Source organism: Erinaceus europaeus, chromosome 11, assembly GCF_950295315.1.
Source record: "Erinaceus europaeus chromosome 11, mEriEur2.1, whole genome shotgun sequence".
NCBI classification, from domain to species: Eukaryota; Metazoa; Chordata; class Mammalia; order Eulipotyphla; family Erinaceidae; genus Erinaceus; species Erinaceus europaeus.
This window is the reverse complement of record NC_080172.1, coordinates 66168479-66232748: the sequence shown is the minus strand read 5'-3', so window position 1 is coordinate 66232748 and position 64270 is coordinate 66168479. Positions and strand designations below refer to the sequence as shown.

Genomic DNA, 64270 nt, shown 5'->3' with positions numbered 1-64270 from the left:
TTCCCCAACTCTCTCCATTTCTCTCTGTCCTATCTAACAATGATTACATCAATAACAACAACAATAATAAGTACAACAAAGGCAACAAAATGGAAAATAAATAAATAAAGACTTAAAAAAAAAGAAAGAACACCTTATCTGTGTCACATTATCTCTAAGTATAAATATGTGCAGCATTCTACATTTATGAAAATAACTCAGAAAACAGTAGGTTGCTTTTGTGACTTCTTCCAGGCTTTACATTCTGAACCCAAACTCTCAAGTAGTAAGAATTCATTTTTATAATACAAGGTAATAAAAATCCAGAATACAGGAGTTGGGTGGTAAACCACAGCAGGTTAAGTGCACGTGGAGCAAAGCACAAGGACTGGCCTAAGGATCCCGGTTTGAGCCCCCTGCTCCCTACCTGCAGGAGAGTCGCTTCACAGGTGGTGAAGCAGGTCTACAGGTGTCTTTCTCTCCCCCTCTCTGTCTTCCTCTCCTCTCTCCATTTCTCTCTGTCCTACCCAACAATGAAGACAGACGACAATAATGACTACAATAATAAAACAAGGGCAACAAAAAGGAAATAAATAAATAATTTTTTTTAAAAATCCAGAATACATTTAAGACTCAGAAATAATGTATGGATTATCTAGTTTATCTTCTTTTGAAAGTAAAGAAGTGAGGGACCAAGTGGTAGTGCACTAGGTTAAGCACACACACATTACAGTGCACAAGGACCCAGGTTCAAGCCCCCAGCCCCCATCTGCAGGGGCAAAGCTTCACCAGTGGTGAAGCAGGGTTGCAGGTGTCTCTCTCTCTCTCTCTCTGTTTACCCCCCCCTCTTAGTTCCTCTTGTCTCTATCAAATAGTAAATAAATAAAGAATATAAAAAGAAAACAGAGAAGTGAGACTGGGGAAACAACCTAATGGTTATGCAAAAGACTTTCATGCCTGAGCCTCTGAGGTCCCAGGTTCAATCCTGAACACTTATACACAAGAGCTGAGCAGTGCTCTCAGCTGGCTCTTTATTTCTCTCTTCATCTCTCCTTTTATGTATATATGAAAATAAATATATATAATCATTTAGAAGATTAAGTAGGGGGCGGAGCCAAGATGGTGACTTTAGAGCCACAGCTGCCTTGAGCTCCAAGAGGCAGCAGCTTGCAACCTGTAATCTGCTGGATCTGGTAGGATATTGGGCTGTCTGTAGGAGGGTGAAAACGGGCTGGTCAGAGTGACAAGAAAATACAGTCCCATAACTCCCTCATGGACTGACAAACAGAGGTCGGGAAACAAAGGAAAATTCTTTCTTTATTCCTGAGCTCATCCCCCCGCCCCAGTACCAGCATGCAGGAGTAGTTCAGATACCCCTAGAAGGCTCCCCACTGAGATATTTCCTTTAACAAGATTCCTGGCTCACCAAGGGATCATTCTAAGCTTCTTCCTTTAACTTTTCCTATTTTTTAAGTGGCTGGAGCTCTATTTGAATGACAAAATATGTGACCAATCAGAGCCTCATCCCTGCCTGAGAAAGAATGCCTGGAGGGTTTTTGGTTTTTTTTTTTTGGATACTTCTTAAAATTGACTGTTTTTGCACAGGCTGCCTGCAGCCAATCCAGTGGTCCAAGCTGCCGGCTGACTGTTAGGGTTTTTTACTCTATTTTATTTTGTTTTGTTTTATGTTATTTTATTACTACTATTATTATGTACACGTGTCCCATTCCCATCCAACTTCACAGCTTGACCAAAATTAACCATTATTGTATTTTCATTGCTAAGTGACTGGGTGTCCTATCCATTGTGAGAGGAACTTGTTTCTCTCTACCTTTTCTCTCCAATTTCCTTTTGTCCCTTCTCCTAGCTAATTTTTTTAAAAAAATCTTTCCTTTCACTGCTCTTCCTTTTTTCTTCTTTCTCTCTTTCTTCCTTTTCTTTTTTTTTATTCTTCTCTTCCTTCCTCCTTCTTTTGTTTTCTGAATTCACTGATACTCGCTTGTGAATTATTTTGGGGAAGAACTCTGACTCAGAGTGGACTCTCTGTGTGTGTTTCTTATCTAATTCCCTTTCTCCCCTTTCTATTCCTAGAATTTATAGTGGACAGTAGATTTGCATAATTGTCGATTCTTGCTTTCCCTTTTTTCCTGTCTCTTTTTCTTTTGTTTCATTGCTATTTTTTCTTGGACTGGATGTTTTGTTTGGCAAAGTGGTTTTGGTTGAACTGCATCATTCCTTGCCTCTGTTACTAATGTTGTAATTTTTGAGGTTGTTGACTGTACTTGTCATAAAGGTCTTTAGTATAGCGTGGCTTGTACTCAAAACACAACAACTGAAGATTGACAGAACAGAAAAATAAAAACCACATCAATAAAAAAAAGGTTAAATCAAGAGCAAATAAAACTGCTACCACAATGAATCAAAACAGGAGTCCAGAAGAAACTCCACATCAGTCAGATAACAAAAAGATAAGGAAAATATGTAAGTAATAGTAAACCTAATAATTACAGAAATGAAGACAACTATAGGGGAAAGGGATATCAAAATTAGAGAAACAACAGAGGAGAACATCAAGGAAAAAACAAGCTACCTGAAGGTAATTATAGAAATGAAAGCTGGAATAGCTGAACTAAAAGGCCAAGTAGCAGAACAAGCTAATACTATAACTGAATGGAAGAAAGAAGCTGAGGAAAAGGAAAGCAGATTAACAGAAGCAGAAAACAGAATTAGCCAAACAGAGGATGAGCTAGAGAAAACTAAGAAAAAGGTAAAAGAGCTCAAAAAGAGATTGAGAGACACTGAAAACAACAGAGACATATGGGAAGGTCTCAAAAGAAGTAACATTCGTATAATTGGCCTACCTGAGGAAGAAAGAGAGGAAGAGGAAGTAAACATTCTAGAGAAAATAATAGAACAAAACTTCCCAGACCTAAACAACAGAAAGGACATTAAGATTCAAGAGGCCCAGAAAGTCCCAAACACAATCAACCCAGACCTGAAGACACCAAGACACATTTTAGTTTCAATGAACAGAAGTAAGGATAAAGAAAGGATCCTAAAGGCTGCAAGAGAAAAACAAAAAGTCACATACAGGGGAAAACCCATAAGACTATCAGTAGACTTCTCCAGTCAAACTCTAAAAGCCAGAAGAGAATGGCAGGATATCTATCGAGCCCTGAATGAAAAAGGGTTTCAACCAAGGGTAATATATCCTGCCAGGCTTTCATTCAAACTAGATGGAGAGATCAAAACCTTCTCAGACAGACAACAATAAAAAGAGGAAACCATCACCAAGCCTGCCCAGAAAGAGGTTCTAAAAGACCTCTTATAAGCAAGAACATCACCATAATAATTGCAATATATCAGAGCAAATAAAAATTTTTGAATAATGGCACTATAATACATTCAATCCATAATATTAATAAATATCAATGGAGTAAACTCACCCATTAAAAGGCACAGAGTGGGAGGATGGATCAGAAATCACAACTCAACCATATGCTGCTTGCAAGAATCCCACATAACCCAACAAGACAAAAACAGACTTAAAGTGAAAGGATGGAAAACTATCATACAGGCTAATGTACCACAAAAAAAGGCAGGAGCTGTCACTCTCATCTCTGACACAATAGACTTTAAATTAAATAAAGTAATAAAAGATAGGCAAGGCCATTACATGATGATAACAGGATCAATCAACCAAGAAAATTTAACAATTATTCACGTCTATGCACCCAATGAGGGGCCATCTAAATACATCAAATACTTACTGAAAGAACTATAAAAATACATCAATAGTAATACAGTAATAGTGGGAGATTTCAACACCCCACTCTCACACTTAGACAGATCAATGAAGCAGAGAATCAACACAGAAACAAGAGAATTAAATGAAGATATGGACAAACTACACCTCCTGGACATTTTCAGAGTTCTTCATTCCAAAAAACTGGAATACACATTCTTTTCAAATCCACACAGCACATCCTCAAGGATAGACCACTTGTGAAGCCACAAAGACAGCATCAACAAATTCAAAAGCATTGAAATTATCCCAAGTATCTTCTCAGACCACAGTGGAGTTTAACTAACATTCAACAACAAACAGAGAATTACTAAGTCTTAGAATTTAGTAACTCAACAATGTACTGCTTAAGAACTGCTGGGTCAGAAAGATATTCTCAAGCAAGAAGTTCAAGTGTTCCTGGAAACAAGTGAAAATTAAGAAACAAGTTATCAAAATATTTGGGACACAGCTAAAGGAGTACTGAGAGGGAAACTCGTAGCCTTAAAATCACATATTAGAGAACAAGAAAAAGTCAAATAAACGACCTTACTACAAACTTTAATGACTTAGAGGAAGAAGAACAAAGGGACCATAAAGTAACCAGAAGGATGGAAATAACTAAAATTAGAGCAGAAATAGACGACATCAAAAATAAGAGAACCATAAAATAGATCAATAAAGCCAAATGTTGGTGCTTTCAGAAATTAAAAAAGATTGACAAACCCCTAGCCAACTCACTAAAAGACAAAAAAAAAGGGAGAAGACCCAAATAAATATAATTGTAAACAATAGAGGAGCTATCACAACTGACACCACAGAGATCCAGAAAATCATACAAGACTTCTATGAAGAACTATATGCCACCAAGATAGAGAATCTGGAAGAAATGGAAGAATTCCAGGAAACATATGCCCTTCCAAAACTGAACTAAGAAGAACTACAAAACCTACATGCACCAATCACAGACAAAGAAATCAAACAGTTATTAAGAATCTTCCCAACAACAAAAGTCCTGGACCAGATGGCTTCACAAACAAATTCTACAAAACCTTCAGGAAACAGCTAATACCTATACTTCTAAAGCTGTTCCACAAGATTGAGAAACAGAAATACACCCTTCTACCTTCTATGAATCCAACATCACCTTGATAACAAAAGCAAATAGGGAAACAACAAAAAAGGAAAACTACAGACCAATATCTCTGATGAACACAGATGCCAAAATAATGAACAAGTACCTAGCCAACAGGATACAGCAGTATATCAAAAAGATTGTTCATCACGACCAAGTGGGATGAACAACCAAGTGGGATGAACCAAGGCTGGTTCAACATATGTGAATCAATCAATGTCATCCACCACATCAATAAAAGAAAAACCAAAAGCCAAATGATTATCTCAATAGATTCAGAGAAAGCCTTTGATACATTCCAACACCCATTCTTTCTCAAAACACCACAAAAAAATAGGAATAGATGGTAAATTCCTCAAGATAGTGAAATCCATACATAGCAAACCTACATCCAACATCATACTCAGTGCACAGAAGCTGAAAGCATTCCCCCTCAGATCAGGGACTAGACAGGGCTGTCCACTATCACCATTATACTTCAACACAGTATTGGAAGTTCTTGCCATAGAAATCAGGCAAGAGAAGGAAATGAAAGGAATACAGATTGGAAGGGAAGAAGTCAAGCTATCACTCTTTGCAGATGATATGATAGTATACAGAGAAAAACCTAAAGAATCCAGCAGAAAACTACTAGAAGTTATTAGGCAATATAGCAAGGTGTCAGGCTACAAAATCAATGTACAAAAATCAGTGGCATTTCTCTATGCAAACACTAAATCTGAAGAAGAAGACATCCAGAAATCACTCCCATTCACTGTTGCGGGAAAATCAATATAATACCTAGGAATAAAGCTGACCAAAGAAGTTAAAGACCTATTTACTGAAAACTATGAGTCACTATTCAAGGAAATAGAAAATGATACCAAGAAATGGAAAGACATCCCATGCTCATGGATTGAAATATTTAATATCATCAAAATGAATATTCTCCCCAAACCCACATACAAATTTAATGCAATACCCATCAAAGTTCCACCAAGCTTTAAGAGAATAGAACATAAACTGCAATCATTTATCTGGAACCAGAAAATACCAAGAATTGCCAAAACAATCTTGAGGAAAAGAAACAGAAATGGAGGCATCACACTCCTAGATCCACAAACTATATTATAAGGCCATCATCATCAAAACAGTCTGGTACTGGAACAAAAATAAGCACACAGACCAGTGGAACAGAACTGAAAACCCAGAATGAAACCCCCACACATATGGACATCTAATATTTGATAAGGGGTCCCAAATTATTAAATGGAGGAAGGAGGCTCTCTTCAATAAATGGTACTGGGAAAACTGGGTTGAAATACACAGAAGAATGAAACTAAACCACCTTTTCTCACGAGAAATAAAAATCAACTCCAAACGGATCAAGGACCTGAATATTAGACCAGAAACTATCAAATACTTAGAGGAAAACATTGGAGGAACACTTTCCCACCTAAACCTCAAGGACATCTTTAATGATGCAAACCCAATTGCAAGGAAGACTAAATCAGAAACAAATCCATGGGACTACATCAAATTGAAAAGCTTCTGCACAACCAAATAAACTATTCCACAAACAAGGAGACCCCCACAGAATGGGAGAAGATCTTCACATGCCATACATCAGACAAGAGACTAATAACCAAAATATACAAAGAGCTCAGCAAACTTAGCAACAAAAAAAGGAAATGACCCCATCCAAAAATGGGCAGAGGATATGAACAGAACATTCACTACAGAAGAGATCCAAAAGGCTAACAAACATATGAAAAATCGCCAGGTAGCTGACTGTCAGAGAAATGCAAATAAAAACAACATTGAGATACCACCTCACTCCTTTGAGAATGGCACACATCAAAAAGAACAGCAGCAACAAATGCTGGATAGGCTGTGGGGACAGAGGAACCCTTCTGCACTGCTGGTGGGAGTGTAAATTGGTCCAACCTCTCTGGAGAGCAGTCTGGAGAATTCTCACAAGGCTAGACATGGACCTTCCATATGACTCAGTAATTCCTCTCTTGGGAATATACCCCGAGGACTCTATAACACCCAACTAAAAAGATATGTGTACACCTATGTTCATAGCAGCACAATTCGTAGTAGCTAAAACGTGGAAGCAACCCAGGTGCCAAACAACAGATGAGTGGCTGAGAAGGCTATGATATATATACACAATGGAATACTATGCAGCTATTAATAACAATGAACCCACCTTCTCTGACCCATCTTGGACAGAGCTAGAAGGAAATATGTTAAGTGAGCTAAGTCAGAAAGAAAGATGAATATGGGATGATCCCACTCATCAACAGAAGTTGAGAAGGAAGAACAGAAAAGGAAACTTTGCATTCATCTAGAAAGTCTTTTTCGTCACCACAGTGATATTTGGGGCTTGGTGGCCAGCACAATTCCACTAATCCTGGTGGGCATTCTCTCCTTTTTCTGTTTTTTTGATATAGAGTGGGAGACAGAGAGGGAGACAGAGGAAAAGAAGGCAGGGAGAAGAAAAGACACTTGCAGTGTGAACCGACCTAGCATGGCCAAATTTCCTTTTGCTTCTTGTTCATCCAAATATTATAGATTGTGAGAGGCTACAACACTGAATCTTCTAATACACTGGAACCTGGGTCTAATACCAGGTGCACTACTCAAGTGTGCTATTTTCCTGCCCCCCCCCACATATAAACACACACACACACACGCACACTCTTTCTCTCTTTCTTCTCATTTTTTCCATCTTCTTCTTATTTATACTCCCATCCCAAATCTCTGGTTCTTCTAACTTACAGGCCTCACATTGCACAAAACTATACAGATATTTACTGAGTACCCCTTGCTGTACAAATACAATCATTTAACATACACAGAGCAACAAAGACCCCACCTACAGAGCCTTAGCATAGCAGAAAATGCAGACACTGATGCAAATAATGAGAGATAGGAGATTGCCAGTAGATAGTGGTAACAGTTGAAGTGGCTGGTCCTGTTTGAAGAGATTCCCAAAGGAACCAAGATTAGAGAAAAAAAAAAAGTATAAATTAGGTAATTACCTGTCAAAGAAAACTGGATTGGTTTGTTTAAACAACTCAAGGGAATTCACTAACCAATGTGAAACCATGAGGCTGAAGGGTAGGGAAGAAGTGACCAACTGAACATGCTAGAAAGCCCTGGCAAATCTTAGTGTAATATGACTCAGTTTGCATTGTGGACAGTTCTTTTCATCTGATCTGAGGAAAGAAACATCCAAGGTGATCTGGAAGGAGGCCGGAATCCAGAACCCAGGTGAAAAATGAAGACTGATGTATTTGTTCAGGAGACAGAGAGAATAGGCCTTATCTGAGAAATATTTAGGAAAGGCATGATTTATAGACTTGGTTAGTAACGTGGGGAGGGTGTTAGAAAGAGTAGCCAGGGGTTCAGGCAGTGGTGTACCCAGTTAAACGCACATAGTACTAAGTTCAAGGACCCATTCAAGGATCAGGGTTCAAGCCCCTGGTTCCCTACCTGTGTGGAGGACACTTCACAAACGGTAAAGCAGGACTGCACATGTCTTTCTCTCTTCCTCAGTATCTCCCCTTTCTCTTTCAATTTCTCTCTGTCCTATCTAATAAAATGGAGAAAATGGCTGCCAGGAGCAGTGGATTCGTTGTGGACATACCAAGCCCCAGCAAAAACTCTAGAAGCCAAAAAAAAAAAAAAAAAAACAGTCTAAGAAGAAGATGCCTGCTTTCTGATGAACAAGCTGGGGGCTGGGGGTGGTTAATCAGGTTTCTCCCTATGATGGTTAAGTATGAGAGAAACAAGTCTGAGCATGCCACATAAAAAAACTCAGGAGGCAATCAAAAAGGCAGAGATTTATTTGTGATCAGGGAAGTGCAATTCTGCAATTCAGGGTATATAAATTTAGTCAGATCACTTAAAATGTGCCCCAAGAAGGAACAACATTGTGCCAACAAGAAGGAACATCTCAATTTCTTATGAAAGAAAATAAGAATGGTGAGGTAAGTGGTGAAAGAGATGATTAGTGTTAATAACTTTAGACTATCCTTGGCTATGCATAATTAGTAACTTACTCTACAGAAAGGAGGGAAAAGGAAATTGACTGAGACTGTCATTCAGCTAAAAAGCTCATATTTAATTAGCTCTCAAGCCCCAAAGGACTTCTCAAGCAATTTCTCGCAGGTTTCTTAAAATAACTGCTTTTGTCCCAGGTCAAAAGCCTCTGATAGGGCCAAGTGCTGGTGTACCTGGTTGAAAGCACATGTTACAGAACACAGAGACCCAGGTTCGAACCCCTAGTCCCCATCTGCTTCATCACTAGCAAAGCATTCCCCCTGCAGATGGGGGGATTGGTTCTTGGAGGCCAGGTGGTGGCTTATTTGGTAGAGTGCACATATTAAAATGCACTCAGGTTCAAATCCCCAGTCCCTACCTGCAGGATGAAACTACACAACTAGTGAAGTGGTGTTGCAGATGTCTCTCTTTACATCTCTATGTCTCCCTTTCCTCTCAATTTCTCTATCTCTACAAAAAAAAAAAAGTATTGGTTCTTGGATTCTAATTCATTCTCAGCCTTCCTAAGCAAAAAAAAAAAAAAAAAATGGTGATGGATGTAGATATACTTTTTATTTTTATTTTTATTCTTTTTTTAAATATTTTATTTTATTTATTTATTCCCTTTTGTTGCCCTTGTTGTTTTATTGTTGTAGTTATTATTGTCGTCATTGTTAGATAGGACAGAGAGAAACGGAGAGAGGAGGGGAAGACAGAGGGGGAGAGAAAGATAGACACCTGCAGACCTGCTTCACCGCCTGTGAAGTGACTCCCCTGCAGGTGGGGAGCCGGGGTTCGAACCGGGATCCTTATGCCGGTCCCTGCGCTTAACCCGCTGAGCTACAGCCTGACTCCCAAGATATACTTATTCTTAAACAGATACAGAACAGAGAAGCATAAATTAAAGTCAAAAGTATTCTAGAGTCCACTATTCCTTACTAATTAGTGTCTGAGCCAACTTTGTCTTTGTATTTTCTGTTTCATAAAAATCAATTTAGGTATTTGAGTGAGTCATAGGAGTAAGTTTCTAAAGCATCATAAGGGAAAGATTGCATCTCTGAGACTGAGGAAGGCGGGTTCAACACCACTTCCTCTCCCTTCTTATCCCCAGCTTCCTGTCATCACAGTGTGACATATTTACTCCCCCTTCACTTCTCCTTTCACACAAATAGCTTGGACATCTGTGTTACTAACCTTTTGTAACCCTTCAAGGATAATCGTCAATTCTGCCTGGAAGACTGAAGAAAAGCACCTGAGATAAGTAAGGTAGGTGATATTTTATTCTAATCTTAGAGTAGGAAGGCCAACTATCTTTTGTGAAGCCACGAATCTTCTTAGGATTCTCCTTGTAGTTTTCTAGTAGCCCTAAAAATTTGTACTTTCTGTTTCACAAATACTTAGTGAAGGAAGTAAAATGATCTGTGAGGTCCTACTGACTGTCACAAGCTTAAAAAGCTTTAGTACTTGAATTTCTGGGAAGGTTATTTCTAATGTCTAGAGCCTTCTAATAAAGTTGAGGAGATTTTCTATATATGCTAATCTTTAAAAGTCTAGTCTAATAATTATATACAGATATTGTATGTGCCTGATGAAAGAGAAACCAAAGCCCAACTGGACACTGGGAATCAAACCCAGGGCTGCATGCATGCAAGGTATGTACTCTACCTCTTGGGCCACCTTTCTCAGCTCTGACCTTTTAATATTTATTTAGACAAGCAGAGAGAGAGAGAGACAGAGAGAGACATGACACCCAAGCTTCCTTCAATGAGTTAAGGGACAGGATCAAACTAGGTAACATACAGGGGTAAGCAGCACACTATCCAAGAGCTATTTCCCCAGCCGTGGACTTGGGATTTTAAAGTGAGGAGAAAAACAAAGGCCATAAAAACAAACAAACAAACAAACAAATACCTACAAATTAAAATGTTTGTCTTACAGTTGAGAATGGAAAGCATACTTAGTACTTGTATTCTGTTAAGAGGTGAAAGATAGAGACCCTGAGGAATGCTTAGCTTTGTTGTTTTCAAAAAGAAAGACTATTGTGATCCTCATGCTTTTCCCAAATAAGTTTAACCTCAGTGTACAAAATGTGAATACTGACAAACCAATAAAACTTGATAATGCAATGATATCCATTTCATCCCTTATAACTAATGATCGAGGTCTCACAAATTCAGAAAGTGATAGTTAACCTTTATACTGACTTTCTGTGGCTAAACTAAATGCTGGGGGCTAGGAAACTCACATAACAAGAAATTCTGGATCAAAGTTTTCTCCTACAAAAGATCAACAAGACTCTCACATGACTATTAGAAAAGAGAAGAAAGTACCTTAGAACCCACCCAGTGAACAGTGAGGGATGGGATGGTGCAGAGAGTTGTAAATTCCCAAAGTGCAGGGACTACTGATACTTGAATTTAAAAATAAGGACCAGACATCTTTACAAATTTACAAATTTAATTCCTTATTTCCTGAGAGAAGATACTGAGAGCAGTTATTGTAGAGAGGGAATGTTTATGGAAGAAGGAGACTTTTCCCCAGCAAATTGTTCCGCCATTGTTCTGCCCAGCACCTCAGATCCCTGTTGAATAACCTCACCAAGTAGGCTAAGCAGAACCCTCCAGACAAGATCAGACCTTGTGACCACGTTCATGATAGCAGAGACTCAGGATTAAGTATGAATTTTTTTCTAGACAGTCTAATTTGTGGAACAAGGTAAAGGATCAAAGATGTTACTCCAAATAAAAGGGAAGCTAAGAAATGACTACAAATCACTGTGCCAGCAGATTAGTAGCTTGAGGCTCAATGCAGCTCTGAAAACTTTGCCTTCATGGCAGCAGGGGAGGCAGGTGGGGAGGTATAGATACTTAGATTGCTTCAGACATTTCTAGAGTAAGCATGTCTTCTCTGTGGGGTAAAGAGAGGGAAGGGGACCTGGATTTGAATTATTATTATTATTTTAATAAAATATTTGCTTTTTAAAAATTATTGGAGTCAGGAGAGAGCATAGTGGTTATGCAAAAGACTTTCATTCCTAAAGCTCTTTGGTCTCAGCTTCAGTCCTGGGCATCACCATAAACCATAGCTGAACAGTGACTAGTCTCTCGCTCTCTTGCTCTCTCTCTCTCTCTCATATGTATGTGTGTGTGCCTTTCCCTCTGTATCTCTTTCACTAAAATAAAATCAATAAAATATTTGAAAATTAAATAAAAAGTATTAATGTAACATTGGTTTACAACTGTATATAGACTACAGGTGTATAAAATTATAGTTTATCATCTGAACATATTACAATTTTACTCTCCACCAAAAATCTAGTTTCATGTACCACCATGAAAAGTCAAGGCCTTTTGTTTTAAAAAATGTTTTAATTTTTAAATTTAAAAAAAAACCTCCCATGGGAGATAAGAGATGTCAGTTACACATGCAAGTGTTTTGGAAGAGATCTGAGCAACAGTGAAATCTTAGTTCACGGCTGAACAAAGTTTTGTTTTCTCAATCTCCACCAGAATCTATACTCTGATGAAACTGTGGTTGAATTAGAGCACAGGCTGAGCTGAAGCATGGCTTCCTGTGATGGTTCCTCTGTGGGCCAGTAAAAGGACAGTTACTATATTATAGTATAATAGTAATAGCCTTTAATTTTAATTGAGCACTTTCATACTCACAGGAAGTATGAACCAAAGACCATCCTATCCAGCTTCCCTTACCAGTCTCAACAACTTTACTTTTGATCAGTGATGAGTCATAAACTGGGAAGGTCAAACACAATTGGTCTTGAGTTTGTTGTATTCTCCTACAAACCTTTGACTGGTGTTATTTTTCTTCTTGTTGTTTCACCTGAGCAATGAATGGTTCATGATGGGAGGAGGAGGGTACCTGGGACTTTGGAGCCTCAGGCATGAGAGTCTCTTTGCATAACCATTATGCTGTGCTGTGTCCCCAGCCCTGACCTCTGACTGTTAAAAGGGCTTTTGACTCCCTTCCTTGGTTCTATACTACAACCTGTCATGAATAGACTAACTCCTGGATGCATACTAATAAATGATGTTACCATCAGTCTCAAAGTGTTTGCAGAGTGCATGGCAATACCCAAATAAAATATAATGTGACCTTTTCTATAAAGGAAGGAATGAACAAAATGTAGGGAGAGTTTCAAGGTTTATCAGATTCCTTGGGAGAGGAAGTGACTGAGCTGGGGTAAATTTTCAATGAAGTATGCTTTTGTTATGCAGTGTGGGAGGGGTAGTTTTTTAGATGGGGCACATTTTGTGCAAATTCAGATAAGGGGGCCCTACCCTCACCCTCAGGCATGTTAAAAATGAGACTACGCAAGACTGGAGTATAGCAAGCCGCAGTTGTAGGACCACAGAAAGTGGAAATTCATTCCTCTTATTTGTTTGTAGAACTCCACACAGGAAAATAGAAGGCAAGGCATTAACACAACAGATTCTAGATCAAGTCCTGGGTAGGGGTATGTCCCTCATGATTGAATTGACATATGTGACCTGGAATGAAGGTTTAAAGGATGATGTCTTCCTCCTCAATGTTAGCTTTCTCCTTGATTAAAGGGTGGAGTCTTTTACATGGTTACAACCATTCTCTTTCTCTCTGCTTCTGTTCCAGGAAATACTGTGTTGATTTAGTTACAGTGGTTTGGTTTGGTTCCTGTATTAGTCAACCCATCGCACTTCCTGTACCAAGTGAGCATTTAATATATGCAAACTCCCTTGGGCCTAGAGACTGGGCAGTTGCTCCAGGACCCAGGTGTCACTGCAGGTTCAAAGCTCTAAAGCAAAGTGACACAGAGAAACTGGACAGCTGTGCAGAGCAAGCCTCTGGGGTATCTGTTGGGACAGGGGAAGAGAGGGCTACAGAGGTTGAGAAGTAGGTTTCAGAAAACTGGTAACGGGCATTTGGAGAAAGAAACATGATATGATACATTTCCAAAACCAGCAGGTTAACACTTTGAATGGAGCCCATGGATCTCTGTTTTGGAATATAGATATAATCTCTATACTTACTTCCTATTTCATCAGCACACAGTAGAATTCCTTTCCCAAAAATAGCATCATCATATCTTATTAGCCAAAAGCTATTGTAATAAAGAAAATGATACCATGCCATATCATTTCTCTAATAGTTTAAATAAGAGCACTATATTCCAAGTGTTAAAAAATCTTGCTATTTAAAAGGAAGACAGAGATTCTCTAGGTTTAGATAAAGATTCCAACTTATATGACAACTGATAAATATTAGCTATCATTACAATATACCAACATGCTTATTTTTTAGGTAAGGTGATTTTAAAAAGTCATAAAACAACTAGTTGTTTTCTGATTTTCTGTGAAATGCTTTTTCATCTATATTATAGTCCCTTTTCTTAGAGACTTTTATTAAAAATGTACTGTTAGATTGTATTCCTTCAGAACAGAGATGTAAAGAATAATGATGAAAATATTTCCAGTGGATGTTAATATAAATAAATATACAAATCATTTAGTTCTAAATTCAGTTGGTCTGAAATTAATATGTCAGGAAATCAAGTATTTAATATACATTTAACTTGACAGACTCTTGTTTGAGGAGAGCTAGACTGAAAAATAGGGGTAAGAAATTATTTTGAAGGGCCAGAGAGAGTGAGCTCTCCAGAAAGGATGTGTGGCTTGCCATGCATGCAACAGAGACCTGAGCTCCTGCACCACATGGAAGTATTATAGCATCTGTATCAGGGAAGTTGTGGTGTTGTGGTGTGTGCCCCTCTCTCTCTGTCTCTTCCTCTGTCTATATAAATGAAAAGGCATTCTGGGGGTGAAGAAATCATGCATGCACAACGTCCCAGCTCTACAAAAATAAGAAGTAACTTGATACTTCACTTTATTTTTTATTTTTTATTTTCCCTTTTGTTGCCCTTGTTGTCTTTCATTGTTGTTGTTATTGATGTCATCGTTGTTGGATAGGACAGAGAGAAATGGAAGAGGGGAAGACAGAGAGGGAGAGAGAAAGACAGACACCTGCAGACCTGCTTCACCGCCTGTGAAGCGACTCCCCTGCAGGTGGGGAGCCAGGGCCTTGAACCCTGTGGCTGGTCCTTGTGCTTAACCCAGTGTGCTACCGCCCAACTCCCACCTCAAAACTTATAACATTTGTTCAATAGCAAATATAAACTCATAGCTAAATATTTACTCTGAGTCAAGCAGATAGAGTCATTAAATAATGATGCAGTGCGCTATTATTAAAAATAGCTATTATAGAATCTCAGTAGCTATATTATTGGGGACTTAGTTATAATGATTTCAAGATCTGAATCCTTAGACTATTTACTCATCTTCACTTTTTAACCTTATATTTTGATAAAAAGTTCAGACACAAAAATAATACCAAAGATTTTGGACCCCCTTCACCCAGATTTCCCAAATACTAACATTTTACCACATTTTCTTTACCCTTTCCTGGTTTCTAGGACAGGGAATCTCCTTCCAGAACAGTAAATTTCTACATATTTTAGGATAAAACAAAGAACTCACTATTTTGTGTAATTGTTCCTGATTTATAGAGTAGCCTAATTACGAAAGTCCCAGCCTCAACTCAGTCACTGCCTAATAACATATATATTTTGTTTGTTGTTTTTGTTTTTGTTACCAGTGCTATCTATTATTGGAATTCCTTGCCTGCATATCCACTCCACCACTTCTGATGGCCATTATTTTGTGTTGTTGTTGTATTTGCTAGAGACAGAAATAGAGATGGAGGGCAAGAAAAGGGGAGAGAGAAAGAGAGACACCTGCAGCATTGCTCTACCACTCATGAAGCTTCCATGTTGTGGAGGCCAGGGGATTGAAACTGGGTCCTCTCACATGATAACTTGTATACTTTATCAAGTGTGCCACCACCTAAACCCCATCTATGATTTTTCTTTTTTTAATTTTTATTTATAAAATAGAAATGTTGACAAGACTATAGGACAAGAGGGGTACAACTCCACACAATTCTCACCACCAGAATTCTGTATCCAATCTCCTTCCTTGATAGCTTTCCTATTAACCCTCTGGGAGTATGAATCCAGGATCATTATGGGGTGCAGAAGGTGGAAGGTCTGGCTTCTGTAATTGCTTCCTCACTGAACATGGGCATTGGCAGGTCAATCCATACTCGCAGCCTGTCTCTCTTTCCCTAGTGGGGCAGGGCTCTGAGGAGGCAGGACTCCAGGACACATTGATGGGGTCATGTGCCAAGGGAAGTCAGGTTGGCAACATGGTATCATCTGGAACCTGTGGCTGAAAAAAAGTTAAGATATAAAGCAGAACAAATTGTTGATTAATATGATTTCCTTTATTCTTCTTCCTATTTTTTTTTTTTTAGCAGAGCACTACTAAGCTCTGGTTTATGGTGGTACTGGGGACTGAGGATCTTTAGTACCTCAGGTTTGAAAGCTCATTTGCATAACCATTATGTTATCTCCCCAGCAACTCATCTGTGATTTTTCTATTGAGTGCTAAACTCCCCAACTGAAGAGAATGGATCTCCAAGTGAATCTATATTTGTCTTTCCCTATCTTTCTCTCTTCTTTGCTTCTTTCCTTTTTTCTCTCTCTTCTATAAATTATTAATTCTTCTTGAAAGGAAAATTTTCACCAACCCACAATTTTAGGGAGGAATAGGATGGCATACACATTCCTTAAAGAATGTGAAGGAGAGATGAGAGGAAATTTTTGCACACAGGTTGAAGGTTTTGTTTTGTTTTACTGTCACAAAACATTACTCCCCTGAGATAAGCAGGTATAAGTCCCATCCTTCTGCCATCATTGATGACAAAGGTTCATTCTGCAAAAGATAGAAGTGTTCTTCCCAAAGATGGAGCAAATGAGTTGAGACATAGGAGGCACAAAACTGGAGCCTGAGGTAGTAGATGGATCACCATCTCAGCTGACTTTTAGCTGGGTGATTGTGTGCCAATTATGTAAGAGCCTTTCTGAACCTTGGTTTCCTGTTTACAAAGAGGAGCTGCTAACACAAAATCACAGGTTTGATATGAGAATTATATATAAGATATAATTATGAAGAACATGCTGTTTATTTTAAGAGCTAATTTAAACTATCATTTTATTTATATTTATTTTGAGAAAAGAACCTGCTAGAGGACAGAAGATCTTCCCTACATTTTTTCAACCAAGGCACTTACATTCTTCACTGATGTACCAAAGGCTTTCATAGATTCTGTGTTCAAATGGATGGGGAAGCAATAATTGCTTTACTGACTACCATGTCCTGCCATGCATCCTGGCAAATATATCTGTATGTAATATAGAGAGAAATGTCTGGAAAGTTACTCACCAACAATGTTAACATTAATGATAGCTACCTTTGGTAGGTAGAATTTCAGAAGATAGAGTTCCAGAAGATTTTATGCTTTCTTCTCTGTACTTTATTATCTACAGAGTTTATGAAATGAACACAAAATATTTTTGGAAAGTTATTTATAAGAAATGAAGATGGAAAATATTTTTAAGAACTTCTAACCCCTGTGAATTTGATTTCTGAAAATACAGCAGGAAGTTCAGTGTAACTGTTAGGTACAGACTAGTAGGAAGACTGCATTTGATCAGTATTCATTGAGCCAGAAACTCTGGTATTGAGAAATCCAGGACATATTATCTTTTTTAACCCTCAGGATAACCTATGAGATAACACTGATTTCATCATCTTAAAGAAATTGTGAAAATGAGAGGTAAAGCAGGTGGTGTATGGCCAAGCTTCTGGTATGTAGCACTGTCACAATTTAAAATTAGAGTTTGTTGCCATTACTAGTGCTTATCACACTGTAGTCATGGAATTCTATGTTAATAAGTGATTTTCAGTAAGAATAAGTTTCTAGTTATAGAGTTTTCTCTTAGAGACCCACAATGTGCGCTGGCAACTTAATAATTTTCTCAAGTCATTTATTAAGGAAACCGTTTTACACTTCAGTTTTACTTAATATCATTAACTTACAAAATTAACCAGCCATAGAGTCCTCTCACTCCCTATGGCTTTGTTTTCTTGAGGAACATTTTTCTTGAGGAACATTTATCTTTCAGACAGGAAGAACTTTTTTTTTACCAGTTAAAGAGAAACATTTCCCATTTGGTGACAACTGTCACTACTTTTACCATTTAGAATGGTGGTCCTGGTTTTCCTAGGAACCTAAGAATAATGCTACTTCATTCTCCATATTTATGTATTTATTTAGAGTAGAGACAAGAGAAATTTAAAAGGGAGAGGGAGATAGAGACACCTGTAGCATTTTTTCACCTCTCATAAACGCTATAGTCTATGTAATGCCAAAGCTTTCTTACTGTGGTTTCAAACTGGTCTTTGATTTCAGATGAGGCTTAGAGATGATTCCTAAAATATGTGAGACTACAGATCAAGAATTGACAGTTTACATCCAATATCGGTCAGTTCTAAACTTGATAAAATTCAAGACTCAATTAGATGGTGCTGCAAATACAGGTCACAGAAAAGAGAAAACCAGAATTAGAAACCTACAAGACTGTACCAGATCAAATTCTTTGGTCGAGGAAACTAAAGAATGAACTTCATCCATGACCTCTATGTTGCTCTGTGGGAGGCAGACATCTTTTCTGGAAATTTATGTCAGCAGTTTTCTTCAGAGCCCTGAGTCACTGGGCTAAAAGTCTCTGAGAGAAGTATCAGTTCTTCCATCTGGTGCATTTTCAATGATTAGCCAGTACCAGTTAAAAAAGAAAAAAAAATGACAATAGAAGGGACTGGGTGGTGGTACACTTAAATGAACATATGTTACCATGTGTAAGGACCCAAGTTCAAGTCTCTGACCCCACCTATGGGGAAGCTTCACAAGACGTGAAAAAAATGCTACAAGTGTCTCTTTCTCCCTCTTACCTTTAAATTTTTCTTTATCTCTACCCTAAATAAATACATAAATATAGAGAATGACGTAGCATTCTCATTAGGTTCCTAGGAAAACCAGGACCACCATTCTAAATGGTAAAAGTAATGACAGTCTTCACCAAATGGGAAATGTTTCTCTTTAACTGGTAAAAAAAAAAAAAAAAAAAGTTCTTCCTATCTGAAAGATATGCTCAGTAGAGCTATTCTCAGGTCTGAGGGTGTCTCACTAGTTGAATGGTTGTGAACAATTTTACAAAGGGGCCTGAAGTGGTTATCATGGAGTATTGGAATGTTGAAAGTGAGGTGACTATCTAAATTATCTGGCTGAATCTGCCTGAGTTATTTGCCTAGTTCAGTGGTAGAATAAATCCCAAGCCAAGGCTCTGACTCTGCAGTGTCCTATTCATTCCACTACACTAGAATATTCAGCTAGTGATAAAAGTTCTGCTCATTTCTTTATCCAATAATCTTACAGTTGTTAACTATAATTAGATAGTGTGTTAGGCTTGTGAATGCAAAGGGGTAAACTAGCTATGATCCTCAAGAAGTTCACACTTCAGTGAGGGAAACCATATTTATAAAACGAGGTAGTTAAGGGATAGGAGATTGCTCAACTAGTAGAGTGAACACACTTCTGTGAATGAGACGCTGGGTTTGAATCCATGAATAGTTAGTTCTGAGGGACCTCCATGGATGGTGGAGCCTATGCAGAGATCTCTCGTCCACTCTCTGTGTTTCCTCTCTTTCTCTCTGCTACCAATGTCAAAGTCTCTCAAAAAAACTAAAGAGTGAAAAATTAAACCAGAAGACTGATGGGGTATATATACATAGATACGGCCCTGGGTCCTCTCCCTAGCATTGTAAATCATAAATAAAGTTTATACACAGGTATTACAGATTCTCCGTTGGGGTCAGTAGAGATTGGATAGGAAGTATCAGGCATACAGAAGATTTTCTGGAGGGGCCTGCTGGTAGCACATCTGGTTGAGCATACTTGTTAATAGGCACAAGGGCCCAGATTAAAGCCCCTGGTCCTCACTTGCAGGGTGGAAGCTTCACAAGTGGTCGAAGTGTTGTATCTCTGCCTCTCCCTCTGTATCTCTCTCTCTCCACTCTCAGTTTCTCTCTTTCTCTATCCAGTAAGTAAATAAATAAATAGAAATATTTAAATAGAAAAGAGAAGCCTTCCCGAAAAAGTGACAGTTGAGTTAAATCTCAGGATAATTAATAGCCAAATTAAGGGGTTAGAGAAAGGAGCAAATCCACCCCCCAAAAGCCCATGAATAAGGTAAGGAAGGACAATTTAAAATTGCTTGCTAGATTTTAAAGTTTATAGTAGGGAAAGTTGCCATGAATTGGGAGGGATAGACAGGAGCAAATTTAAAAGGGCCTTAGACATACATACATATACTTGTCTGAAACCAGCACTGAAGTCAGGATGATAAATATACTTATCACATCCAAAGGATGATTTATGACCTGAAGTAAATGCTTTGTCCCACCCTTCTCTATTGACCCTCCTGAAGCTCTTTTTACTCCCACCCCACTTTCCCTCCCATTGCCCCCAAGCAATCACTCATCTACTTCTCTAGTTTTCATTTTCTAAAATAATTTGTATTATGTAATTTGTCTAATTATGTATTTTAACTTTGCATCTTTCATTTGCCTTCATTATTTTGAGATCATCTGTGCCATAGTCTGCATCAAGAGTTGTTTTTTTTGTTTGGTTTTTTTTTTTTTTGCGTACAGTGTTACTGCTAGGGCTCGGTGCCAGCACTACGAATCCTCTGCTCCTGGTGGCCATCTTTTTCCATTGCTGTTGTTGGACTGGACAGAGAGATTGAGAGAGGAGGGGGAGATAGGGAGAGAGAAAGACACCTGCAGACCTGCTTCACTGCTTGTGAAGCAATCCCCCTGCAGGTGGGGAGCCAGGGGGGCTCAAACTGGGATCTTTGTGCACTGATCCTTGCTTCACACTATGTGCACTTGACCCGGTGCGCTACCGCCCGGCCCCAAGTCCTTTATTTTTTATTCGTAGTAGAACATGATTTTTCAGCTATGCACACTTTATCTATCCATTCACGTGTTGATGGCATTTGGGTTGTTTTCAGTTTGGCGCTATTACAAATGAAGTTACTATCAGCATTCCTGTACAAGTCATTGCATGGATATATGATTTCATTCTTTGTGGGGTAAATACTTGGAATGGAATGTCTAGATCTTATGATAAGTGTGTTTTACTCCTCACAACACTGGAAAACAGTTTTTCAACACTGATATACCACAGTCTCAACCAAACGGCGTGTGAGTTCCACACCCTCATCATTCCACAGTATAGTCAGGTGTTGTGTGTTTGTTTTTGCTTAAATTTTATATATTCCAGGATGTGTACTACACTGTACTATTAATTTGATTTCCATTTTTAAAAACTAGTGTAGCACATATATTACACACTTTACAGATGTTCATGTTATACCATCCCGCTTTAGACCTACATTACTGTATATGAAAGAAATCTAAAGATGTTTGTTTTTGTTATGAAAGATGGAAAAAGAGAGTTTTTCTTTAGTGCTTTGTTTTACAGAGGATCATTATAAAAGCAGCTCACAGCCCAACAGCAAAAGGGATACTACCAAGCTTTTTCCCTGGAGACCACTACAGACTATGCATTTATACTATCATCCTGTTCATCCTGCTTTATTATGTGCTAGTGATATTTTGTGTGTTACTTGAAATGATTTAGAAGATTATTTTGATTTTTGCATATGTGATCTTGTATCCAACAGTCTTGCTACACTGACTTGTTAATTCTAACAGTCTATTTTCTAGAGTTGTTTAGAGTTTCTACTGAGCCAACTGTATCATCTGTGAAAAGTGTCAGTTTTCTTTTGTTTTTTTCACTATGGATGTTAATCATTTTATGCATTACAGCACTTATCAGAAACCTCAGCACAATACAGAATAAAACTGATGTCAGTAGACAGTTTTGCCTTAAGGGGGAAAATCGGGGTTGAGAATGATGTTGGTTGTAGGTTTTCTCTATTGGTTTATAATTAGGTTGACTATTGTCCTGTAACCATTCCTCTCTCACCCAATAAAATTATATATTTTTGAAAATGAGACTAAGTAAGTGTCCTTTTGGTCTCACTTTACTTCAAGATTTTATCAGAAATAGATACTGAATTTTGTCAAATGTTTTTTTCCTAATATATCAAGATGGTAACTTGACTTTTCCATTTTAGTTTATCAATATGGTTAATAATATTGATTTTTAAGTGTTAAAATAACTTGATATTCATGGGGGCAAGTGGTGGTCCAGCACAAAGTAGCGTACACACATAACCATGCATGAGGATCCAGGTTCAAGTCCCCGGTCCTTACCTGTAGGGGAGTAACTTTATGAGCAGTGCAAGAGTGTTACAGGTCTCTCTCCATGTATTCCTCCCCTTCTATCAAAAAGAAAGAAAGGAGGGATGATGGAGTCATGTAGGCAAGAATCTCCAGTGATAACCATGTTGGCAAAATAAATAACTGAACAAACAAATTTGCACGTCTGGAATTAACTTGTGCTTCTGTTCTGGAATGTTCTGCTATCAATGAAAATGCAATAAGCTAGAGAATGCTAGAGTTCATTATCCTTTGCTTTCTTTCTTGCCAGAAATCACTGTACTTACTTATCTGGTGTTCAGAGTCTTGCAAGCCATAGCTAAAGAATGTGTTCAGGGGGTGGGTTATGGAGATTGGGTGGTGGGAATTGTGTGTAGTTGTACCCCTCCTACCTTATGTTTTTGTTCGTTAATCCTTTCTTAAATAAAAAATAAAAAAAAAAGAATGTGTTCCTTTTTTTGTTTTGTTTTCCACACTAGGAACTAAAACAAAAAAATATGTGTGGAGCTTTTATATTTTCACAGTAATAGCTAAAACAGAAAGTTTTTTTAAATTAATAATATAATTTAGTTACCTCATTATGTACAAAATATTCAGTTCAATATGTAATTAAAGTTACAATTATGATTACTAAGCACAGACATTGCATTTATAGCACATCTTAATTCAGACTAGCCAGACTTTGTTTTCTTTTTTTTGTGCTCAACAGCCATAAATAATAGAGCCAGGTCACTTATCTCCTCTCTTGTGCTTTCAATTTTTAGGAGGAAAATATTCCAACATGGGCATGAGTAGCTTGAAACTGCTGAAATATGTCCTGTTTTTCTTCAACTTGCTCTTTTGGGTAAGTGTGTCTCCTTTGACCTTGATTGAGTTCAGTCACCTCCTCTACAATATGGTCTACTTCTCTCTTCTTTGCTGAAGAACCGGGGACAGAATGCAAGTCATCTGTGCCCACGTATGTAATCATGCCCAGCCTAAGAGTAAGGGAGTAATAAATCCCTCCCCTCTTCAATCCTGGCATAGCATAATAATACAAAATCAAAAGGGATCACAGTGATTACTTATAGAAACCCTGCTCCTCACCCTGGTGTTGTTGGGTTATTGCTGCTCATAGCTGACATCTATGGGTCATGTATGAAAAGTGCTGCTTTTTCTTTTTCTTTCTTTTTTTTTTTCTCACTGAATCCTTTGTGGGGTTGGGGGAGTGATTGATTCAAAGAGAAGTTGCCCTTTCTGGGGAAATTTCACTGTAATAAGTTTAGTAACTAGATTTCAAATATAGGATGAATTGATAGTCATGTGACTAGATTTTTTTATTATTTTTTGACTCAAGGTCATCACTGGGGCTCTGTGCCTGAAGGAACAAGCTACTGCTCCCAGTGGCCATTTCTTTTCCTTTTTATTTTCTTCTCTCTCTCTCTCTTTTAAAAAATTTTTTATCCTTATTTATTTACTGGATAGAGACGATCAGAAATTGAGTGGAAGGGACAGACAGAGAGGGAAAGAGACAGAAAGATAGTTGCAACCCTGCTTTACCACTCGCAAAGCTTTTCCCCTGCAGGTGGGGACCAGGGGCTTGAACCTGCGTTCTTGCACATTACAACATGTGCACTCAACCCTGGCCCCAAGACCTGGCCCCAAGAGAGGGGGAGAGACACCTGCAGACCTGCTTCACCGCTCGTGAGGTAACCCCCTTGCAGGTGGGGAGCCGGGGGCTCGACCTAGGATCCTTACGTTGGTCCTTCCTTGTGCTTCGCACCATGTGCACTTAACTCACTGAGCTACTGCCTCGCCCCTCTCTCTTTTTTATAAGAACAGACAGAGAGAAATTGAGAGCAGAGAAGGAGTTTGAGATGAACAAAGAGAAACACCTATAGCACTGGTTCACTGCTCATGAAGCTTTCCTACTACAGGTGGGGACTGAGGACTAGGACTTGGACTTCCTTTTAGTTATGTGGTTGCTGCATTTTGGGATTTGAGATCTACTTTCTGGTTCACAACAACTTTGAAGTGCTCTTCCATAATCTCCTTTCCTTCATGCTGGGCAATGTGTCTGTCATCGTGGGTTCCATTATTATTGTTGTTTGTTGCCTTCCTGGGCTGCATGGGTTCCAACAAGGAGAACAAATGCCTGCTTGTCAGTGCCTGCTTATGTTAGCACACACTAACAGGAGCACTCAACAGGATGTGCCACCACCTGGCCCAAGAATACTATGAAAAGTTTAGTTGTGGGGGGCCAGGAAGTGGCACATCCAGTTGACTGCACATATTACCATGCACAAGGACCCCAGTTCCCTGAAGAACGGAACCTTCAACAGTGCTGAAATCATGCTGCCAGTGTCTCTCTTTCCCTCCCAATCTCCCCCTTCCATCTCAGTTTCTCTCTGTTTCTTTCCAATAAATGAGTAAATAAATATAATATTTTAAGTTTAGCTTTATTTAGTTTTATGCCTAGCAAGACGACTTTCTGCTACCAGGGCAGCTTGTCTATATGGTGGTGACTTTCAAGAGGAAGATAGTTCAGGTTCAAGGGGAAGCAGTTGAGAGAATAAAGAGTAAGGAGTCTGAAGCTTAAAGACACAGTGTTAGCCACAGATGTGGGCTCTCTTATTATCTGATATGGCTTGGGTGAGTTGTGAGGGGGGCATCACAGGAGGAACCAGAATAAAGAGATTGTGAGAGTCTTGACAGAACTGAGGAAACAATCTGATAGTAATTTCAAGTGAATGAGAATATGGGGAGATAATTAAGAATCATGTTTTACCTAATAATGATATGCAATTCTTCCTTTTAGTTATGTGGTTGCTGCATTTTGGGATTTGGGATCTACTTTCTGGTTCACAACAACTTTGGAGTGCTCTTCCATAATCTCCCTTCCCTCACTCTGGGCAATGTGTTTGTCATCGTGGGTTCCATTATTATGGTGGTTGCCTTCCTGGGCTGCATGGGTTCCATCAAGGAGAACAAATGCCTGCTTATGTCGGTGAGTCCATAGCAGCAGATGTGGTATTCTAAGTTGGGGCACATGATGCCTTTAGACTCAGGAAAGATGTTTCTAGTGACTTAACTATGGGTGCAGAGTGATTAAGGTACATAGAACTGGTACCAAAGGTGAGTCAAGTCTGTCTAGACCAGTAGTATTTTGTTTCTACCTGGGGTGTTATAAATAGGAAGGTGAAGGCATTGTTATCATCATTGGCATCCATTCTACACTGTCATAATTTCACTTTATCACATTTATTTATTTCCTCTTTGCATCTTGAAACTGAGTACCATATATTTGACTAAACCCTCCTCACATTAGTATGTATTTTTCAAGACCTGCCTCAGTGTCACTAACTGATGGACAATCTAGTTTCTAGATTCTTATGAGGACTGTTACTCTCCTTAAATGGCACAGAATGCTTCTCTATCGTATATCAGCACAACACTCCAAAGTATGAGTGATCCAACTTGGGGAAATGACTAGGCTGAACCACATAAGTCTCAAATAATGAGAGATGCTAGAGATTTTCAGTAACCCCTTAGTTATCCTGAGGAGCACCTTTGGGCTTAGTTTTGCTCTATGAAATAGGAGCCTCTTCTTTCTTTGGTGTGCTCAAGACAGAACTTATTATAATAATGCCACTCTATAAGTATGGGTTCCAAATCACCTTGACTCTTCCTAATCTTATTTCTTTAATAGCTCAACTCTCTTTTTTTCCTTTTCCTTTTCTTTTTCTCTTTTTTTTCATCAGTGGGGTTTTGCTGCTCCATGCTAACTTTTTCAGACAGACAGGGACATACATAGAGAGATAGTTAGAAAGACACCACAGCACTGAAGCTTCCTTCAGTGTATTTGGTGCCAGACTCAAACCTGGGTTATATCCATGACTAATAAGTCAACCCTTAAACTGAGCCAGGAGAAAGAATGAGAAAGCCCATGCACTCTATTCCCAGACTAGCAACAAAATATACAAGGTGATACACATTGGAGAAAGGTTTTAGGCAGACATGTTTGTGTTAAGGTCAAAGATAAAGGAGAGGAACTAAGTAAGCTTAAGTTTTCCACTGTATGGAATTAGCATGCCAGGAGTGAGCATCTAAAACTGGAGGTAAGTATGAGTGAGGATCATGATTAGAGCACACCTTCTCCCCTTTACACAGAAATCCTCACTATTTCTACATCACCTGTCTCATCTCCCCAACTAGCCCTGATCTTGCTGAAAGAACCAGGTCCCAAATTCTAAAGGCACATGGGTCTACTGGTTTTTTTCCCCCCTCAATTACAGATATCAAAATTGCCTTATTGATTCAACAAATACTGTCACAGATGTATATATTAGAGCTCAATAGATACTGTGGGAATGGGAGAACAGTTAGAAGGCCTATGATCTCTCCTATAGAGTCATGGGGTCTAATTTGAGAAAACTAATAAATATTCCTCACATAACAAGAGAAGGCTTATGAAAATCTAAGTGATCAGGAACAGAGAAGCTCCACGATGGAGGTGGAATGGGGAGAACTAAGACCTGTGTTGTGAGCATGTCTCCGTTTTCCCTCAGTTCTTTATCATGCTACTGATTATACTCCTCGCTGAGGTGACCTTGGCTATCCTGCTCTTCATGTATGAAAAGAAGGTAAGGTGCAAAGAATACATTCATGGTCCTATTGCTGAGTATGGGGTGTGGAGTGGGAAAAAAAAACAGTCGATACAATAGAGGTAGCAGCAAAATGGAAGGACGAAGCAAAAAAGAGATTAATTATAATTGGGGAGATAAAAACACTCTATCAGGGAGATCTGAGTGGTTTTTTTTTAATTTTATTTATAAAAAGGAAACACGGACAAAAGCATAGGATAAGAGGGGTACAACTCCACACAATTCCCACCACCAAAACTCGGCATCCTATCCTCTCCCTTGATATCTTTCCTATTCAAAACTCTGGGAGTATGGACCCAAGGTTGTTGTGGGTTGCAGAAGGTGGGAGGTCTGGCTTCTGTAATTGCTTCTCAGCTGAACATGGGTGTTGCTAGGTCGATCCATACTCCCAGTCTGCCTCTCTCTTTCCCTAGCAGGGTGTGGTTCTGGGGAAACAGAGCTCTAGGACACACTGGTGGAGTTGTCTGTACAGGGAAGTCTGGTTGGCATCATGATAGCAACTGGAACTTGGTGGCTATAAAGAGAGTTAAAATATAAATCCAAACAAATTGTTGACTAATAATAAACCTAAAGGCTTTAATAGTGCAGATGAAGAGTTGGGGGTTCTCTAGATAGCTAGTAGACATATTTTAGTTATATTACAAAGGGCCTGTGGCTATACTAGCTTTTTTTTTTTCCCTGAGCCTGAAATCTCATATGCAGGTGGATCCAAGTTATTGTCTGGGGAGATGATGTCATGGTTGGAAAAAAGACCAGAAAACTGGGTCAGGGAAGAGAGTAGCTCCCAAATATGGGAAAGGTATATAAATATTGTTGACTGTAAACCCCATCAAATTGATATGATCTGGAGCTCATATTTAGCTTAGGAGCCTATGTGACCTCTGCATCCCTGTAGATCTGAGCTCATATTCTGTGGTTATCCCAATATCAGGACCCATCTTCCTCAGGTGTAGCATAGAGTATGTTGTCCATCCTCCCTTTGGAGGATGGAACATTCTCTACTATTGTTGATCCAATAAGTCCTATGGGTAAGGTCCTATGGGGGCCCACAAAGGGGTCCATTGTGTTGTTCCTCATAGAGATGCCCAGTAGCAATGGAGAGAATTTACTCAAGGTCTAGGCCCATGATGTCTGTTTGAGAATCTCAGGACTCCCCAAATAGGGCCCCAGCTGATGGGGTGGGCTGATAGTGACTAAAGAATCATTGTTAAGATATGCCAGTCTTTTGCCCTTATTCAGCTTTAGCAGTCCTTGCGTTGATAAGGTTAGCTTTGGAGTGAGTGAGGGAAGTATAATAGGAAGTAGGTGAGGAGGGTATCTAAGTCTAGGTAGACACTATTTCATTATGAACTTCATACTAACATACTACAGACTATTGTGTGCTTTCAGGTATATATTTTTCCCTAGTTTATGGATACATGTAAACATATGTCCTATCTCATGGGACCTGGTATATATCTAGGTTTTGGGACTTTATTAGGAAGTGAACCACCTGGAATAGAATTAGAGAATCCTATGAAAGGAAAGGTCTCACCCAAGTAATGAGGCTGAAGGGTTGACATTCCACGCCTGACACCTCTGGACACAGTCTGAAGTGAAACATACCGAGGTGGTACTCTTTGTGTTGATTAGGTTGGCATCAGCAGATGCAATATCATTTTATGTGAATTGAGAGAAGCATGCAGGAAAGTGAGCCCCACCCTAGAGGTTCTAGGACTGAAGGAAATATAAGCTCTATAGAGGAAGCAGAAGGTTCCTACTGTCAGGGTTTAAGAAGGCAATAGACAGTTATTGTTATAATCACATTATTTGGCAATTGGGTTAACTTTGAAAAATCTCTTTGTTAGGATTTGCTGTATCATACACAACATCACCATAATTTATGTCTTTGACATTATTTGTATATAGCTCTGCCACTATTTGCTTCTGTTCTTCCTGGTCTAAGATTTTAGGAGAGTCAACATTTCAAAGACTCAGCCTATGGTCTGTGCATTAAAAAGTTTGAGACATTCAATCAATTTTCCCCTCTCATATCAATTAAACAGTGATTTATATGACTACAAATTAATGGGTGAGTACATAATCACCATTCCCACCACCAAAAGACTGTGTTGCATCCCATACTCCACCCCCAACCTGCCCCGTGAAGCCAAAATCCACCCTCAACTTCAACCCAGGGTTTTTACTTTGGTATGCTACTCCAAACTCAATCAAATCTTGCTTTGAATTTCCCTTTCTGTTATTCTTTCTCAACTTCTGTTTATGAGTGGGATCATTGCATACTCTTCTTTATCTTTCTGACTTAGCTCACTTAACATAATTCCTTCTAGCTCCATCCAAGATGGGTCAGAGAAGGTGGGTTCATTGTTCTTCAAAACTGAGTAGTATTCCACTCTGTATATATACCACAGCTTTCTCAGCCACTCACCTGTTGTTGAGCACCTGGGTTGATTCCAGTTTTTAGCTATTTATGAATTGTACTATGACCATGAGTGTATATGTATCTTTTTGTTTGGGTATTATGGAGTTCTTGGGGTATATCCATAGGAGAGGATTTACTGGGTCATATGGAAGGTTCATGTCTAGCCTTGTGAGAATTCTCCAGACTGCTCTCCATACAGGCTAGAATAATTTACATTCCCACAAGCAGTGCAGAAGGGTTCCTTTCTTTCTCACAGCCTCTCTAGCATTAGTCGCTGCTATCCTTTTTGATGAATGCCATTCTCACAGCGGTGAGGTGTTATCTCAGTGTTGTCTTTATTTGCATTTCTCTGACAACCAATGACGTGGAGCAATTGTTCATGAGTGTGTTAGCCTTTTGGATCTCTTCAGTGGTAAGTGTTCTGTTCATATCCTCTGCTCATGTTTGGATGAGGTCATTTGCTTTTTTGTTGCTAAGTTTACTGAGCTCTTTGTATACTTTGGTTATTTGTCTCTTGTCTGATGAATGGCATATGAAGATCTTCTCCCATTCTGTGAGGAGTCTCTTACTTGGGTGATGGTTTCTTTCACTGTTCAGAAGCTGTTCAATTTGATGTAGTCCCATTGATTTGTACTTTTTTTAGTCTTCCTTGCAATTGGTTTTGTATCATCAAAGAGGTCTTTGAGGTTTAGGTTAGAACGTGTTCCACCAATGTTTTCCTCTAAGTATTTGGTAGTTTTGGGTCTAACATCCAGGTTCTTGATCCATTTTGGAGTTGATTTTTGTTTCTGGTGAGATAAAGAGGTTCAGTTTTATTCTTCTGCGTATTTCAACTCAGTTTTCCCAGCACCATTTATTGAAGAGAGCTTCCTTTCTCCATTTAATACTTTGGGCCCCCTTATGAAAGATTATATGTCCGTTTGTGTGGGGGTTTAGTTCTGGGCTTTCAATTCTGTTCCACTGGTCTGTGTGCTTATTTTTGTTCCAGTACCAGGCTGTTTTGATGATGATGGCCTTATAATATAGTTTGGGATCTGGCAGTGTGATGCCTCCATTTCTCTTTCTTTTTCTCAAGATTGTTTTGGTGATTAGGCGTTTTCTGGTTCCAGATAAATGACTGTAGTTTTTGTTCTATTCTCTTAAAGAAGCTTGTTGGAACTTTGATGGGTATTGCACTAAATTTGTATATGGCTTTGAGGAGAATGTTCATTTTGATGATATTTATTCTTCCAATCCATTAGCATGGGATGTCTTTCCATTTCTTAGTATCATTTTCTATTTCCTTGAATAGTGACTCATAGTTTTTAGTATATAAGTCTTTTACTTTTTTGGTCAGCTTTATTCCTAAGAATTTTATTGATTTGTCACAAAAGTGAATGGGAGTGATTTCTGAATATTCTCTTTTTTGGATTTAGTGTTTGCATAAAGAAATGCCACTGATTTTTGTACATTGATTTTGTAGCCTGGCACCTTGCTATATTGCCTAATAACTTCCAGTAGTTTTCTGCTGGATTCTTTAGGTTTTTCTATTTATACTATCATATCATCTGCAAAGAGTGATAGCTTGACTTCTTCCCTTCCAATCTGTATTTCTTTGATTTCTTTCTCTTGCTTGATTGCTATGGCAGTAACTTCCAATACTATGTTGAAGTGTAATGGTGATAATGGACAGCCCTGTCTAGTCCCCAGTCTGAGGGAGAATGCTTTCAGCTTCTGTCCGTTAAGCATGATGTTGGCTGTATGTGTATGGACTCCACTATCTTGAGGAATTTGCTATCTATTCCCATTTTTTGTAGTGTTTTGAGCACGTATGGGTGTCAGAATTTGTTAAAGGCTTTCTCTGCATCTACTGAGACAGTCATGTGGATTTTGGTTTTGCTTTTATTGATGTGGTCAATGACATTGATTGATTTACATATAATGAACCAGCCTTGCATTCTTGGGATAAATCCCACTTGATCATGATGAACAATCTTTCTGATATACTGCTGTACCCAGTTGGCCAGGATCTTGTTTAATATTTTGGCATCTATTTTCATCAGAGATATTGGTTCTTGTTTTCCTTTTTTGTTGTGTCCCTATGTGCTTTTGGTATCAGGGTGATGTTGGCTTCATCGAAGTTTGAAGGGAGTATTCCTGTCTCATTGATCTTGTAGAAGAGCTTTATAAGTATAGGTATTAACTGTTTCCTGAAGGTTTTGTAGAATTCATTTGTGAAGCCATCTGGGGGGCCAGGCAGTAACGCAGTGGGTTAAGAGCACATGGTGCAAAGCACACATACTGTTGTAAGGATCCTGGTTCAAGCCCCCTGCTCCCCACCTGCAGGGGGATTGCTTCACAGGCGGTAAAGCAGGCCTGCAGGTGTCTATCTTCCCCCCTTTCAGTTTTCCCCTCTTCTCTCCATTTTTCTCTCTTATCCAACAACAATGACAGCAATTGCCACAACAATAATAATAACAAAGTGTCAGGGTCTCTGGCGGGGTGAGCTCCAGGAGAAAGGTGATGGACCGGTTCTTTTTCGCTCACAGCAGGGGATGACACGAAGTAAAGATACCGGGGAGATATTGTACTTACTGTTGAATGTAAAACATTAATTCCCCAATAAAAAAAAAATCAGAAAGAAAAAAAAAAAGAAAAGAAAGGCATAGTCTAAGGGTAATAAAAACTGCCAAGAGGGTCAGGGATATAGCATAGAAGTTTATTCAGAAGTCTCTCATGCCTGAGGCACCAGAGATCCCAGGTTCAATCCCCAGCACCACTATAAGCCAAAGCTGAACACTGCTCTGGTTAAAAAAATAATAATAAAATAAAAATCAAATAAAAAAAAAGATACCAGGGAGAGTTGCAGTGTGCTCAGATATTCTTTATTAGCAGGTGGACATGAGTTAAATAGAAAACCAAACAAATGGAATTATTGAAATACGTCAGAAATTACAAGTTTCTTTTTTTTTTTAATTTATTTCTTTATTGGGGAATTAATGTTTTACATTCAACAGTAAATACAATAGTTTGTTCATGCATAACATTCCCCAGTTTCCCACTTAACAATACAAACCCCACTATGTCATTTATCATCTTTCATGGACCTGTATTCTCCCACCCACCCACCCCAAAGTATTTTACTTTGGTGCAATATGCCAATTACATTTCAGGTTCTACTTGTGTTTTCGTTTCTGAAAGATCAGCTTGCCCTTATGGTAGGGGGCTGGTATGACAAGAATTGATGCAGATACATAAAGGTCAAGATAATTAGTCTCCTGATTCAGGCATTTAGTTACCCAAAGGCTTTTGAGAGGAGTAGAGGGGTTGAACCAGTTAAGGCAAGATAGAGAGAAGATAAGCAAGTTTTATTATTGTTGTCATTGTTGTTGGATAAGACAGAGAGAAATGAAGAGAGGAGGGGATGACAGAGAGGGGGAGAGAAAGATAGACACCTATCTTTTATCTATAGATCTGCTTCACTTATGAAGAGACCCCCCTTCAGGTGGGGAGCCAGGGACTCAAATTGGGATCCTTATTCCGGTCCTTGCGTGCTTTGTGCCATGTGCACTTAACCCACTGTGTGACTGATGGACTCCTACTGGGAAGATTCTTAATAATTGTTTACATTTCTTTGTTTGTGATTGGTGCATTTAGGTTTTGTAGTTCTTCTTGGTTCCATTTGGGCATATGTTTCTAGAAATTCTTCCATTTCTTCCACGTTCTCTAGCTTGGTGATCTGTAGTTCTTCATAGAAGTTTTGCATGATTTTCTGGATTTCTGTGGTGTCAGTTGTGATAGATCCTCTATTGTTTACAACTCTATTTGCATCTTTTTTTTGTGATTCTGGCTAGGGGGTGGTGAATATTCTTTAATTTTTCTTTTCTTTATTTTAATTTAATTTTTATTTAATGAAAGGATAAATTAACAAAACCATAGGGTAGGAGGGGTACAAATCCACACTATTCCGACCACCCAATCTCCATATCCCATCCCCTCCCCTGATAGTTTTCCCATTCTCTATCCCTCTGGGAGCATGGACCCAGGGTCATTGTGGGTTGCAGAGGGTGGAAGGTCTGGCTTCTGTAATTGCTTCTCCGCTGAACATGGACATTGACTGGTCAGTCCATACTCCCAGTCTGCCTCTCTCTTTCCCTAGTAGGGTGGGTCTCTGAGGAAGCGGAGCTCCAGGACACATTGGTGAGGTCTTCAGTCCAGGGAAGCCTGGCCGGCATCCTGATGGCATCTGGAACCTGGTGGCTTTAATACACAAAGCCAAACAAATTGTTGAAGAATCATGGACCCAAAGCTTGGAATAGTGGAGAGAAAGTGTTGGGGGGGTTCTCACTGCAAACTCTAGTGTACTTCTGCTTTCAAGTGTATATTTTGCAGTAGTTTATGGATACGTATGAACATATGCTCTCTCTCACAGAACCTGGTCTATATCTAGGTTTTGGGACTTTGTTTGAAAGTGATCCACCTGGGATGGAATTAGAGAATGCTATGAAAGGAAAGGTCTCACCCAAGTAATGAAGCTGAAGGGTTGTCATTCCACACGTGAAGTCTCTGGACACAGTCTGAGCTGAAGTATGTTGAGGTGGCAATCGATGTGTTGATTAGGTTGCAATCGGCTGATGCAATATTATTTGATACGGATTGGGAGAGGCATGCGGAAAAGTGGGCCCTATCCTAAGGTTCCAGGACTGGGGGAAATATAGGCTCTTTAGTGGAGAAATGAGGTTCATGTTGTCTGAGGGTTCAAAAAGACAATTGATAGTTAATGTTATCATGACATTATTTGGTAATTGGGTTAACTTTGAAAAGTCCTTTTGTTAGGGTTTGCTGTATAGTACCCAGTGTCTTGTATGTAGCTGTGCCACTGGTTGCTTCTGACCTACTTGGTCTAGGCTTTTGAGAGAGTCTGCATATCAAATACACAGCCTATATATTAAGAAGACTCAGTCTGTGTTTTAAAAACCTCGAGACATACAATTAATTTTCCCCCCTCATATTAATTAACTAGTGATTTATATGACTACACTTTACTAGAAGTGTACATAAACACCATTCCCAGCACCAAAAGACTGTGTCCCATCCCACCCACCCACTCCCACCCCCAACCATCCCAGGAGGCCACATGTCTACCCCTCACCACAGGGTTTTTACTTTGGTGCCCTACTTTCAATTTAGTCAGATCCTGCTTTTAGTTTCCCTTTCCTCTTTCTCAACTTCTGTTGATGAGTGGGATTATCCCATACTCATCTTTATCTTTCTGATTTAGCTCACTTAACATAATTCCTTCTAGCTCTGTCCAAGATGGGTCAGAGAAGGTGGGTTCATTGTTATTGATAGCTGTATAATATTCCATTGTATATATATACCACAGATTTCTCAGCCACTCATCTGTTGTTGGGCACCTGGGTTGCTTCCAGGTTTTAGCTATTATGAATTGTGCTGCTATGAACATAGGAGTACACACCTCTTTTTGGTTGGGTGTTATGGAGTCCTTGGGGTATAAGCCCAGGAGAGAAATTACTGGATCATATGGAAGGTCCATGTCTAGCCTTGTGAGAGTTTTCCAGACTGCTCTCCACAGAGGCTGGACCAATTTACATTCCCACCAGCAATGTAAAAGGGTTCCTTTGTTGCCACAGCCTCTCCAGCATTTGTTGCTGCTGTCCTTTTTGATGTATGCCATTCTTACAGGAGTGAGGTGGTATCTCAATGTTGTCTTAATTTGCATTTCTCTGACAATCAGTGACCTAGAGCAGTTTTTCATGTTTGTTAGCCTTTTGGATCTCCTCTGAGGTGAATGTTTTGTTCGTATACTCTGCCCATTTTTGGATGGGGTCATTTGCTTTTTTGGTGCTAAGTTTGCTGAGCTCTTTATATATTCTGGTGATTAGTTTCTTGTCTGATGTATGGCATGTGAATATCTTCTCCCATTCTGTGAGGGGTCTCTTTGTTTATTTAATAGTTTCTTTGGATATGAAGAAGCTTTTCAATTTGATGTGGTCCCATTGGATTGTTTCTGTCTTAGTCTTTCTTGCAATTGGGTTTATTTCATCAAAGATGTCCTTGAAGTGTAGGTGGGAAAGTGTTTTACCAATGTTTTCCTCTAAGTATTAGATTGTCTCTGGTCTAACATGCAGGTCTTTGATCCATTTGGAGTTCATTTTTGTTTCTGGCGAGATAAAGTGGTTCAATTTCATTCTTCTGCATGTTACAACCCAGTTTCCCCAGCACCATTTATTGAAGAGAGCCTCCTTCTTCCATTTAATGCTTTGGGTCCCTTTATCAAAGATTAGATGTCCATAGGTGTGGGAATTTATTTCTGGGCTTTTAATTCTGTTCCACTGGTCTGTGTGCCTATTTTTGTTCCAGTACCAGGTTGTTTTGATGATGATGGCTTTATAATATAGTTTGAGATCTGGAAGTGTGATGCCTCCATTTCTGTTTCTTTCTTTTCATCAAGATGGTTTTGGCGATTCTAGGTGTTTTCAGGTTCCAGACAAATGATTGAAGTGTTTGTTCTATTCTCTTAAAGAAGCTTGGTGGAACTTTGATGGGTATTGCATTAAATTTGTATATGGCTCTGGGGAGAACCAACATTTGGCTTCATTGATTTTTGTATGGTTCTCTTATTTTTGATATTGTTTATTTCTCCTCTAATTTTAGTGATTACCATCCTTCTGGTTGCTTTAGGGTCCCTTTGATCTTCTTCCTCTAAGTTCTTAATGTGTGGAGTAGGGTCATTTATTTGAGCTTTTTCTGTTCTTCAATATGTGATTGTATGGCTATGAGTTTCCCTCTCAGTACTGCTTTAGCTTTGTCAAAATATTATGATAGCTAGTGTCTTCATTTTCACTTGTTTCCAGGAACATTTGAATTTCTTGCTTGAATGCTTCTCTGACCAAGCAGTTTTTAAGCTGCATGTTGTTGAATTACTAAATTTTATGACTTTTAGTAATTTTCTGTTTGTTGAATGTTAGCTTTACTCCACTGTGCTCTGAGAAGTAACTCAGGATGATTTCAATGATCTTGAATTTGTTGACACTGCCTTTGTGGCCTAACATGTGGCCTATCCTTAAGGATGTGCTGTGTGGATGTGAAAAGAATGTGTATTCCTGTGTTTGGGGGTTAAGAACTCTGAAAATGTCCAGGAGGTATAGTCTGTCCATCTCTTCATTTAATTATCTTGTTTCTTTGTTGACTCTCTGCTTCGCTGATCTAAGTGTGAGAGTGGGGTGTTGAAATCTCCCACTATTATTGAAGTACTATTGATGTATTTTTGCAGTTCTCTCAGTAGGTGTTTGATGTATTTAGATGGTCCCTCATTGGGTGCATAGATGTTAATAATTGTTAAATCTTCTTGGTTGATTGATCCTCTAATTATTATGTAATGGCCTTGCATATATTTTATTAATTTATTTAATTTAAAGTCTATTGTGTCAGAGATGAGAATGGCTGTTCTTGCCTTTTTTGTGGTCCATTAGCCTGTGTGATAGTTTTCCACCCTTTCACTTTAAGTCTGTTTTTGTCTTGTTGGGTCATGTGGGATTCTTGCAAGCAGTATATGGTTGGGTTGTGTTTTCTGATCCATCCTTGCAGTCTGTGCCTTTTAAGGGGTGAGTTTAAGCCATTGGCATTTATTGATATTATGGCTATAATGTATTGTAGTGTCATTAATCAATAATTTTTTATTTGCTCTGATATATGTCAAGTATTATGGTGATGTTCTTGTTTATAAGAGGTCTTTTAGAACCTCTTTCAGAGCAGGCTTCATAATGGTTGCCTGCTTTAACTGTTGCCTGTCTGAAAAGATTTTGATTCCTCCATCTAGTCTGAATGAAAGTCTAACTGTATATAGTATCCTTGGTTGAAAACCTTTTTCATTGAGGGCTCAACAGATACGTTGCCATTCTCTTCTGGCTTTTAGAGTTTGAGTGGAGAAGTCTGCTGATAGTCTTATGGGTTTTCCCCTGTATGTGACTTTTTGTTTTTCTCTTTCAGCCTTTAGGATCCTTTCTTTATCCTTACTTCTTTTCATTGTAACTATGATGTGTCTTGGTGTCTTCAGGTCTGGGTTGATTCTGTTTGGGACTTTCTGGGCCTTTTGAATCTTAATGTCCTTTCTGTTGTTTAGGTCTGGGAAGTTTTGTTCTATTATTTTCTCTAGAATGTTTACTTCCCCTTCCTCTCTTTCTTCCTCAGGTAGGACAATTATACAAATGTTACTTCTTTTGAGATCATCCCAAATGTCTCTGTTGTTGTCTTCACTGTCTCTTAATCTCTTTTACATCTTTCTCAGTTTTCTCTAGCTCATCCTCTGTCTGGCTAATTCTATTTTCTGCTTCTGTTAATCTGTTTTCCCTTCCCTCAACTTCTTTCTTCCATTCAGTTATAGTATTAGCTTGTTCTGCTAGTTGGCCTTTTAGCTCAGCTATTTCAACTATCAGTTCTCTAATTACCTCAAGGGTAGTATTTTCCTTGAGGGTCTCATCTGTTGTTTCCTTAATTCTTATAGCCCTTTCCTCCATAGTTGTCTTCATTTCTGTGATTATTAGGTTTATTATTAAATGCATACTTTTCTTATCTATGGTTACTTCTGACTGATTTGGAGTTTCTTCTGGGATCCTGCTCTGATTCATTGTGGTAGCAGTTTTATTTGCTTATTTTTTTATTGATGTGGTTTTTTATTTTTCTGTCCCGTCACTCTTCATTTGTTGTATTTTTAGTATAGGCCATGCTATACTAAAGACTTTTCACAAATGCAGTCACAAACCTCAGTAAATTACAGTAGCAACTGAAGCAAGGATTGATGCAGTTCAGCCATAACAGTTATCAAAGCAACACCTCCTGTCCAAGAAAATATAACAACCAAAACCAAAAGAAAAAGGAAGATAAAGGAAAAAAGGAAAGCAAGAGTAGACAATTATGCAAATCTACTGTCCACTATAAATTCTAGGGATAGCAAGTGGATAAAGGGAAGTAGATGAGAGACAAACACACACACAGACTCCACTCCAAGTCAGATTTCTTCCACAAAAATAATTCACAAATGAGTATCAGTGAATTCAGAAAGCAAAAGAAAGTAGAAAAAAAATAGAGCAGTGAAGAAGTTTTTTTTTTTGTTTGTTAGTTTTTTAAAATTATCTAGGAGGAGAGAAAAAGAGTGTGGAGGGAAGAGGGAGAAAGAAACAAGTTCCTCTCACAATGGATAGGACACCCAGTCATCTAGCAATGGAAAAAGAACAACAGTTAATTTTGTTCAACCTGAAGAAGGAGGAGGGAAAAGGGACACACATATATAATAATAGTAATAATAAAATAAAATAGAGTAAAAAACCCTAACAGTCAGTCTGATGCTTGGATGGTTCCTTATTGGCTGCAGGCAGCCTGAGCAAAAACAACCATTTATAAGAAGTATTAAAAAAAAAAAAGAGAGAGAGAGAGAGAGAGAAGAAAGAAACCCACTTCCAAACCTCCAGGTAGCCTTTCCCAGGCAGGTCAGGTATTTTGTCACTCAAATAGTGTTCCAGTCACCTATAGAAAAAGGAGAAGGAAAACAGAAAGGAAAAGGCTTGGAATGACACTCCTGGTGAACCTGGAATCTTGGTAAAGAAAATAGCACAGCAGGAAGCCTGCTAGGAGGGGCTGTCCAGCCTCTGGGGGCAAGTTCTGGAGTGTGTGTGTGTGTGGGGGGTGAGTTCAGAAATAATCAAGCTAAAGATTTTCCTTTCTTTGTCCTTTTGGTCTGTGTTTGCCAACCCAAGAGTGGGTTATAGGACTCTTTCTTGGAGTCACCCTGACCACCTACCTTGTGTACCCTCATACTGAGGGTCCAGAATCCTGCCATATCCAGAGAATCCCAGGTTATAAGCTGCTGCTTTTTGGAACTCATTCCAGGTGTTGTTTCCAAGTTGCCATCTTGGCACTGTCCCCCGAATGGTTCTTTGAAGGATAAATGAGGACAGTGAAGTGTATATTCTTCCTGTTAATTTACTTAGATGCATTTGGCAGTAGACATCATCCCTCTTTCTTCTTTAAAAGCTTAGAGTTCTGGAAGGGCAAGAGTCTGCTATATATATTATCCTTCAATATTATGTCACCCTCAGTGCTTTTTCCTATAAGTACACTTTCTTTCCTCAGCTTGTTATCACTGAGGATATTATTTGGAAGGCAGGAGTAAAGAGAACTGTAAGAATATTCTAGAAATGCCTTATTCTTTGCACTCAGCTGCTTTTTTTTTTTTTTTTTACTATCTCTTCCACTGGAATGTATACTGCCAGCTGAGTACTTATGTGGCTGAAGGCCTGAGTGACAGCATCAAGCGTTACAACTTAGACAACAGCACCAAGGCAGCGTGGGACTCCATTCAGTCCTATGTGAGTACAATCGGAATGTTCATCTCAACCCAGAATCCACTTCCAACCTCAGCTCTGGGTGCTAGGAGGGAATTCCTCTCTGAAATAGTCTCAGAACCTAGGTCTAATGTAATGGCTTGGCTATCACAAGAGAGCACAAGAATAAGTATTGAAGTTTACATTTTTCATTTCATCCTTCACCAGTTTGGGTAGGTTCATTGTTTATATCTTCCCCAGTGTAAGAAACAGTGCATTGTTGTGTGCTTTCCAAAAACACTGGAAAGAGAAGTGTATAAGAAATCTCTATTGAAGACTAAATGAACAGCCTTTAGGCTGGGTGCCTGCCTTGCATTGCTCACAGTGCATGTTTTACTCTAGCACCATATGAAAGGTGCTATGACACCAAAGAGTTCAAGTGAATGGGGTGGGGAGATATAGCATAATGGTTATGAAAACAGACTCTAATGCCTGAGGCTCCAAGGTCCTAAATTCAGTCTTCCACACCACCAGCAGCCAGAGCTGTGAAGTGCATTGATAAATAAATCAATAAAATAAGTAATATTTTAAAAAAGGAAAGTTCAAGTGATGTGGTTTCTTTCCCTGTCCCTCTGAAAAAATGTTCTGCGTGAATATATTTACACAGATTATATTTTTAAAAAAAGACTGATAGACAATAGAAAGAAATCTGTTAAAGTTATAATCCAAATCATGCTTGTTATTATTAGCCCACAGGCATCCCATTCCTCCGATCCCCTCACCAACACACACACACACACACACACACACACACACACACACACACACACACTACATTCATACTTTAGTGTATAGAAGGATAAAGAAGAATTGGGGGTGGGGTACAAAGGTGGTTGCGCACATTATTATGAACAAGGACTCAGGTTCATCTACAGGGAGGAAACTTCACAAGAATGAAGCAAGTATTGCAGGTGTCTGCCTGTCTCTTTCCCTATCTCTCCCTCACCTCTCAATTTCTCTTTGTCCTATCAAATAAAGAAAAAGTAAAAAAGGAGTGGAGAGAGGGGAATAGCTGCAGGGATTTAGTGTGTGTGTGTGCTGGCACTGAAACCCAGCAATAACCCTGATGGTGTCAATAAATGGGAAAAAAGTAAGAATCAGGGAACCAGTCTGATCATGGCATATTTTAAAAATATTTATATTTTTGCATATAAACAAAAATTGAGAGAAAGGGGGAGAGAGAGAGATAGACTTGCAGCACTGCTTCACTACACATGAAGCTTCTCCCTTGAAGGTGGGGACTCAGGGCTTGAACCCAGGTCCTTGTATATGATAATGTGTGTGCTCAACTAGGTGCTCCACTACCTGGCTCCAGTCATGGCACATTTTATCTCACAGATAATATCACTATAGTCACATAGAGTCATCAGTGTCTCTGTAACTCTGTGATGCCTGTCCTGTTTGGAGAAGACATAATAATTCGAGATGGACAGATCAAATTTGGGTGTGTATGGTAGAGTTACTAAATATATATGTGTATTCCCATCCATCCCCAGGTACATACATATTTCCCATACCATTTTTCCAATGTCATCTCATCTAATTAACAAATTTTTCATTTGAGTGTTTTAAAGAAAATACTAGACATTGTATCATTTTACCCATAAAATATCAAAATAATATCTTATGTTAAAGACTATCTTACAGAAGTTTTAGCTTTACAACAGAACTGAAAGGAAAGTACAGATATTTTTGCTTGTACCCTTTTGTCCCCACAAATGCACTGTCTCCCCCATTACCAGCATCAGTCACCAGATGGAAAAAAATTGATTTTTTCCCTTTTTCCTATTAGTCATTTAATGTTTATTTAAAAATTATGAGATAACAGGGGTACAATTTAACATCATTCCCACCACCAGAGTTCTGTGTCCCCATTCCCTCCATTGGAGACTGCAGTAGTTCTGTCAAAGTCACAGATAAAGGTTGACCATTATTTCTATAACAATCTATATTTACATATATTTGCCCATTTTTTCTATTGTTCTATCTTTTCTTCCTAAGTCACACCTATACCTATCAGTACTTCTGAATGTCCTCCCTTTTTTCTTCTTCTCTCTCTGGATCTTGATGGAATTAGAGTTCAGAGCCCTCTGGCCCATCTTCCCCTAACATTTCTCCCTCTTCTCTGATGGTATAGACCAGAATCCTTTCTGGAGTGTAGAAGGTAGAAGTTCTGACTTCTGTAATTGCTTCCTTGATGGACATGGGCATTGGCAGGTCAATCCATAACCCCAGCCTGTTTCCATCTTTCCCTAGTTGGGTAGGGCTCTGGAAAGGTAAGATTCTAGGGCACAATGGTGAGGTCATCTTCCCAGGGACATCAGGATAGAATCTTAGTAGCATATGCAACTTGGTGGCTGAAAGGCAGCCCGGTCTCTCCATTAGAAAGTCCCTAGATGCCTAATTATCAGTTTGTAAAATCTAAATAAATCAAACATGCCCTCTGTATTATAAGGGATATTAGGTAAGTAAAATAGTATAACAAAATTTTTGGTATAAAAAATTTTAAGTGCACCACAATGACGATAAAACAAGGGCAACAAAAGGGAAGAAAAAAGCCTCCAGGAGTAGGGGATTTATGGTGCAGGCACTGAGCTCCAGTGATAACAAACAAAAAAAAAATTAAGTGCTTTATTACAAGAAGCCCACAGTATTCAAGGTAATTATGGATTTATATCTCTAGAGATAAAGCTGAAAGGTATACCTTTCCCCTTTAAGGTCCATTGTTTTCTTTCTGTTGACTCTCTAACCACCATATTTTTGTTGTTGTTTGTATTTTAGTTAAAATGCTGTGGCATAAATGGCACAAATGATTGGCCCAGTGGCCCACCAGCATCTTGCCCCAAAGATCCACTAGTTAAGGTAACTGTTGTCCAATTTTCTGTTATTGGTTTCTTTGATTAAATGTTTCACTACCTGAGAAACAGAAAGCCTTGAACAAAAAGAGATCACAGGGCGACTGAGAAGCTGCTAGTGGCTTGAGCTATGACAACATCTGCTGGAAACAGTAGGATTTTTTGCCTTTAGGAGGACAGTGAATAAGGGGTCCTAGCTGTGACACCAAGGAGGTGACTATAACTCAATTTGGGTTAGAAAATAGAGAAAAAAGAAAGGAAAATTTTTTTTATTATTCTTGAAGCACACCCCTGCCCCCCCCCCCATAACCAGACCCTGGGGGCCAGAGAGCTGCCCCTAGACAAAGCAGGAAAAAAAAAAAAACAAGAATAAGCTCATTTAGACCAGAGATGCCACTAATAATATTGTTCTTTAAATTGTCTCATCAGAAAATTAACATAATAGTGTTAAAGGACTTTATATATTTATTATTCAAGAAGTAGCTTGATTTCTTATGGGTTGAAAGTAAAGTTTGTAATGTTGAGGTAGAAAACCTCCTCCCTCTACCTATTCATCTGTTCTCCTTCCTTGGAGATGACAAGATTCAGTATCTTGGTGAAATGAATGATGACTGAAGGAATAAGTAGTTGGAGGAGAAAGAGTTGGAAGAACTGAAATGACTTGCCCCCTTAATTTGAACCTGCAAACTAGGTTCAAAGAGAAGCTAAAAATCATCTTCTAACTGGACCAAGTGTCGAAGGCTTTAACTAATTCCCATTCCCTACATTACCTATATTTGAGGTTGTTTTGAAATCTCTGAAATTTTCTAGCTTTGTAATGGAAAAATGAGATACATATGATCTAGAGAATTCCTGGGGCATGGTAGGGACAGGATTTCTCTTTGCCCACATAAATAAAAATACTTCTTTTTTTTTTCTAGATAGACAGCTTTGACTAAGAAAAAATGTTTTCTCAAATAAGCTTTCTAATTAAGCTGGATAATATAACAGTATTGCTTGTACTTATATTTTTCCTTAGGGTTGCTATATGAAAGCAGAACAGTGGTTTCACTCCAATTTCTTGTATATTGGGATCATTACTATCTGTGTATGCGTGATCCAGGTAAGAGCTTAGTGCAAGACTAGTGTGATAATTTAATTCAATGAGTTCTTACGCATTGTACCAAGACAAAGGACTATGGGGAAGGAGGAGAAGGAGGGGAATGGTGAGGATGTTGGGTCCTGGTGCATGATGGTGGAAACAGACCTAAGTTAGGGGAACAGTGTTTTGCAGACATCTATCATGGGGAGATGAGAAATTGTGCCCATGACTCAACAACTACTATAACCATCCCCAACAAAATGATTTTACAAATATAAGAAGAAAGAAAAATGGAAATGAAGGGTTGGGTGGTGGCACGCCTTGTTAAGTGTACGTTACCATGCACAAGGACCTACCTGGGTTTAAGCCCCTGGCCCCACCCAGAGGGGGAAGCTTCATAAGTAGTAAAGCAGTACTGCAGGTATCTGTAGCACTCTCTCTACCCCCCTTTCCTCTCAATTTCTCTCTATCCTATTAAATAAAATTAAGAGATCTTCTTAAAAATGGAAATGGTTAGTTCAGGCCTGGACAGTATTATTAGTTTAAGATTCCAAATAGCAATGCTTTGTAGGCAGCGGCGGATCAAAGACAAGAACTTTAAGAGATGTCTGGATTTAAAGAAATAAATTCATTATCATGTTACCACTTTCATATGTCTAGCCATGAATAACAAGATTCTGATTAAAAATAACCGTGGAAGTATAAAAATATACCTCCCAAATTTTACTGTATTATAAACTATGGTTAAGTCAATTAATTTTTTAAATGATTGAATTAAAGAACAGTTTATATCAAATAACAGGAAGTCCAAATACATAGTGGACTTCAGAACTGGGAAATTTAACAACTCAAGAGTATCACTGAGGTGGGGAGTACAGGTGATAGTACACTCAGTAGAGTGGCATTTTGTAATACACTAGAACCCAAGTGCAAATCCCTAGTCTCCACCTGCAGAGGGAAAGCTTCATGAGGGGTGAAGCAATGCTGCAGGTGTCTCTCTCTGATCTCCATCTCTATCTCCCCTTTCCTTCTTGATTTCTGTGCTTATATCCAATAAATAAATTAAATTAAAATTAAAAACACAAAATCATCAAGAACCCAAGTTCACTGCCAGAAAGGCAACTCAGTAGGTAGAGTGTAGGATTTTCATGTATGAGGTGCTAGGTTCAATATCTGGTTTAGCATAAGCTGCAATTCTTTCTGCCTCAAACGGATCTCTCATATCTCTCTTCCTATAGCTCCTCTTTTTCACTTTTTCTCCCAGAATAAGATAAAAACTATTTGAGTTGTTATATAAGGTTTTAGGACTATGCCAGGTAAATAAATATATGCTATGTAAATATGAGCCTCTTCAGTCAAGCACCAATTAATTTTATTACAATTTCAATGCATACAAAAGTATGTATAAGGTCTATCTGGTAAACTTCCCCCTAAGATACAGGAGTATATCATAGTCAAGTTTAAAACCATCAAGGAAAGGGGTCAGGCAGTGACGCATTAGGTTAAGTGCACACATTACAGTGTGCAAGGACCCAGGTATCTAATCAAGTCTCTTCCCCAGTAGTGACATTTATTTCAGTTTATTTTTTGTAGTCTACTGTCTGCCAATTGTAATGGTACTTAGGTCCCCACCTGCAGGGGGAAAGCAGGGCTGCAGCTGTCCCTCTGTCTCTCTCCCTCTCTAGCTCCTCCTCACCTCTCAATTTCTATCCAATAATAAATAAGTAAATAATAAAAAAAAAATCCAGGAGAAACTCATGTTGACACATCACCTAAACTGAAACAAAGCAAAACTCGAGGAGGATAAAACATTTCACTTAACAAACATTGTGTATGCTAAATGCTGGTGGTGAAAATTACAATCAGTTTATTAATTGTCTGATTAGTTTGACAAATCAGAAATAAACTGAAGATATTAATGATTATTTTTTACTATTATTACAGCCAGATGTTTGGTATATAACACATTAGTTAAGACTTGAGAAGTTTAGAGAAAAGGATTATTTCTCTGCTTAGAAACCAAGGAAGCCTAGGGAATGGATAAATGCCTCATTGTACAAAATGTTGGGTTCTGCAGAACTTGACTATACCAGCAACAGGGCTTCTGTACTTCTTATAGAGACCAGAGATGCCACAGTATTTACTACTCTGCTATGTTGCCATCATTACCCTGACACATCTGTCCAAAGATAATAGAGGGAGACAAGACTTTAGTAGAGAACCACGTGTGATGGCACATTGAGGATATGGCACATACTGTCTTGTAAAGCAAACATTTCCTCAATAAAAGTAATCACTTCTAAAATACAACTTGAGAACTCCTGAGAATGAGTTAGAAGTAATGACAATAAGAGTGGAGTCAGTTGATAGATATTTTCTTCTTCTCTGGGACCAATCCTAGGGGGTACAGGAGAGACAGTTTCTCATATGAAAACCTCACATTTTCACAACTCTTTTTTTCAGGTGTTGGGGATGTCCTTTGCGCTGACCTTGAATTGCCAGATTGATAAAACCAGCCAGGCTCTAGGGCTGTGATCCAACTACTGTCTTTGGCTGGAGAGACTTGATTCATCTCTGGATTTCAAAACCAATTATACTATGGAGCCTGAAATAATCGCCTTCTGGACTGGAGTTTTTCTCCCCTCTGTCTCTTCACTGTTTTGATCCCTCTCTAATACAATCGGCAAAGACAGTGTAGTTTTAGCCAGTCACTTCTTATCTCAGCAGGATGGTCAATTATTCACCCATTCATGGCAGAATCTATTTCCCTCTATGTGGTGACACTAATGCCTCATCATTATTATTATTATTAATATGGGAAGCCAAGAGAGCCATCAAGAATAGATAAATATCCAGGGATAGGTCTTGAATTTTTGCATTTTTCCATTGTCAAACAAGTCCCTAGTCTCTAAAATCTCCATAGGGAGGTGTGGGGTCAGATTAATTTTATCACTGTTATAACCCTATGTAACCTTTTCACTGGAAGCCATGACTCTTAAGAATGGCAGTATTTTTTTCTAATGGGTAGGTTTTATTTCAATGTCCTGATTCTTATTTACTCAGACTAAAATATTTCAGAAGAAATTATTCTGTGACTTTGCCTTTGATATACATAACTATGAAGAACTCAATTAGACCAATATGTCTGGTGGTTAAGGTAATAGTCACATTCAGAAGTGTGGGTCTGGCGGTAGCGCAGCGGGTTAAGCGTACATGGCACAAAGCGCAAGGAACGCGTAATGATCCCGGTTCGAGCCTCCAGCTTCCCCCCCCTCCAGGGAAATCGCTTCACAGCGACTTCACAGGTCTGCAGGTGTCTGTCTTTCTTTCCTCTTCGTTGTCTCCTCCTCCTCTCTCCATTTCTCTCTGTCCTATCCAACAACGAACGACATCAACAATAACAATAATAACCACAACAAGGGCAACAAAAGGGGGAAAAATGGCCTCCAGGAGCAGCGGATTCATGATGTAGGCACTGAGCCCCAGCAATAACCCTGGAGGCAAAAAAAAAAAAAAAGAATTCTGGTGTTACTTCTTTGTTAGATGAGGTTTTGTTACATACTATTTTACCTTTCAGTAAATGAAATATCTTTTATCTTAATTGCTACAAGCTCTTATGAAAGAGAATTTTCCATGGTCAAGTTTGATTCCCCTATTAGCAATCCAGGTTTGTTAGTCATTGCTGCATATAGCACAACACTCCCACATAGTAGATAAACAAATATTCATTATCTAGCATATTTTATGTGTTCTGTATATGAAAGGTGTTTAGCTGGGTGATTCTAGTCCATGGTCTCTCACATGCTGAAAGGCTCGATAGGAGAAGAATCCATGTTAAATTCTCTCATGAGGCAGTTGGTAGAATTCAGAAGATCAGCTCCCAGACCCTTCCACATGGCTCTTGGCAAGTTCAGTGCTTTGCCACTTTCCATAGGACAAAACAGCTTGTGTACTCCATGCAAAACATCCAAAAGAAAAAACAAATGCAGCATCCAAAATCACCCGTAGTTCTTTTATAACCTACCTTGGGAGTGTCATCACGTCATTTTTCATATTCTGTTCTTTAAAAACAAATTGACAAGTGTAGCCCAAACTCAAATTGAGGAAATCATATAAGGGTGTGGATACTAGGGAGTGAAGATAATTGAGGGTCATCTTATAAGTAGCCTACCGGGCCAGGTGGTGGCGCACCTAGTTGAGCACACGTTACAATGCTCAAGGATCCAGGTTCGAGCCTTCAGTCTCTACCTGCAGGGGGAAAGCTTTGTAAGTGATGAAGCAGGGCTGCAGGTGTCTCCTGTCTCCTTTCCTCTCTGGCTCCTCCTTCCTCTTGACCTCTGGCTGTGTCTATCCAATAACTAAATAAAGATAATAAAAATAATTTTTTAAAAAGAAGTAGCCTATGTTTATTGACACTAGAGTTAATTGTCTATTATATAAATTAAATTGTCTATATGACAACCATATTTTAAAATATTTAAAAATAAGAATATATCTAAGGACTGGGTGATGGCACAGCCATTAAGTGCACATGGTATAATGCATAAGGACCTGAGTTTATGTCCTTGGTCCCCACTTACAGAGGGAAAACTTCACAAGCCATGAAGCAGTGCTGCAGGTGTCTCTCTTCCTCTCTTTCTCTTTCCATTTCTCCCTTGCCTCTTGATTTTTTCTTTGTCTCTATCCAATGAATAAATGAATATTTTTTCAAAGAATCTATCTAGGGAAGATGACCAGAGGGCTCTGAATTCCAATTCAATCAGGACCTGAAAAGAGAAGGGGTGGGGAGAACAGAAGGAAGGATACTCAGATGTAGTAGGTATAACTTATAAAGGAAGATAAGGCAGGACCTTAGGAAAAAATGAACACCTATAAATAAATATAGTTATAGAAATAATAGTCAACCCCTATCTGTAATCTTGGGAGAACTAATTCCAATGGAGGGAATGGGTACACAGAATTCTGGTGGTAAGAAGTATAGAGTTATACTCCTGTTATATTCTAATTTGTAAATCAATATTAAATCACTAATAAAATTTTAAAAAGAAACAAAAAAGAATATATCTAATTAAGAGCCAAATGTAGAGAAGTCAAAGGATGAAAAATTTGGTTTCTGTTCTTAAAGACTTGTATCTCCCACCTCTTAAGAATAGTTGGGGGAGTCGGGCGGTGGCGCAGTGGGTTAAGCGCACGTGGCGCAAAGCGCAGGGACCGGCCTAAGGATCCCGGTTCGAGCCCCCGGCTCCCCACCTGCAGGGGAGTCGCTTCACAGGCGGTGAAGCAGGTCTGCAGGTGTCTATCTTTCTCTCCCCTCTCTCTCTGTCTTCCCCTCCTCTCTCCATTTCTCTCTGTCCTATCCAACAACAAAGCAACGTCAACAATGGCAATAATAACCGCAACAAGGCTGCAACAACTAGGGCAACAAAAAGAGGGAAAAATGGCCTCCAGAAGCGGTGGATTCATGGTGCAGGCACCGAGCCCAGCAATAACCCTGGAGGGGAAAAAAAAATAGTTGGTTCTTTTTCATGGTCATCTATAGGAAACCTACATTTTTTCTACTTTCCTGAGGTAATGAAGGAGTACAGCAGACATTCTCTTGAGTGCCACAAGCACTAGAAGTATCTAAGTATATTCCACAGACACAAATTAAAACTTATTCTAGCTTTTAAACTTGGTCCTCTTCTTTGTTCCCCATGTCATTGAGTGATAGCATCTCCAACAGTTTCCCCAAACAGAAGCCTGGACTTTGTCCTTCACTCTACAGTCTATGGTACACTCTTCATATCCAGTCAATAATGAAGTTCTAAGTATTTTCATATAAAATACCAAAGTTAGCCATTCTCCTAATTTTTCATTTCTTGACTGCATTTTTCAAAAATGTTTTTCTAGTACCCACTGTTGCTACCATCTAAACCCATCTCCATACAACTACCATAATATTTATAAAAACAGAAATAAAGTCAGTATATAGTCCTGCTGTATATAAACCTCCAATAACTTTGTTCTTCCTTATTATATCTACTACATGACAGGTCTTTTAAAAAAGTTATTACCATTTCAATACTGCTTTACAAAATTACATGTAAATAAGGGTATAATTCCACACCATTCCCACCATAGTTCTGAGTCCCAAGTACCTCCATTGCAAACCACTACAGTTCTCCCAAGGTTGCAGACATGGATTAACTGTCATCTCTACAACTGTATTTGTACATAATTGCCCCCCTTTTTCTTCTAGGTCCAATCCTCTCTTCCCCTCCAAACCATATATAACCTTGTTACTACATCCAAATATCTCTTCCCCTTTTGTCCTCTCTCTCTGTCCTTCTTAATCTTCTTCCTCCTATCACTTCTCTCCCATTGAGAGAATGGATCAAAGTTGTTTTGGGGGTGCAGAAGGTAGGAATTCTGGTGTCTCTAATTGATTCTCCACTGGAATTGGGCACTGGCAGGTAGATCCGTACATAAAGCCTGCTTCTATCTTTCCCCAGTGGGGTAGGGTTCTGAAGAGGTGAGGTTCCAGGACACACTGGTGAGGTCATCTGTCCAGAGAAGTAAGGGTAGAATCATGGTAGAATCTGCAACTTGTTGTCTGGAAGGTGGCACGACATACAGTGAAACAAAACAATTAATTAAGAAGAGCCAAAAAGTAGGAACAGAGTAGATGAGATTAGGGATATTCATCTGGAAGAAAGCTCAGAAATCCATTTTGGGCGTTTTTTCTAGGGGCCCACGACTATAGTAGTTTTTGCTTGAGTTTTTTTTTTTTTTTTATTTAAGAAAGGATAAATTAACAAAACCATAGGGTAGGAGGGGTACAACTCCACACAATTCCCACTACCCAATCTCCATATCCCACCCCCTCCCCTGATAGCTTTCCCATTCTCTATCCCTCTGGGAGCATGGACCCAGGGTCATTGTGGGTTGCAGAAGGTGGAAGGTCTGGCTTCTGTAATTGCTTCCCCCCTGAACATGGACGTTGACTGGTCAGTCCATACTCCCAGTCTGCCTCTCTCTTTCCCTAGTAAGGTGGGTCTCTGGGGAAGCGGAGCTCCAGGGCACATTGTTGGGGTCTTCAGTCCAGGGAAGCCTGGCCAGCATCCGGATGGCATCTGGAACCTGGTGGCCAAAGCCAAACAAATTGTTGAGCAATCATGGACCCAAAGGTTGGAATAGTGGAGAGGAAGTGTTAGGGGGGTACTCACTGTAAACTCTAGTGTACTTCTGCTTTCAGGTGTATATTTTGCAGTAGTTTATGGATAAGTGTGAACATATGCTCTCTCTCACAGAAACTGGTGTATATCTAGGCTTTGGGACTTTGTTAGAAAGTGAACCACCTGGGATGGAATTAGAGAATACTATGAAAGGAAAGGTCTCACCCTAGTAATGAAGCTGAAGGGTTGTCATTCCACACGTGAATTCTCTGGACACAGTCTGAGCTGAAGCATGTTGAGGTGGCAATCGTTGTGTTGATTAGATTGCGATCGGCTGATGCAATATTATTTGATATGGATTGGGAGAGGCATGCAGGAAAGTGGGCACTATCCTAAGATTCCAGGACTGGGGGAAATATAGGCTCTATAATGGAGATGTGAGGTTCCTGTTGTCTTAGTTTTCAAAAAAACAATGGATAGTTAATGTTATCCATTAACTATGGAGAGAGACAAAGAGACAAAGAGACACCTGCAGCCCTGCTTCACCACTCATAAAGCTTTCCCCCTGCAGCTGGGGACTGGGGGCTTGAACCCATGTCCTTTGTGCCCAACACAGTGCACGACCACCCAGCCCCCCAGAAGACCATTATTAAGTGAGCTTGTCTCTTGCCCTTATCCAACATTTATAGTCCTCTCTTTGTCTGATGACCTTAGACTTTCTCCCAGTTGTTTAAGCATTGAGTATCAACCAGAATTAGTTTTTTAGGATCTATCTTCTTTGGACCTTTCTGTTAGATCATTAAGCTAATTTGGTCTAAGCCAAACATGATAGGTCTTCAATATCATGAGCTATGACATGAACTCTTCTTTTGTCGTTCTCACACTTTTTTTTTTTTTTTGAAATTTATGTAATAGGTAGGTAGAGAGGAGGAGGAAGAGGAAAAAAAGAGAGAAAAGGAATATCACTCTGGCACATGAAATTCCAGGATCAAACTCGGGATGTATGCTTAAGGATCCAAAATTTTATTCACTGCACCATCTCCTGGGTTGCAACTCTTATATTCTGTGCTTTAGTTATAATAAAGTTTATTTAGTTTTATTATACTAATGTTTTCATACTTACCCATGCTCCCCTTTGTCTGAATAATTTTATCCCTCTCATTTCTATAAAGATGCTTTCCCTAGTTTTATAAACTTGAGTGTCTATTGGGTTCTTTCCAAGTATGAGACAACAAGCAAGACTGGACTCACAAGTCAACTTATATATTGGATAAAACATCAAATACTTAGAATCTGTAACCACTCCTGATGAGTATATAAATTACCAGATTCCCTTTGTACATCAGTGTGATATTTCCTATGATACAATGATTTCAGCCTTAGGCAAGTATAGTACATAAATATTTAAAAACATAAAGGTAAAAGCAAAAATGTAGTTTCACAGAAGCACTGTCTGTAATAACCAAATACTGGAGAAAATCATAATATAGGGGACCAGGTAGTGGGAGAAGCAGTAGGGTTTACAGGTTACAATGTAGAAGGACTTAGGTTTATGCCCCTAGTCCCCACCTACAGAAGGACTGTTTCACAAGCAGTAAAGCAGTGCTGTATGTGCTCTCTCTCTCTTCTCTTGATTTCTCTCTGTCTCTATGCATTTTATTTATTTATTTATTATTTAAAATAATAAACACTGTTTAAATAATAGAGTGGGAATTTATTATATGCTACACACACACACACACAACAAAACAAAAAGTCACAACAAAATTCATCAGACTACAGCTGGGATTTCCAGAAGACATAATGAATAAAATGGCCATTAGGTAGATAGAGGAAGGAAGAGATATAGGCATCCAAGGGCTGAAGATGTGGGGCTTGTCAGCTATTATCTCCATTTTGCTAAGTTACACAGCAGGCTTGGAAATAGTGGGCAAAAAATACTGATCATGAAAAATTTTCTAAAGAAATTAAGTTGCTGAACTGTTCACAAGGATAAATCTCTTTGGTATAAAAAATACTAAATAACTAACACCAGAGTCATACAAATAATTTGATCAGGTTAAGTTGTATAAGTTAAAATAACCATAGGCAGATATGGTATGAAAGAGTTTTTGCTCTATTAACTCTGTGATAGAAAATGATTCATGCACTGGGGGTGGGGGGGTGTCCATAAAGGACTGAGTATAAAGTGGAACCCTCCTGTAAGACTGAGTACCTCCCAAGCACTATTACAGCAATGCCAGGTGCCATACTAGGTCATCATCCTTTCAGTGTCCCTTCCCTTCTACCACAGCATCCAATAAACAAAGGAGAATTCCAGCTCTATTGATACAGCACCACCTGCAGGTTAATAGAAGGCAAGGGCTGGAAAAATATCTCACTTAGTGGGCTCCTTTGTCATGTGTATGACCCAGGTTCAAGCCCAGCCACAACTGCATTGACCAGAGCTTTGGTGTTGTGGTCTCTTTCATTCTTCCTGTTAAAACAAAAATAGAAGAAGCAGAAGATATGTCAAATACTCAGAGATTAAAAAAAAAAAAACAAGCACAAGGTAAAAACATGAGATTTCCTGCAGAGAGTGAGCACACATGGAAGTCCATTAAAGCACAGAAGTGGAGGATTTATCAGAGAAAAAAGCTAGAAAAAAATTAATGAGAGCAATTACAGAAATTAAAAACTTTCACAATAGAAATAAATAAGAAGGGAGTCAAGATGTTCAGGAAGACAAATATGCTAATTCTCCTCAAAAATCTCTTCAGATCCTGGCATCTCTGAATAGAAGTGTGATTAATAGGCTAGTAGGAGAGAAACTACAGAGGATGAGACAAAAAGAAACCACAATATAAAATTATAACCCATTTGTGAATTGGGAAAAGGGTGCTGAAAATGACAAAGGCAAGCAAAGCAGTGAGTCCTCCACTGTGCCCCCCTCCACCACCCTATCCTCCCCACTATACCTCCAAGCCCAGAAGTGGCTTATTTGGGAAACAAGAGCAATGAAGACCCTCTACAGAAAGAAAAAGTAAATTTTAAAAAGTCTGGGCAGATTCCAGGACTGATCTTACTTGAGAGTGCATCTTTTGTCAGCCTTCCTGCAAGCTAGTCTGTTAGGTCTGTCAGGTCATTATAGGGTAGGTGCCTGTGACTTTGCTTGACTGGAACTGAACTGCAGATAGCACTGAAGGGAACTGGCAGGTTGATTGGTATGCCCACTGAAACAACCAGGCAACTACCCCTTCAACATAGACCTGTCACTCATCACTACACAGAACTACAAAAATAAGTACTTTGGGGGGGGGGGAAGATGGCGGACTGAGAAGCTTCTAGCAGCGTGTGCTCTGATCACATCTGGAAACGGTAGGATTTTCGGCCTTTAGCAGGCCAGTCAATAATTATAGTCACCAAAGAGGTGACTATAATTTAATTTGGGTTAAGAATTAGAGTAAAGGTGGCACGGTCTAGCGGGCGGGCTGCTCCAGACTTCCCAGGCGGTGCCAGGCAAGGCCGGTGCGCCGAGCATTGTCCTCCACCCGGGAAGGCGGCTCCTCCGCAGGTTGCAGAGTGCTGCTGGACGGCTGGCAGAGGACCCGGAGGGAGCACTGTAGCTCGGGGGCTTTCTCTTGGGAGTCTCCAGGGTCCACCGCGAACCTGAGGGCGGATCCAAAGACTTCTTAAGTATAGCTCTCATTGGATCAAAGGACTTGGAGCTACTTTTCATTTTCGAGAAATCCTTTAAAAAAGTCTGGAGGGGGGGGTTTCCCGGAAGATGGCGGACTGAGAAGCTGCTAGCCGCTGAGCTCCGAACACATCCCCTGGAAACAATAGGATTTTCTGCCTTTACCAGGCCAGCCAATAAGGTGTCATAGCAGTGACAAGGAGATGACTAATCTTAATTTGGGTTAAGAATTAGAGTAGGGGAAAAAATTCTTTTTTCTTCCTTTTAATTTTCAAGTATACCTCATCCCCCCCGCCCCCGCCACAAGCAGTCCCTGGGGACCAGCTCCTAGCAGGATACCCCACACCACCAACAGGGTGCTTTTTTGAATTCACTGATACACATTTGGGAAATTCCTTGCACTGCTCTTTAATTAGAACTCTTTATCTTATCTTCTCCTTTTCTCTCTCTTGTGTCTCTCTCTTTTTTTTTTTTAATCTTGTCATACACTTCTTCCTTCTTCTTTGCCTTTCTGAATTTGTGAATTACGTTGGGGAAGAAATCTGACTCAGAGCGGACTCTCTATGTGTGTATCTCTGCTCTAGTTCCCTTTCCCCTCTTGGTACCCATAGAATATACGGTGGATAGTAGATTTGCATAACTGTCTATTCTTGCTATCCTCTCTTTCTTTTCTCTTTCTTCACTGGGATTTGATTACTATTTTTTCACGGACTGGAGAAATTGTTTGGCTAACTGGTAACGATTAAACTACTTCAATACTTACTTCAGTTGCTACTGTAATTCCGGAGGTTGGTGAGTGCAATTGTCATAAAGGTATTTAGTACAGTGTTACTTGTACTCAAGAAACAATAACTGAGGAACAACAGAGCATAAAAAAAAAAGAAAAAACACATAAATAAAAAAAATGGGTAGATCAAAAACAAATAAAACTGCTACTCCAATGAATGAAGACAAGAGCCCAGAAGAAACTACAAATCAGCCAGAAGTAACCATAGATAAGAAAAGTATGCAAGCAATAATAAAATTATTAATCACAGAAATGAAAACAACATTGGAGGAAAGGAATGGCAGTATTAGGGAAACAACAGTTGAGACCCCCAAGGAAAATACTGATTATCTTGAGGCAATTAGAGAACTGAAAGCTGAAATAGCTGTAATGAAGAAAGAAGCTGAGGCAAGAGAAAGCAGACTAACAGAAGCAGAAAACAGAATTAGTCAGACAGAGGATGAGTTAGAGAAAACTAAGAAAGAGGTGAAAGAGCTTAAAAAGAGATTGAGAGACACTGAAAACAACAACAGAGACATATGGGATGATCTCAAAAGAAGTAACATTCATATAATTGGCCTGCCAGAGGAAGAAAGAGAGGAAGGGGAAGCAAACATTCTAGAGGAAATAATACAGGAAAACTTCCCAGACCTGAATAACAGAAAGGATATCAAGGTTCAAGAGGCCCAGAGAGTACCAAACAGAATCAACCCAGACCTGAAGACACCAAGACACATCATAGTCACAATGAGAAGAAGTAAGGATAAAGAAAGGATCCTAAAGGCTGCAAGAGAGAAACAAAAAGTCACATACAAGGGAAAACCCATAAGATTATCTGCGGACTTCTCCACTCAAACTCTAAAAGCCAGAAGGGAGAGGCAAGATATCTATCGAGCCCTGAATGAAAAAGGGTTTCAACCAAGGATAATATATCCTGCTAGACTTTCATTCAAATTAAATGGAGGGATAAAAACCTTCTTAGACAAACAACAGTTAAAGGAGGCAACCATCACCAAGCCGGCCCTGAAAGAGGTTCTAAAAGAACTCTTATAAACAAGAACATCACTATAATACTTGCAATATATCAGAGCAAACAAATTCTTTTTTAGAACAATGGCACTACAATACATTAAATCCATAATATCAATAAATGTCAATGGCTTAAACTCACCCATCAAAAGGCACAGGGTGGGGGGATGGATCAGAAAACATAACCCAACCATATGCTGCTTGCAAGAATCACATCTATCACAACAAGATAAACACAGACTTAAAGTGAAAGGATGGAAAACTATCATACAGGCTAATGGACCACAAAAAAGGGCAGGAACAGCCATTGTCATCTCAGATACGATAGATTTTAAATTAAATAAAGTAATAAAAGATAGGCAAGGACATTACATAATGATTAGAGGATCAATCAGCCAAGAAGACTTAACAATTATTAACATCTATGCACCCAATGAGGGACCACCTAAATACATTAAGCATCTACTGAAAGAATTTCAAAAATACATCAATAGTAATACAATAATAGTGGGAGACTTCAATACCCCACTATCACACTTAGACAGATCAACAAAGCAGAGAACCAATAAAGATACAAGAGAATTGAATGAAGAGATCGACACACTAGACCTCTTGGACATTTTCAGACTCCTCCACCCCAAAAAACTGGAATACACCTTCTTTTCAAATCCACATAACACATACTCAAGGATAGACCACATGTTAGGCCACAAAGACAGCATCAATAAATTCAAGAGCATTGAAATCATCCCAAGTATCTTCTCAGACCACAGTGGAGTAAAACTAACATTTAACAAGAAACGGAAAATTATTAAAAGACAAAGAATTTGGAAACTAAACAACATGCTCCTTAAGAACCACTGGGTCAGAGACTCACTCAAACAGGAAATTCAAATGTTCCTGGAAACTAATGAAAATGAAGACAAAACCTATCAAAATATTTGGGACACAGCTAAAGCAGTACTAAGAGGGAAACTTATAGCCATACAATCACATATTAAACACCAAGAAGAAGCTCAAATGAACGACCTTACTGAACACCTCAAGGACTTAGAGGAAGAGGAGCAAAGGAACCCTAAAGCAACCAGAAGGACAGAAATCACTAAAGTTCGAGCAGAAATAAACAACATCGAAAATAAAAGAACCATAAAAAAGATCAATGAAGCCAAATGTTGGTTCTTTGAAAGATTAAACAAAACTGACAAACCCCTAGCCAGACTCACCAAACAAAAAAGAGAGAGGACTTAAATTAATAGAATTGTAAACGATGCAGGAGATATCACAACTGACACCACAGAAATCCAGAGAATCCTGCAAAACTTCTATAAAGAACTATATGCCACCAAGCTAGAGAATCTGGAAGAAATGGAACAATTCCTAGAAACCTATGCACTTCCAAAACTGAACCAAGAAGAACTACAAAATCTAAATGCACCAATCACAGACAAAGAAATTGAAACCGTTATTAAGAATCTCCCCAACAACAAAAGTCCTGGACCAGATGGTTTCACAAACAAATTCTACAAAACTTTCAGGAAACAGTTAATACCCATACTTCTTAAGCTATTCTATAAGATTAAAGAAACAGGAATACTCCCTTCCACCTTCTATGAAGCCAACATCACTCTGATACCAAAAGCTGATAGGGACAGAACAAAAAAGGAAAACTACAGACCAATATCTCTGATGAACATAGATGCCAAAATATTAAACAAGATCTTGGCCAACCGGATACAGCAACACATCAAAAAGATTTTTCATCATGACCAAGTGGGATTCATCCCAGGAATGCAAGGTTGGTTCAACATCCGTAAGTCAATCAATGTCATTCACCACATCAATAAAAGCAAAGCCAAAAACCACATGATTATCTCAATAGATGCAGAGAAAGCCTGTGACAAAATCCAACACCCATTCATGCTCAAAACTCTACAAAAAATGGGAATAGATGGGAAATTCCTCAAGATAGTGGAGTCTATATATAGCAAACCTACAGCCAACATCATACTCAATGGACAGAAGCTGAAAGCACTCCCCCTCAGATCGGGGACTAGACAGGGCTGTCCACTGTCTCCGTTACTCTTCAACATAGTATTGGAAGTTCTTGCCATAGCAATCAGGCAAGAGAAAGAAATGAAAGGAATACAGATTGGAAGGGGAGAAGTCAAACTCTCACTATTTGCAGATGATATGATAGTATACATAGAAAGACCTAAAGAATCCAGTAGAAAATTACTGGAAGTTATTAGGCAATATAGCAAGGTATCAGGCTACAAAATCAATGTACAAAAATCAGTGGCATTTCTTTATGCAAACACTAAATCTAAAGAAGAAAACATTCAGAAATCACTCCCATTTACTGTTTCAGCAAAATCAATCAAATACCTAGGAATAAAGTTGACCAAAGAAGAGAAAGACTTGTATGCTGAAAACTATGAGTCGATACTCAAGGAAATAGAAAATGATACCAAGAAATGGAAATATATCCCATGCTCATGGGTTGGAAGAATAAATATCATCAAAATGAATATTCTCCCCAGAGCCATATACAAATTTAATGCAATACCCATCAAAGTTCCACCAAGCTTTTTTAAGAGAATAGAACAAACACTACAATCATTTATCTGGAACCTGAAAACGCCTAGAATTGCCAAAACCATCTTAAGGTAAAGAAACAGAAATGAAGGCATCACACTCCCAGACCTTAAACTATATTATAAAGCCATCATCATCAAAACAGCATGGTACTGGAACAAAAATAGGCACACAGACCAGTGGAACAGAATTGAAAGCCCAGAAGTAAATCCCAACACCTATGGTCATCTAATCTTTGATAAGGGGGCCCAAAGGATTAAATGGAAAAAGGAGGCTCTCTTCAATAAATGGTGCTGGGAAAACTGGGTTGAAACATGCAGAAGAATGAAATTGAACCCACTTTATCTCACCAGAAACAAAAATCAACTCCAAATGGATCAAAGACCTAGATGTCAGACAAGAAACAATCAAATACTTAGAGGAAAACATTGGTAAAACACTTTCCCACCTACACCTCAAGGACATCTAAGATGAATCAAACCCAATTGCAAGGAAGACTAAAGCAGAAACAAACCAATGGGACTACATCAAATTGAAAAGCTTCTGCACATCCAAAGAATCTATTAAACAAACAGAGAGACCCCTCACAGAATGGGAGATCTTCACATGCCAGACATCAGACAAGAAACTAATCACCAAAATATATAAAGAGCTCAGCAAACTTAGCACCAAAAAAGCAAATGACCCCATCCAAAAATGGGCAGAGTATACGAACAAAACATTCACCTCAGAGGAGATCCAAAAGGCTAACAAACATATGAAAAACTGCTCTAGGTCACTGATTGTCAGAGAAATGCAAATTAAGACAACACTAAGATACCACCTCAGTCCTGTAAGAATGGCATACATCAAAAAGGACAGCAGCAACAAATGCTGGAGAGGACGTGGGGACAGAGGAACCCTTTTACATTGCTGGTGGGAATGTAAATTGGTCCAGCCTCTGTGGAGAGCAGTCTGGAAAACTCTCAGAAGGCTAGACATGGACCTTCCATATGATCCAGTAATTCCTCTCCTGGGGATATACCCCAAGGACTCCATAACACCCAACCAAAAAGAGGTGTGTACTCCTATGTTCATAGCAGCACAATTCATAATAGCTAAAACCTGGAAGCAACCCAGGTGCCTAACAACAGATGAGTGGCTGAGAAATCTGTGGTATATATACACAATGGAATACTATGCAGCTATCAAAAACAATGAACCGACCTTCTCTGACCCATCTTGGACAGAGCTAGAAGGAATTATGTTAAGTGAACTAAGTCAGAAAGATAAAGATGAGTATGGGATGATCCCACTCATTAACAGAAGTTGATTAAGAAGATCAGAAAGGGAAACTAAAAGCAGGACCTGATCAAATTGTAAGTAGGGCACCAAAGTAAAAACCCAGTGGTGAGGGGTAGACATATAGCTTCCTGGGCCAGTGGGGGGTGGGAGTGGGTGGGAGGGACGGGTCACAGTCCTTTGGTGGTGGGAATGGTGTTTATGTACACTCCTAGCAAAATGTAGACATATAAATCAGTAGTTAATAAATATGAGAGGGGGAAAATCAATTGTATGTCTCAAAGTTTCTCAAAACACAAACTGAATCCTTTTAATATATAGGCTGTGTATTTGATACGCGGACTCTCTCAAAAGCCTAGACCAAGTAGATTAGAAGCATCCAATAGCACAGCTATATACAAGATACTGGATACTGTACAGCAAACCATAAAAAAAGGACTTTTCAAAGTTAACCCAATTAACAAATAATGCGATGATAACATTAACTATCGATTGTCTTTTTGAACCCTAAGATAGCAGGAACCTCACATCTCCACTATAGAGCCCCTACTTCCCCCAGTCCTAGAACCCTTGGATAGGGCCCACTTTCCCATATGCATCTCCCAATCCAAACCAAATAATATTGCATCCGCCGATCACAACCTAACCAATGCAACAATTGCCACCTCAACATGCTTCACCTCAGACTGTGTCCAGAGACTTCACGTGTGGAATGACAACCCTTCAGCTTCATTACTCGGGTGAGACCTTTCCTTTTATCGTACACTGTAATTTCATCTCAGGTAGTTCACTTTCTAACAAAGTCCCATAAACTAGATATACACCAGTTTCTGTGAGAGAGTGCTTATGTGCACACGTATCCATAAACTACTGCAAAATATATACCTGAAAGCAGGATTACACTAGAGTTTGCAGTGAGTACCTCCCTAACACTTCCTCTCCACTATTCCAAGCTTGGGATCCACGATTGCTCAACAAATTGTTTGGCTTTGTATGTTAACTCTCTTTTCAATCACCAGGTTCCAGATGCCACCAGGATGCTGGCCAGGCTTCCCTGGATTGAAGACCCCACCAATGTGTCCTGGAGCTCAGCTTCCCCAGAGACACACCTTACTAGGGAAAGATAGAGGCAGACTGGGAGTATGGACTGACCAGTCAACACCCATGTTCAGCGGGGAAGCAATTACAGAAGCCAGACCTTCTACCTTCTGCAACCCTCAACGATCCTGGGTCCATGCTCCCAGAGGAATAGAGAATGGGAAAGCTATCATGGGAGGGGGTGGGTTATGGAGATTGGGTGGTGGGAATTGTGTGGAGTTCTACCCCTCCTACCTTATGTTTCTGTTCATTAATCCTTTCTTAAACAAAAAATTTAAAAAAATATAAGTACTTTGGGAACATGGGGAAACTTCTTCAGACCAACATCCTCCTTAATTGTGAGGATTGTTAATCCCTTCTCTGGTTCTCTGTATATACTCCACTTGTTTGCTGCAGTTGATCATTGCTTGTTTTTGTTTCTTCTTTTTGTTTAGGGGTTGTTTGTTTTTGGTTTTGCTTCTCTCTCTCTCGTTCTCACTCTCTTTAGTATCTGCTCCAGTCATTTATTTGTCTCTTCAAGTTGAAGACCCTAGCTCTCATCTCCAAAGGCAGAGGTGTCACCATTAGAACAGCAGCTCCACCCACTCCTGAGACACACCACAAGATGGCTGGCTTCAGAGGTCAGAGTTACCCTAACACCATACCTGAACAGTAATACCTAAGACACAACTTTCAAAAGATATCGAATAGTCAAACCAAAAAGTACCATTGCAGCAATGGACCAGGACAGAAAATATTCCAACAAGTAAGAAGCAAATAAGAATAAGGGAAAATAGTAGGCATATTTTAGTTATATTCCAAAGGGCCTGTGGCTATACTAGTTCCTCTCTCTCTTTGTCCCCCCTTTCTCCCCTGAGCCTGAACTAGTATAGCCATATGCCCTTTGGAATATAACTAAAATATGCCTACTAGCTATCTACAAAATGGAGACTCCCTAACTCTTCATCTGCACTATTCCAGACTTTAGGTTCATGATTAGTCAACAATTTGTTTGGCTTTATATGTTAACTCTCTTGTCAACCACCAGGATCCATATGCTAGCATAATGACAACCAGACTTCCCTGGGCAGAAGACCCCACCACACTAGGGAAAGAAAGAGACAGGCTGGGGTATGAATTGACCTACCAATGCTCATGTTCAGTGGGGAAGCAATTATAGAAGCCAGACCTTCCACCTTCTGCATCCCACAAGGACCTTGGGTCCATACTCCCAGAGGGTTAAATAATAGGAAAGTATCAAGGGATGGGATGGGATATAGAGTTCTGGTGGTGGGAATTGTGTGGAGTTGTACCCCTCTTATTCTATGGTTTTATCAGTGTTTCCTTTTTATATATAAAATAAAATAAATTTTAAAAAAAGAATGAGGAAAACATTCAAACATTAATTGATATGAAAATCACAGGAAGAAAGCTTTTGAAGGCAATGTTATCAGAAATAAGGAAAGAACAAATGAAACTCTGAGAGAATACATGAACAATCTCAAGGTAATTAAAGAGCTAAAAGTTGAAATAGTTAAGATCCCAACTAACTGAATAAGCTAATATAACTGAACATGGTAACAAAATAGCTGAGCTAAGGAATGGAGCTAAAGGAAGTAACAGCAGAACAACTTATGCAGAAACAGAATTAGCAAGATCAAGGATGAACTACAGAAAACTAAAACAGAAGTAAAAGAATTAAAAAAGATTCGAAACACTGAAAACAATAGCAAAGACATAATGTAATGACTTCAAAAGAAGTAATATACACATTATTGGCTTGCCAGAGGGAGAAAGACAGGATGGGGAAGAAAGCATAACAGAGGAGATAATAAGAAAAATACTTCCCCACCCTAAATAATAAAAAAGATATTAAGATTCAAGAGCCCCAGAGAGACCCAAACAAAATCAATCCAGACCTACAGATAACATGACACATCATAGTTAAAATGGCAAGAAGGATAAAGAAAGGATTCTGAAGGCTGCAAAAGAAAAACAAAGTCACCTACAGAGGAAAACCCATCAAAGTCACACACAATTTATGGGGAGGTGGTAGAACAAAAGTTTCAAATGTTTATACTACATCAGAAAATATCAAGAATTAAAAAAAAAGAAAATATCAAGAATTGTCAAAACAATCTTGAGGAAAAAAAAAAGAACAGAACTGGAAGCATCACACTCCCAGATCTCAAATTATATTATAGATCAGTTGTAATCAAAACTTCAGGGTACTGAAACAAAAACTGACACACTGACCACTGGAATAGAACTGAGAGCTCAGAGGTAAGCCCACACACCTATGGGCACCTAATATTTGACAAATGTGCTCAGATTATTAAATGGGGAAAGGAGAGTTTCTTCAACAAATAGTGTTGGTAAGAATAGGTTGAAACATGAAGAAGAATGAAAGTGAACCACTATATTTCTCCAGACACAAAGGCAAATTCCAAATGTATTAAGGACTTGAATGTTAGACCAGAGACTATCAAATACTTAGAGGAAAATTGGCAGAACTTTTTTCTATCTAAATTTTATAGGCATCTTCAGTGATGCAAATCTAATTGCAAGGAAAACTAAATAAAATTAACCAATAGGGCTATATCAAATTGAAGACTCTGTGCAGCAAAAGAATCCACCACCCAAAGAGATCTCTTATTGAAAGGAAGAAGATCCTTATATGCCATATATTAGACAAGAGGCTAATAACCAAAATAAAAAGAGCTCATCAAATTCAAATGACCCCATACAAAAGTGGGGAGATAATATGGAGAAAATATTCACCAAAGAAGTTATCCAAAATGCCAACAAATATATGTAAAAATGCTCCAAGTCATTTATTATTAGACAAATGCAAATACAACAATGAGGTACCACTTCATTCCTGTGAGAATGCCATATATCAGAAAAGGAAGCAACAACAAATTCTGGAGATATAAATCGTTAAATATTATCCAGGAATTGTGTTAAGTGAGATAAGCCAGAAAGACAAAGATGAGTATGGGATGATCTCACTCATAAACAGAAATTGAGAAAGAACAGTTAAAATATAACTCAGCTATTAAGAATGATGAGTTCACTTTC

At 39.0% G+C, this 64270-nt stretch overlaps 1 protein-coding gene across 3 annotated transcripts; it reads left to right on the top strand.

Annotated features, from left to right (window-relative positions):
* The first annotated feature begins 10058 nt into the window (after positions 1 to 10058).
* CD53 (CD53 molecule) lies at positions 10059 to 48006 on the top strand. Of its 3 annotated transcripts, XM_060201906.1 has the most exons (9): positions 10075 to 10196; positions 13557 to 13633; positions 22993 to 23072; positions 25026 to 25214; positions 26776 to 26850; positions 39565 to 39660; positions 42457 to 42537; positions 43549 to 43632; positions 46075 to 48006. In XM_060201906.1, exons 3-9 carry the CDS (start codon positions 23010 to 23012, stop codon positions 46144 to 46146), a joined length of 660 nt encoding a protein of 219 aa, XP_060057889.1. In that variant the 5' UTR covers positions 10075 to 10196; positions 13557 to 13633; positions 22993 to 23009; the 3' UTR covers positions 46147 to 48006. The 3 variants fall into 3 exon arrangements, with proteins under 3 accessions (XP_007526982.1, XP_060057889.1, XP_060057890.1); XM_007526920.3 differs by lacking the exon at positions 13557 to 13633 and having other exon boundaries at positions 10059 to 10196; XM_060201907.1 differs by lacking the exons at positions 10075 to 10196; positions 13557 to 13633 and adding an exon at positions 13665 to 13773.
* The last annotated feature ends 16264 nt before the right edge of the window (positions 48007 to 64270 follow it).

Excerpts from the sequence above, each read along its gene's own strand:
- CD53 (XM_007526920.3), top strand. The coding sequence starts at position 23,010 with ATGGGCATGAGTAGCTTGAAACTGCTGAAATATGTCCTGTTTTTCTTC. Across the intron at positions 25,215-26,775 it reads ACAAATGCCTGCTTATGTCG|TTCTTTATCATGCTACTGAT; the intron begins GTGAGTCCATAG and ends GTTTTCCCTCAG. Across the intron at positions 39,661-42,456 it reads GGGACTCCATTCAGTCCTAT|TTAAAATGCTGTGGCATAAA; the intron begins GTGAGTACAATC and ends TTTGTATTTTAG.